At 47.6% G+C, this 72,089-nt stretch overlaps 1 protein-coding gene and 1 long non-coding RNA gene across 2 annotated transcripts; one reads left to right on the forward strand and one right to left on the reverse strand.

The window, feature by feature from the left end:
* The first annotated feature begins 10,681 nt into the window (after nucleotides 1-10,681).
* Nucleotides 10,682-13,632, forward strand: LOC123111592 (glucan endo-1,3-beta-glucosidase 5). Its single transcript, XM_044532411.1, has 2 exons — nucleotides 10,682-11,190; nucleotides 12,477-13,632. The coding sequence occupies exons 1-2, from the start codon at nucleotides 10,838-10,840 to the stop codon at nucleotides 13,600-13,602; spliced, it is 1,479 nt and encodes a 492-aa protein (XP_044388346.1). The 5' UTR covers nucleotides 10,682-10,837; the 3' UTR covers nucleotides 13,603-13,632.
* A 1,554-nt stretch (nucleotides 13,633-15,186) lies between these two features.
* LOC123111593 (uncharacterized) lies at nucleotides 15,187-16,101 on the reverse strand. The gene is made up of 2 exons (XR_006454558.1): nucleotides 15,598-16,101; nucleotides 15,187-15,449 (listed from the first exon to the last, which is right to left on the reverse strand). It is a non-coding gene; the product is annotated as an uncharacterized lncRNA (long non-coding RNA).
* Between the last annotated feature and the right edge of the window lie 55,988 nt (nucleotides 16,102-72,089).

Raw genomic sequence — 72,089 nt, forward strand, 5'->3', positions numbered from 1 at the left:
TCTACAGTTGTAAGATGGAGGAGAATAGTTCTATCAGCGAGCACATACTCAAAATTTCTGGGTTACACAACCGCTTGTCTCAACTGGACATTAACCTCCCCGATGAGGCGGTCATTGACAGAATCCTTCAGTCGCTCCCACCTAGATACAAGAGCTTTGTGATGAACTACAATATGCAGGGGATGGTGAAAACCATTCCCGAGGTATTTTCAATGCTGAAATTAGCGGAGGTGGAGATCAAAAAGGAACATCAAGTGTTGATGGTCAATAAAACCACTAGTTTCAAGAAAAGCAAGGGTAAGAAAAACTTCAAGAAGGACGGCAAGGGAGTTGCCGCGCCCGAGAAGCCAGTTGCCGGGAAGAAGCCAAAGCACGGACCCAAACCTGAGACTGAGTGATTTTATTGCAAGGGAAACGGTCACTGGAAGCGGAACTGCCCCAAGTACTTAGCGGATAAGAAGGCCGGCAACACCAAAGGTATATGTGATATACATGTTATTGATGTGTACCTTACCAGTACTCGTAGTAGCTCCTGGGTATTTCATACCCGTGCAGTTGCTCATATTTGTAACTCAAAATAGGAGTTGCGGAATAAGCGGAGACTGGTGAAGGACGAGGTGACGATGCGCGTCAGGAATGGTTCCAAGGTCGATGTGATCGCCGTCGGCACGCTACCTCTACATTTACCTACGGGATTAGTTGTAAACCTCAATAATTGTTATTTAGTGCCAGCTGTGAGCATGAACATTGTATCTGGATCTCGTTTAATACGAGATGGCTACTCATTTAAATCCAAGAATAATGGTTGTTCTATTTATATGAGAGATATGTTTTATGGTCATGCCCCGCTGGTCAATGGTTTATTCTTAATGAATCTCGAACGTGATGTTACACATATTCATAGTGTGAATACCAAAAGATGTAAGATTGATAATAATAATCCTACATACCTGTGGCACTGCCGCCTTGGTCACATTGGTGTCAAACGCATGAAGAAGCTCCATGCAGATGGACTTTTGGAGTCTCTTGATTACGAATCATTTGACACGTGCGAACCATGCCTCATGGGCAAAATGACCAAGACTCCGTTCTCCGGAACAATGGAGCGAGCAACCAACTTATTGGAAATTATACATACTGGTGTGTGCGGTCCAATGAGCGTTGAGGCTCGCGGTAGCTATCGTTATGTTCTCACCCTCACTGATGACTTAGATATGGGTATGTATACTTAATGAAACACAAGTCTGAGACCTTTGAAAAGTTCAAGGAATTTCAGAATGAGGTAGAGAATCAACGTGACAGAAAAATAAAGTTCTTACGATCAGATCATGGGGGAGAATATTTCAGTCATGAGTTTGGTACGCACTTAAGGAAATGTGCAATTGTTTCACAACTCACGCCGCCCGGAACACCTCAGCGTAACGGTGTGTCCGAACGTCGTAATCGCACTCTATTGGATATGGTGCGGTCTATGATGTCTCTTACCGATTTACCGCTATCATTTTGGGGATACGCTTTAGAGACAACTACATTCACTTTAAATAGGGCACCGTCTAAATCCGTTGAGACGACACCGTATGAATTATGGTTTGGAAAGAAACCTAAGTTATCGTTTCTAAAAGTTTGAGGATGCGATGCTTATGTCAAGAAACTTCAACCTGAAAAGCTCGAACCCAAGTCGGAAAAATGCATCTTCATAGGATACCCTAAGGAAACCATTGGGTATACCTTCTACCTCAGATCCGAAGGCAAGATCTTTGTTTCCAAGAATGGGTCCTTTCTGGAGAAAGAGTTTCTCTCGAAATAAGTAAGTGGGAGGAAAGTGGAACTTGATGAAGTGCTACCTCTTGAACCGGAAACTAGCGCAGCTCAGGAAGATGTTCCTATGGTGCCTGCACCGACTGGAGAGGAAGTTAATGATGATGATCAAGGTACTTCAGATCAAGTTGCTACTAAACTTCGTAGGTCCACAAGGACACGTTCCACACCAGAATGGTATGGCAACCCTGTCCTGGAAATCATGTTGTTAGACAACGGTGAACCTTCGAACTATGAAGAAGTGATGGCGGGCCCAGACTCCAACAAATGGCTTGAAGCCATGCAATCCGAGATAGGATCCATGTATGAAAACAAAGTATGGACTTTGACAGACTTGCCCGATGATCGGCGAGCGATAGAAAATAAATGGATCTTTAAGAAGAAGACGGATGTGGATGGTAATGTTACCATCTATAAAGCTCGACTTGTCGCTAAGGGTTATTGACAAGTTCAAGGGGTTGACTACGATGAGACTTTCTCTCCCATAGCGAAGCTGAAGTCTGTCCGAATCATGTTAGCAATTTCTGCATACTATGATTATGAGATATGGCAAATGGATGTCAAAACGGCATTCCTTAACGGCTATCCTAAGGAAGAATTGTATATGATGCAGCCGCAAGGTTTTGTCGATCCTAAGAATGCTAACAAGGTATGCAAGCTCCAGCGATCTATCTATGGGCTGGTACAAGCATCTCGGAGTTGGAACATTTGCTTTGATGAGATGATCAAAGCGTTTGGGTTTATGCAGACTTATGGAGAAGCCCGCGTTTACAAGAAAGTGAGTGGGAGCTCTGTAGCATTTCTCATATTATATGTGGATGACATACTTTTGATGGGAAATGATATATAACTTTTGGACAGCATAAAGGCCTACTTGAATAAGTGTTTTTCAATGAAGGACCTTGGAGAAGCTGCTTGTATATTCGGCATCAAGATCTATAGAGATAGATCGAGACGCCTCATAGGTCTTTCACAAAGCACATACCTTGATAAGATATTGAAGAAGTTCAATATGGATCAGTCCAAGAAGGGGTTCTTGCCTGTGTTGCAAGGTGTGAAATTGAGCTCGGCTCAATACCCGACCACGGCAGAAGATAGAGAAAAGATGAGTGCCATCCCCTATGCCTCAGCCATAGGGTCTATTATGTATGCCATGCTACGTACCAGACCTGATGTAAACCTTGACGTAAGTTTGGTAGCAAGGTACCAAAGTAATCCTGGCATGGAACACTAGACATCGGGTAAGAATATTCTGAAGTACCTGAAAAGAACTAAGGATATGTTTCTCATTTATGGAGGTGACAAAGAGCTCGTCATAAAGGGTTACGTTGATGCTAGCTTCGACACAGATCTGGATGACTCCAAGTCACAAAACGGATACGTGTATATTTTGAATGGTGGGGCAGTAAGCTGGTGCAGCAGCAAGAAAAGCGTCGTGGCGGGATTTACATGTGAAGCGGAGTACATGGCAGCCTCGGAGGCAGCACATGAAGCAATCTGGATGAAGGAGTTCATTACCGACCTAGGAGTTATTCCCAATGCGTCGGGGCCGATGTCGGTGTCAAAACCGACGGATCTCGGGTAGGGGGTCCCGAACTGTGCGTCTAGGCGGATGGTAACAGGAGATGAGGGACACGATGTTTTACCCAGGTTCGGGCCCTCTTGATGGAGGTAAAACCCTACGTCCTGCTTGATTAATATTGATGATGTGTGTTACAAGAGTAGATCTACCACGAGATCAAGGAGGCTAAACCCTAGAAGCTAGCCTATGGTATGGTTGTTGTTCGTCCTACGGACTAAAGCCATCCGGTTTATATAGACACTGGAGAGGGCTAGGGTTACACAGAGTCGGTTACAATGGTAGGAGATCTACATATCCAGCCAAGCTTGCCTTCCACGCCAAGGAAAGTCCCATCCGGACACGGGACGAAGTCTTCAATCTTGTATCTTCATAGTCTTGGAGTCCGGCCGATGATGATAGTTCGGCCATCCGGACACCCCCTAGTCCAGGACTCCCTCAGCCGATGACTCTCTTCTGTGACAACACTAGAGCCATTGCCCTTGCCAAGGAGCCCAGGTTTCACAAGAAGACCAGGCACATCAAGCGTTGCTTCAACTCCATTCGTGAAAATGTTCAAGATGGAGACATAGATATTTGCAAAGTTCATACGGATCTAAATCTCGCAGATCCGTTGACTAAATCTCTCCTGCGAGCAAAACATGATCAACACCAGAACTCTATGGGTGTTCGATTCATCACAGTGTAACTAGATTACTGACTCTAGTGCAAGTGGGATACTGTTGGAAATATGCCCTAGAGGCAATAATAAAATGATTATTATTATATTTCCTTGTTCATGATAATTGTCTATTGTTCATGCTATAATTGTATTAACCAAAAACCGTGATACATGTGTGAATACATAGACCACACCATGTCCCTAGTGAGCCTCTAGTTAACTAGCTCGTTGATCAACAGATGGTCATGGTTTCCTGACTATGGACATTGGATGTCATTGATAACGGGATCACATCATTAGGAGAATGATGTGATGGACAAGACCCAATCCTAAGCATAGCACAAGATCATGTAGTTCGTTTGCTAGAGATTTTCTAATGTCAAGTATCATTTCCTTAGACCATGATATTGTGTAACTCTCGGATACCGTAGGAGTGCTTTGGGTGTACCAAACGTCACAACGTAACTGGGTGACTATAAAGGTGCTCTATAGGTATCTCCAAAAGTGTCTGTTGGGTTGGCACGACTCGAGAATGGAATTTGTCACTCCGTATGACGGAGAGGTATCTCTAGGCCCACTCGGTAATGCATCATCATAATGAGCTCAATGTGACTAAGTGGTTAGTCAAGGGATCATGCATTATGGAACGAATAAAGTGACTTGCCGGTAACGAGATTGAACGAGGTATTAGGATACCGACGATCGAATCTCTGGCAAGTAACGTACCGATTGACAAAGGGAATTGTATACATGATTACTTGAATCCTCGACATCGTGGTTCATCCGATAGATCATCGTGGAACATGTGGGAGCCAACATGGGTATCCAGATCCCGCTGTTGGTTATTGGCCGGAGAGCTGTCTCGGTCATGTCTACATGATTCCCGAACCCATAGGGTCTACACACTTAAGGTTCGATGACGCTAGGGTTATTAGGAAGATTTGTATGTGATTACCGAATGTTGTTCGAAGTCCCGAATGAGATCTTGGACGTCACGAGGAGTTCCGGAATGGTCCGTAGGTGAAGATTTATATATGGGAAGTTGTCATACGGTCACAGGAAATATTCGGGGGCATACCGGTATTGTACCGAGGCCACCAGAGGGGTTCCGGGGGTCCACCGGGAGGGGCCACCTGTCCTGGAGGGCCTCATGGGCTGTAGAGGGAAGGGAACCAGCCCCTTTGAGGGCTAGGCGCCACCCCCTAGGGCCCATGTGCCTAGGGTTGGGGGGAACCCTAAGGGGGGGCGCCTCCCTTGCTTGGGGGGCAAGCCCACACCCCCCTTGGCCGCCGCCCCCCTCTAGATCCCATCTAGAGGGGTTGGCCCCCCTTCCCCCTTCTCCTATAAATAGACGGGTGAGGGGAGGGCTGCAACACCACATCCAAGGTGCAGCCCCTCCCCCCCCCCCCGCCCCAACACCTGTCCTCCTCTGCAAGAGCTTGGTGAAGCCCTGCCGGAGAACTGCCACTCCATCACCACCACCCCGTCTTGCTGCTGTTGGAGCCTTCTTCCTCAACCTCTCCCTCCTCCTTGCTGGATCAAGGCGCGGGAGACGTCACTGGGCTGCACGTGTGTTGAACGCGGAGGTGCTGTTGTTCGGCGCTAAGATCAGAATCCACCGCGATCTAAATCGCTTCGAGTACAACTCCTTCCTCCGCGTTCTTGCAACGCTTCCGTCTCGTGATCTTCAAGGGTATAAAGATGCACTCCCCTCTCTTTCGTTGCTAGTTACTCCATAGATTCATCTTGGTGATGCGTAGAAATTTTTTAATTTCTGCAACGATCCCCAACATATTTTTCGAGCACTGGCCCTCTATTAAGCGGGCACCCTCCAGGACATCTTCAAAGTAATGTTCTGGCATGTTAAGGTCCTTGCCTTCGGGTGGACTCTACGCTGCAATATCAGTGGCCTTCATCCTCGCCCAGTATATCTTGACACGGGCAAGGGCCATCCGTGCACCCTCTATGCACGTTGACCGCTTCACAATGTTGATGCGCGGCACCGCATTAACAAGTTGCCGCACCAAACCAAAATAACTATTCAGAATGGGTTCCGTTGGCCATAGCCAGGCTATGACGTCCTTCATGGCAGTGCCGGACATCCTGTGGAGCTCGACCCACTGGGCCATCTGTTCGTTCAACAGCGGACGCTTCGGCGCGTCAAACTGCGACCAAAATAGCTTTTCTGTCGCATGTCCTTCTTGCACGTGGAAAAACTGGTTCGCATCGGCAGCACTCTTTGGCGGGTCCATAAAGGCGTCTGGAGGACTCCACAGTTGATTAAGCGGCGCATACTTCAGATCGCCAAACTTAGTTTGCAATAAAAAGGGCTTACCAGCCGTGATCTCCCCAGCTTGTCGGATCTCCTCCCGAGCTGCTCTAGACTCAGACCGGGCTTCCTTCGCCTCTTGTAAGGCCTTGTCAAGATCGGCTACTTTGGCTTTGTTATATTTCTCAAGAGCTTGGCATCGGCTGGCGACATTCTTCAACTCAAGTGCCATGGTAGATATCCTCTCCTCGCACTGACGCCGAGAAGTCTGCTCGACTTTTAATTCGGCGGCTATCTTCTCGACAGCTGCATTACTCATCCTGGCTTGTTCCTTGGCCCGAGCAAGTTCTGCCCGAAGGGTCTCAACTGCGATGACACTATCCGCAGTTATGCATTTACAAATTTTCAGTATCACACTCATTTCACAATACTCGCATGTACTGAGTGCCCTAGAGACATACCTTGCGCCTTGTTGAGCCGCCTGTTAATAAGCGTGATGTCATCATCCGCCACATCAACTTTCTGCTTCAAATGTGCTACCTCGATAGCTTGGGCAGTCCCCACGGATGTAACAACATGTGTTTCAATTAGTCATATCAATTCCTGGGCATATATTTTTGATCCTCTGATCGCATCCCTTTGGATGTCAACCAGAGTCTCAGGGGCTACTATCTATACGCAGGTGCAATTTTCACTTATAATATAATTGAAATTACACTATGTACCTCGAAGCCTCTTAGTAGGCTAGAAAAGGCTTCATTCAATCTGCTTTTCGTGGACCGAACTCTTTCCAACACTGTACCCATCAAGGTATGATGTTCCTGTGAGACGGAGGCATATTGAAAAATGTCCATCAATGTATCCAGCGTCCCTTGGACATTCGATAGTCCGGGACTCTTGTTGTTCCCTGTAGGGGCCGCACACCCCGGACCCTGGGTGGCCAAAGTATTACCTTCGGCCCCGGTCCTCACCGTCCCTTGCCCCACTCGCAGATCGGGAAGGATACTCCGGGATGACACCTCGGCGTCGTCCACCTTATCGGGCAGGGGGATCTGTGGAGGCGTCTCGCTCTCCATCATCTCTGGAAGTAGATCCCCCGAAGAGGAGGACTGTTGAGGAGGGCTGCGTGACGAGCTGCAAACATATGTTTAAAATATTACCCTTATAGCCAGGAAAGAACGGGACATGTTTAAAACACCCGGATTCACTTACGATTCGGCTAAGGGCCTATCTTTACGGGGTGACTGCGTGTCAACACCGCCCCCTGACTGGGATACCTTCCCCCACTTAGAAGCTTCTCTTTTCGAGTCTTCGGAGGCGGCCCTTTTCTCCCAACGGGGAGAAGGGACGTCAGTTCGCCCTTCCCTTCCACTTTTGGAGGTGGAAGTTCTAATCTCCCCGGACAAATTGCCTGGTGCGCCTCTAGAGTGGAAGCCGCCTTGGGCCTCTTCGTCCTCCTCCTTATCTTCCCCCGCTGGCACTTGATATGGCACCGGAGCCAGCATCCTTGTTAATAACGAATTGGTAGTGTCTTCGGGAAGTGGAGCCGAACACCTGATTCTCTCCGCCTTCTTTTGCCAGCCCTGGCCGAATAGAGTTTATCAGTACATTGTCATGAATAATTCGACTAAGCCGTGTTTGGGGGTCGAGTACTTACCGGAGTATCCAGATGGTTGCAGTCAAGACCAATGTCTTCTGTAGTATCCGGCCACTGTTTTCGTGTGTCGAAGAACAATTTCCACATCTCTCTAAGAATCGTGCCAGAGAGGTGCTAAAGGGTCCGTGGACCTTCCAGATTAAACTCCCACATGCGGAGAGGGCATCACTGATAGGGTATGATCCGGCGGACTAGCATTACTTAGATTACGTCGATGAGACCGGTGTCCTTCTCAATGAGGCTCCAAATACGGATTTGCAGCATCCGCACTTCATCAGTAGGTCCCCAGTCCAGCCCCTTGTTAATCCACGATGCGAGCTGTGGCGGAGGGCCGGATCGAAACGTAGGTGTGGTTGCCCGCTTTTTACCGCGGGGTTCGGTGATGTAAAACCACTCCCATTGCCATAAGTCAGAAGATTCCGCGAAGGAGCCCTTTGGCCAAGTGGAGTTGATAAGCTTGCTTATTGAAGTGCCTCCGCACTCCGCTTGTTTCCTGTCGATTACCTTCGGTTTCACGTTAAAGGTCTTAAGCCATAAACCGAAGTGTGGGGAAATACGGAGGAAGGCCTCGCACGTGGTGCTGAACACCGAGATGTGGAGAAAGGAGTCCGGGGCTAGATCGTGGAAATCTAGACCATAATAAAACATAACCCCTCGAACGAAGGGATTGAGAGCAAACCCGAGCCCTCGAAGGAAGTGAGAGATAAACACGACCCTCTCATTGGATCTGGGAGTAGGAATAACCTGCCCTTGAGCAGGAAGCCTGTGGTAGATTTCCGCCGTCAAGTATCTTGCCTCCCTGAGCTTCGAGATGTCTTCCTCTGTGACAGAAGAGGCCATCCACGATCCTGAAGGACGGGTCCGGACATGGCTGGAAGCTCGAAGCGGCTGGATTGACCCTTGGGTGTTGGAACTTGAGGTGGGGGTGGAGGAAAGAACTAGCGTAGAAGAAAGAGGACATGCCTTAACCCCTTTATAAAGGCGACTACTATCAAGCGTCCCCTCCATGGCCTTAAAACATGCCTATTCCCGAGGAATTATGCCAACAGAACGGTTGGGTTACCCACGCCCGTGTTGATGAAAATTCCGTAATAAGGGGACACGATCTCTGCTTTGACAAGACGTGCCAATAAAAAACTGCCCCCGAAACATGGGGGGGGGCAGGTTAGGAAACGATTCAAAATAATGGATGAGTAGTGACGTAATGTCGTGCTGCCAAAATTGTCAGCGGATTAGACTCGTAAATATTATACCCTCTACGGTTGTTTGTGAAACTTGTTTTGCAGAGCCGGACACGATTCTTGTGTTCGAAGATCTACTTTGAAGTATTCGGAGAAGGACCCGCCTTGCAATGCCGAAGACAATCTGCGCGCCGGACTGATCGTCATTGAAGCCTGGTTCAGGGGTTACTGAGGGAGTCCTGGACTAAGGGGTCCTCGGACAGCCGAACTATATACTTGGGTCGGACTGTTGGGCTATGAAGATACAAGATAGAAGACTTCGTCCCGTGTCCGTATGGGACTCTCCTTTGCGTGGAAGGCAAACTTGGCGATTCGAATATGTAGATTCCTTTCTCTATAACCGACTTTGTACAACCCTAGTCCCCCCCGGTGTCTATATAAATCGAAGGGTTTAGACTTCTAGGGTTTAGCCACAACCATCATAACCTCATAGGCTAGACTTCTAGGGTTTAGCCATTACGATCTCAGTGGTAGATCAACCCTTGTAATACTTATATTCATCAAGATCAATCAAGCAGGAAGTAGGGTATTACCTCCATAGAGAGGGCCCGAACCTGGGTAAATATTGTCTCCCCCGCCTCCTGTTATCATTAGCCTTAGACGCACAGTTCGAGACCCCCTACCCGAGATCCGCCGGTTTTGACACCGACAACCGGCGCTCGCTGCTCGCCAGAAACGCCCTCTTAGCCGAGCCATCACAACGCCGCCACCACACCTGGCCAGTAGCTCGCGCCGTCGCGCCTGTTCACCACCACCACACCGCTGCCCGTCTTCGCCAGGACCACCTCTCCACCACGCCTCCTGCCGTGTGCATCCCTCGCCGGGGACAACACATCCACCAGCGCCACCATGGCGCCCAGCGGCAGCAGGGCTACGACAACTCCCCACCACGCCTAACAGCGGCCACAACCCGAATCCCGGCACCCAGATCCAGCCAGGGGATCCTGAGCCCCAGGCTGTACCAACCGTCAAGGCAGCACCCCTGGTCGCAGGCGCCCCACCACCACCGGCGCCGAGCAGGGCCACCGCCGAGCCTTCGCCATGCCGCACCGCCAAGGGCATTAGCAGCCAGATCCGAGTCGACATCGGGGGAAGGGAGAGGAGCTGCGTCGGGGTGATGCCCCGCCGCCGCCGGCATTGCCAGGTCTTTGCTCCGCAATGGCCCATGGCGGCGGCGAGGGAGGAAGGCGGGGAAGGGGACCGGCGGTGGGGGTGCTAGGGTTTCCCCAGGGAGTCGGGAGGAAGAAGGGGAAAGTGCTGGGTCTCACCGGCGCTTTCGTAGATGCTCTTAAACCCGAGTCCTCGATCTTCCAATCTCCAACGGCTTGTATGCCTACGTCAAAGCCTGCCACGCTCGCACTATTTACTATACCTGACAACGTTGTGTATTGACCTATTTGCCCTTCTCTGCTCCTTTCCTGTGAGATTTCATCCACCTTTTCCACTCTCGAAGCTTACCTCACAGTAGCTAGTCCCCAGAGCTTCAGCTCACTCACTATCTTCGTCCTCCTCCCAACCACCACCAAGTCCCTCCCAAATCTCGCCGCGGAGCTCACAACATCCAAGAAACCACTCACGGGCAGCTTGGCGCCCCACGGATCCAGGCCCCGCGATGGCCGCCTGGGCGGCGCTCCTGGCCGTCGTCCTGGCGCTGTCGTGCGCGCGGGAGCGGCGGCTCCTGGCGGCCGACGCGGCCGTGGGGGTCAACTGGGGCACCCTGTCGTCGCACCGCGCGCCGCCGGCGGTGGTGGTGGACCTCCTGCGCGCGAACCGGATCGGGAAGGTCAAGCTCTTCGACGCCGACGCCGGCGTGCTGCGCGCGCTCGCGCGCAGCGGCATCGAGGTCATGGTCGGCCTCACCAACGGCGAGCTCGCCGGCATCGCGGGGTCACCGGCGGCCGCCGACGCCTGGGTCGCGCAGAACGTCTCGCGCTACGTCGGCCGCGGCGGCGGTGTCGACATCCGGTGAGTGAGTCCCGGCGCTTGGCTTGGCGATTTTTCTTGAGATCTCAAGCGGCGAAGCATTTTAGCATCAGTCATGATTCTTATTTCGGGATTCCTGTTACCTGAGTGGGAAATACAGAATGCATTATTTGAGGTTATTTCTGCTGGAAAAAATGGGGTCGTGGGATCTGCAGCTCAAGTGGAAAAGGGAATCTGGTGCCGACTTGATTGAATTTGTTTCTAACTAGGCGTTCTCTTCACTTGTAGTCTTCTCTTGAAAATGTAGTATGTACTCCCTTTCGTTCCTGGAAAATATGACTAGTATTTGCTTTAGGGTACAATAACGGCAAAACCTGTCATTTTTCTTGATTGATTATAATGTACGTTTAGACTTTAAGTTCTTACTAAGGCTATACCCATAACCTACTTGTCCCAACCCAAATGATTACTTTTAAGTCCACTGAATCACCTACATACTTTATAGTACTAATAAACATCACCTGTAAACTATGAGTCAGTATCACATGATTTATATCTATCAAAACTTCAAAACCAGATGATATTCTATTTTTAAAGATGAGGGTGAGTATGTTGTTGGAACTTGGAAGTACCTTTGAAATACGAATGGTAACTCCATGCTCAGTCAAGGTGGATTCTATATGTGTATGGAAGGGTATACCCATATATGAGTAGTCAAAAATATGTCATGGATATCTTTTTAAGTCGTCGGGGTTGATGCGAGCCCTAGATTTAGTCTGATGACATGCTTGCTAATCATCATTATCCTGTTTGAAGACTTTACTTCGTACATTACATTGAAAGATTAAATGAACAAGTGCAATACCACACTGTGATCAAATTCTGCTTTAGGCTATGGAATCCCGGGAACAATTGTACTCAGCTTTCTGTAATAATCCCTATCTGCTGCTAGCATGGCAACATTGAAAAAAACATCAGAAATTCTACTTGAGTGCCTTCAAGTAATTTAGATTGTCCAATTATTTCTGTCACTGGATACTCTTTGTTTTTCACTGATCACAGATTTGGGTTCAGAAGATTTGCTAATTTAGGTTACGATAATGTTGGACTGAAGTTATGATGGCGTGTTGTAGATAAAAACTTCCATGTGTGATAGTCTTTGTGTTTTAATTTGCCAAATTTCATGTACAATAGTAAATAAGATCTGTGTAGTCCTGGGTGACGTCATTTATCCTTTTATCCATTTACGGGCACATGACTATTCGGTTTTTTACTATTCCATACTTGTTGACTGCGTCGAGAATTAATAATTTACAAATTTGATACAGGTATATTGCTGTGGGAAATGAGCCATTTCTGACAAGCTACCAGGGTCAATTTCTGTCATACGTTATTCCAGCAATGACAAACATTCAGCAATCACTGGTGAAGGCTAATCTTGCTAGCTACGTGAAACTAGTAGTCCCGTGCAACGCCGACGCATACGAGGGTGCCGTTCCGTCGCAAGGAGTGTTCAGGACTGAATTGACCCAGATAATGACCCAGCTCGCCGCTTATCTCAGTTCAAATGGAGCTCCGTTCGTGGTCAATATCTACCCATTCCTCAGTCTTTACCAGAATTCCGACTTCCCAGAAGATTATGCCTTCTTTGAGGGATCAACTCATCCACTTGTAGATGGCTCCAACGTGTACTACAATGCTTTCGACGGCAATTTCGACACGTTGATTTCTGCTCTGGGTAAACTCGGCTATGGGCAACTACCCATTGCAATTGGCGAGGTGGGTTGGCCGACTCAGGGAGCACCAAGTGCAAACTTGACTGCAGCAAGGGCATTCAACCAAGGACTCATCAACCGTATCATGAGCAACAAAGGGACTCCTCTCCGCCCTGGTGTACCCCCGTCTGATGTCTATCTTTTTGGCCATCTTGATGAGGAGCAGAAGAGTGTACTACCTGGAAACTTTGAGCGACACTGGGGGATCTTTTCATTTGATGGACAGGCCAAGTACCCGTTAAACCTTGGGTTAGGCAACCGAGTTCTGAGGAATGCTAAAGAGGTGCCCTATCTTCCGTCGCGGTGGTGCGTCGCGAACCCGGCTCAGAGCCTGGACAAGGCGTCAACTCACTTGAAGCTTGCTTGCGACATGGCGGATTGCACCACTCTCTACTACGGAGGGTCGTGCAACGGCATCGGGGAGAAGGGCAACGTTTCCTTTGCTTTCAACAGCTACTACCAGATGCAGAAGCAGGATGCCAAGAGCTGTGACTTTGATGGGCATGGGATGATAACTTTCCTTGATCCATCCATGGGTGAATGCCGCTTTCTTGTTGGCATCGATGATAGCAAGAGCTCTGCGGCCGCCTCTTGCGGCCATTGCTGCGGGGTCTTGTGTGGGGTGTCGATTTTCACTCTGTGGGTGTTCTTGTACCTTAGGATGATGGGCTCTGCTTGACGTTGGAAATGGTCTGTTGGGGCATGATAAGCGTGCTTTGTTAAAGGGCGATGCTAGGCGCCGGTGCGCCGGCCGAATGTTTCGGCCGGTCCAGCCCTAGCCGTCAGATCAGCCCATCCCGCGCCGTTGGATCCTTATCCAACCAGGTCCTCGTCTTCCTTTCGCGAGCGCGTAACGAGCGTCGTCTTCCTCTTGCGAACCCCATTTCGCCGGCTGCCCCCGCGTTCCCCCTCGTCGCCGCCCCTCCCTCGCCTGCCCTCCTCGTCCCTGATCACCGTCCTCGCCGGCCGTCTTTCCCGGCCGCCCTGGTCGCCGGTAGTCCTCGGCGGCCGTCCTCTTCACCGGCTTCGCCCCCATGGAAATAGCCCATCCCTGCGGTTGCAGCTTCCATGGCCACCGTTGCAGCTCCGGTCGCGACGACCGGAGCTCACCGGCGTGCTCACCGGTGTGCTCGCCGGCGCTCATCCCCCGCTTGCGAACAAAAAAGATCGAGCGCCCAGGGAGATGCTCAGTGCTGCAACCTACGACGAAAAAAGGTACAACTAGCGATAGGAAAAGCTTCAACCGGCTACGAAAAAAGCTTCAACCAGTATACGACTGGAGCTATGGATGACCAAGAAAAGTTACAACCGGTGACAGAGAAAGCTTCATCTAGCGATGAAAAAAAGCTTCATCAGACTATAAAAAAAGTTTCAACCGTGGAAACAAAAGCCATGGACGAAAAGTTACAACCGGTGACAAAAAAAGCTTCATCTAGCGATGAAAAAAGCTTCATCCGACTATAAAAAAAGTTTCAACCGTGGAACGAAGCCATGGACAAAAAACAAAAAGTTGCAACCGACAGTTATAAAAGTTACAACCGCATTGAAAAAAGCTTCAAACTCCTTATCTCAGCTGCGACCCCGCGATGACGATGACGTCGTTTTGCTGCAACCGTAGTAGATTTTTGCTACCACCGGCGATTGAATTTGCTACAACCGGTTTCATCGAAAAATCGCCGTGGGGTGTAGTCTGTCATGGCTCCGGCGAAGTAGGCAGAGCTCCGATGCATGCAAGGTAGGCGTCGCCGTGGTAGCGCCCATCGCCCCAGTTGCAGCATCTCCCGTGGTCACCGCCCCTCGGTCGCCGGCGAGATGGAATGGTCACCGTGCAGATCCATGGCAGCTTAGCGCGGGAAGGGCGCGTGGTGCTGCGACCAGGGACGGGGGGGGGGGGGGGGGGGGAGGGAGGGGGAAGGGATGGGGAAGGGGTGGGGAGGAGGGGGCAGAAGAAGAGGGCGGCGCGCGCCCCGGCGAGCTGCGCGAGATGTGCGCGGAGCTGCGATGAAGGAGACGCGGGGAAGAGGAAGACCGGCCCAAAGTTCCGCCGGTGCCCCGGCTCCAAACGTTTTCCTTTGTTAAATATACTAGCTTGTACGCTTGACTTCTAGATGACTAGATATGAATCCTAGATTATCGTGAGATTATTGAAGAGGCAATTTTTAGTCATATATGGAGATTAATTTATTGTTTAAATTTCTATCTGCAAGTAGTCATGGTGAGTGGTCATGATTTGATGTAGCACCGGAATGAAGCAGTAATTCTGTAGGAGCCAAGAGATGTTTATTTCTGGAAACTAATAGAGACTATTACATGCTCACAGAAGAGCAGGTAAGTATAAGTACAACACCATTCCCTCTGGAATATTTTTATTTTTATTTTTTGCTTCTGTATTACAGATGAACAAGCCTGTGCATCATTTTTTTCAGCCTGCGGATGGCGGTGGAGCGGGCGGGCAGCAGTTGTTGCCGCAGCAGGCGTGGCCGCAGGTCCTCGTCGGATGCTGCACGATCCAGCAGCACTGGCACGCTGAAACGAAACGGAGTGCATCCAAAAAATTGAAGAAGCCATGAAGATGATGTGAGCATGCCAACAGCAGGCAGAAGAACATGACTGTCTAACTAGCCCAGGTTGAAAAGGAAAAAAAAAAGAGAGAAGAGCTGAACTCATGACTTACGCAGTGAAGCAGTGGCGGTTGTGATGAAGAGCGCAAGCAGAAGCAGCATGAGCCAGGACGCCAGGGCAAGGAGAGTGTTCCTCCTCATGCCTCCTGTTCTGTCTGCTGTTTCCCCCTCTTGATATGCTTCACGGTTGAGGGCTTTCAGGGGATCTACGTGTTTGCAACACAAGGAGATGTGGTGGTAGTCACTTATTTTGAGATGAAGGGAGTATATATATAGGCGTCCGTGTATGGCCTGGCTCGACTCGTGATAAAGATCCGGCCCAGCCGCTTTGCTTGACTTGGACTGATTGATATGCCGACTGCCGCAGTGTATATGTTGGACTTGACATCGCAGCGTATGTGGACCCCGTGTCGACTAGTCATGCTGTCTAAGCGCATGTAAAATGATGACGTATGAATACAGATGCTTCATGATAAAAAATAGTTTGGGGCATCTACATTTTTTTTCCGAATGCAAGCTATCACTTAGTGAGACTCATTAAGAAATAGAAAATAAAATATTTACTACACATGCATCTCTACTTTTCACTTCAACCTTTTCAGTTTTTGTCACCGAACCATATTTTTTCTCTTCAAGCACCTGCCTCCTGCAGAGGATCACGCTTCCCTATCCGAATCTACTTTACATGATATCCGATCCTACATGGCATGCGAAGCATCACCCTAGGGCTATGCATTGTACATGCCCTAAGAGCATGTACAGTTAGGCTCCTCAAACCCCGGGACGGTCATCATGACGCAATCGGTCTCCTCAAACTGCTTTATACGTTTGGGGTGACCCGCACCCCCCCCCCCCCATATCTGATGCTGATATGAGAGGCATGGGTGCGTCTGCCACTTTGGATTGGCGTGAGGGACCCACCCAGACACCCGTAATTACCAACGGTCCGATAAGGATGCTGCTTCGGTGCGCTACCCGAGGGGCAAATCCGATTATTTAAGCCAGATGGAGACCCCCAACCTCAACCAGTCCCATTTTCCCTCCCCTTCGTGTTGCCACTTCCCATCCACTCAGAGCTCGCCGTCCGTCGGTAGTGATGGCTCGGTAGTGGATCACCACCTACATCATGCTTATTTTGGAGCGCCGGTTGGTGCTCCTAGCGGAGATCCAGGCCCGACACGCTGCTTGAATTGTAGCCAACCTGCTAGAGGAGGAGGATGAGGAGAAGGAACAGGTGCTGGACGCGGACATGGAGGAGGAAGAGGAGGAACACAAGGCAAATCTGGCGTCCTCGGCTCCTAGATTCGTCATGGGCGACGCGCAAGCGGAGGAGGCGGTGGAGTAGCAGGCCATCCTCGACTCCATCCAGCCAGAGGCGGAGGTGGAGGGCCAACCGTCGCTTCCAACGTGAGGTGCAGACAGAGCGCGACGAACTCTTCGTAGACATGGAGTCAGACGAGGAGCCGAAGTTGCACGCGGCGGCCAACGACCAGGAGGTCGGTCTATCCGGTACTGCCGACACAAAGGTCTCCGATGACAAGTAGTAGAAGGATAGTTTCTAGGTATGTAGCTTTTGTGTTGCATGATGTAATATGGATTTATAGTGTGATATTTGAGGTATGTGGTTACAATGGATGAAAAATAAAAGGGTGGTCGGGCCCTCTCCACAGACATCCCAGGACGCACCACACACATATGAGGTGTCAGTTTTGTGATATGCGGATGTAGAAGCTCTAAGAGTTTACTCTAAGAGTTTACATCAAAAGAAGCACAATCTTGTTTTGGAAACTTATGGGGGGCTCTTTGGTTCAAATGATTTTCATAGAAATTTTAATAAGTCCTACAGAAATTTCTCCTATGGTTTCTTTACACTATATCCCATGCCTGTGTTTTTTCATCGCTTATGTGAAGCACATTAGAATCCGGTAGTTAGAAAAGTCATCACAAGGGGAATTTAAAACTTACATTGGAAAACCATTTTCAGAATGTTCGCCCGTTGGGGTAGGGTGACACCATTCTTCTGTGGCATGACAATTGGCATAATTAGCCCTGATTCTCTAGTGCCTTGAGCTGCACTCTTGCCATTAATGATCAAGTCTCCATTAAGCACGTCGTGTCTATTGAGGATCTTCCTGAACATTTCCATATACTCCTTTCAAGCCAAGCCTATCAACAATTTTTAGAGCTTCAGGAGTGTTGGGGAACGTTGCATGGAAAACAAAAAAAAATCTACGCACACGCAAGATCTATCCATGGAGATGCATAGCTACAAGAGGGGGAGAGCATCTACATACCCTTGTAGATCGCTAAGCGGAAGCATTTATCAACGCGGTTGATGTAGTCGTACAACTTCATGATCCGTTCTGATCAAGCACCGAACGCGCGGCACCTCTGCGTTCAGCACACATTCAGCTCGATGATGTCCTCGCCTTCTCGATCCAGCAAGAGGGGCAAAGTAGTAGATGAGTCCCGGCAGCATGATGGCCTGGTGACGGTGGTGGTGAAACTATTTCCGCAGGGCTTCGCCAAGCACAACGGATTAGAGCGCAGGATGAACTAGAGGGAGAGGGGGCGCCGACACACAGCTTGGTGAATCATGGTGTGTTCTAGGGGCTAGCCCTGCTCCTCTATTTATATGTTGAGCCCTAGGGTCGTTACTTGGAGAAAGAGCCTCCTCAAAGTCGGTTTGAAATGCAAGGAAGAGTCCTTCTCGGATTCCAGCAGTAGACGCCATGGTCCTCGGCGTTTGGCCTAGACACCATGGTCCTCAGTGTCTAGCCCAGGGCCAGACGGCAGGGTCCCTGTCGTCTGGTCCCCGACCTTCGCAAAGCTTCCTTTTGCACTGAAGATGACTTGGAGTTAATTTCAACGCAAAGCTTAACGTGGATAAATCCAGGTTAACCTGGGGGCTAATGTTGGGGATATACCCCACGGTATGACCCGGCCAGGATATGACATGGCTATCAAGTGGTGGGTCATGAACAGGTTCATTATGTGGGTCGCGATTAACCATGAAGTTCAAGGCCCAAGAGGCGACTTAAAGAGAAGGCTGGCTCATGGCCCAGTATCTGGCAGGCCGGCTTAAGGAGGAAGTTATGAGGAATTTCCCTTACTTGAGAGACAAGATAAGTAGGAAGTAGACTAAGGCATGGGTTGTACTACCACCTGGATTCTATTGCAACCTCAGGGCCTTAACCTATATATAAAGGGGAGCCCCTGAGGCAGAAAGGCTAAGTTACGATCAATCGAGAGCTAGGTTAGCGAATCCGCATCCTTGTAATCAAGATGTCCATCAATATCAATCAAGCAGGAGTAGGTCTTTACCTCCACCGTGAGTGGCCGAACCTGGGTAAACTCCGTGTTCTTGGTTCCCGATCAACCCCTCTCAAACGGCCACCTAGTTGTGATGGCCTCTAGACTTAATCCTTTTTTGAGACACCTGTCGTGACAAAACAACGACGGTTCTCCTGCCTCTATTACTGTCAAATTTATCCCCACGACACCCCTCCCCATCTCCAAAGGAGTGGCTAGGCTACGAGTTAAGAGCTTGTGTTCTTTGTGTGCGTGGAACGATGAGGTGAAGAATCACCGGCTCCAGCTGAACAGGGCAGGTTTAATCACGACACATTCAATGCAAGGATAAAACACATCTCCCCCATCATTTGGTGATGTCGATCAATGTGTTGGGAGATCAAACTGAACAAAATAGTTATCCTCTCTAGTTTGTGCTCTTTATACAAAATTTTCCATTTCTTTTCTTCTTTTTGTATGGGGGAAACTTCCAATCTATTTATCAAACATCATGGTAGTACAAAGAACACGAGAAGTAACAAAAATTGCATCCATGTCTATAAACCACCTAGCAACGACTACAAGCACAGTGTCAGGACCCCGATCCTATGCCACACCGATCTAGCATGTAACACCTCATATCACTTTGCGGCCTCACGCATGGTATTCCCACGGCTGTCGCCTTACCAGGCCCGGGACCATTTGCGCCTTTTGGCTCACGTATATGATAGTGTCGCTAGCATCCATGTGACAAAGAACCCGGGCTGACATGGCTAGTCATGAACCCAAAGTGGCACTAACTTACAGGGACATGCATACATGACCCAGCAACGAACGTGTCGATCAACATCGAATGAATCCCAAGTCGTAGCAAGCTACAAGGACTTAAAGGATCACCGCGTGACATTTCCCCGAAGGGACAGACACAGGAACGAAGAAGGACACATGCCGGCCAGCCTAAGTGTTCCGGAGGAGTAGCAAGCTACCATGGCTCAGTGGAAGCACTAGGAGACATTTCCCGGTAAGAGAGGCTACCAAGGATAAACAACTAGATAGTTAGATCCCACACACACCAAGCATTTCAAACATACACACAATATGCTTGATATGTGCAAATACAACATGGCATCACAACAAAACTCTACAACTCAAGTACTTTATTTAAAAGGCTCCAGAGAGCCATACATATCATTCACACAGATAGGGGTCATACGACCATCATTCAAGTCATACAAGCATACAAGCCATAAGCAGAAGCAACATGTCTAGGTACAGACATCTAGAAAGTAAAAAGGCTTGAGGAATCCTATCTATCCTACAAGGGTCCACCATGTGCTCAGGATCACCACCTGGGCCTCAGGCTACTCGTTGACATCAAGGTCTAGGTAAAACCCATCGGAAGGGGTGGCAGTATCTTCTGCAATTGTAATTAAGCAAACATGAGTACAAAGGTACTCAACAAGACTTACATTAGATCCTACATACATGCACATTATCAATAAAAGGGATGGTGGGGTTATTGCAGCAAGCCAGCTTTGACTCTTGGCTAAACTACTTTACGAGACTCCAACTTGTAATTGTTTTGCACACTCGATTCCACTACACACCACAACAACACACTACCGAGGATCCACTCCCGTCATCCTACGGAAGTCCATCCACAGCACTCACACTTGTCTTGAGGCTTTTAATAGTTTCCATTTACTCATCTATGAACTGTATAGGCAACCAAGCAGTCCTTTATCACGGACACGACTATTCGAATAGATGTTGTTAACCCTGCAGGGGTGTACTTCTTCATACATGTTTCCACCACTTAGTGTCTGCACACGACATGTGCTCAACAGACTTCAAGCGAAAGCCGACGTGGGTGTAGACCACGACCTGACTAACCACACAAGTCTCTAGTCCAGGTTTATCGCCTATTCAGGTTCCATCCGCAGGGAGTCCGACCGAGGTTTCCACATACGGCCCCGAACGATGTGTACAAGGTTCCAAGACACCTAACGAGTGCCCGGCATACCCGACCACGTACCTACCACATCATAGCCCACCCCGAGGGTCAGCGCTGCGCATGGCCTCCAGTATAGTACAAACACCAGAAACTACTTGCAACTCCTGGACAGAGGACAAGGGCGGCTAATAAGTCGAGCGGGGTCATATTTCAGGGCCCAATGCATGGTAGTAGCTGAATCTTAAATCACACATACATATCTCAGTGCTTAAGGACGGTTCCAATGAAACAACCCACCATGTACTCCTACATGGCCTCTCACCGATACCTTTACCAAGTCGTGTTCAACACATCACTCTCATTACCGACATGATCATTTCACTCTACCCCATCACCCAGATGAACCAGACCTGACACGAATCTAAGCATAGCAGGCATAGCAAGGTAGGAAACGCAAACAATGCTCAATCAAGTCATACACATGCTAGTGGGTTTCATCTAGTTACTGTGGCAATGACAGGTCATGCAGAGGAAATGGGTTCAACTACCATAGCACTCAGCAGTTTGAAACACATTTGTCTTAAATGCAGTAAATGAGAGCAGGAGCGAGAACTTGAGATTTTATCGATATGATCAAATGGGTGGCTGCTTGCCTGACAGGTCTGTACTGTGATACTGTCCTTCGATCGGGTACTCACGGTATTCCTACGGGGCAAAACCTACCGCAGAGAGCACCGATAACACAATCAACACCAAACAATATGCAACAATATGGTGCATGCATGTGACATGGCAAAATGAGTGTGTTGGGCTAATGCAACTATAACCAGATGGGTTTAAGCTATTTTGAACCAAAGATTCAAAACCCAAACTCATTTGTGATCTTAAATAGTGCCTTATCATGTTTTGCACTAAACATCAAGTTAACTTGTTTAAACATGCATGAAACCATTATAGATGGATGGATTGGATTTTTCTGATCATTTTTCATATATAACACTTTGCATTTGGAATTACAGATTAATTTCTATGTATTTTTTAAGTTAGCACTATTTTTGGAAATTTCCTGAATAAGAATAAATCCAGAAAATATATTACTGCGTCAACATGGCGTCAGCAGGTCAACTGGGGAGGTCCAGGTCAAACCTGACCAGTGGGGCCCATTGGTCAGTGTCACTATTAGTTAACTAACTTAATTAGGATTAGTTTAACCCTAATCTAGGTTTGACTAATAGGCAGGGCCCACATGTCAGTGACCCAGGGGGGGTCAAATCCCTGGTCAAACTGGGTTGACTCGCCGGTGTTTAGCCACCGGCGACGTCTAGATGCGGCGGATGGCGGGTTTTGCCCTCCGGCGACCACATGGACGGTGGAGGCCACCTACATGCAGCTGGGAGCAAGCCGCGTCGAGGGGTGGTGGTGGTTGAGCTCAAGGTCGCCGGAAACGATGCCGACGACAAGCTTTGCGGCTGCCAGAGTTCGAGCGAGGCCGAACTTGACGTTGCCGTGGTTTTGGAGGCACGAGGCCAGCTCCTAGGTGGCCTACGAGGTGTGGTGAGGTTGTTGGACAAGGTTGCGTGGCTGTTGGGTGGCCAGAGCTGCGTCGGTGACAAGCTCAGGCGGCAGCATGTGCGGTGGGGCTTGTTGCAGTCGCTGCAGTGGTCGGCAGTGAGAACAGAGAGGATGGGGAGAGGCAGGTGCTCATGGTGATCTCAGCGAGCTAGGCGGCGAGGTCGGGACGAGGTGGAGTGGGCGTGACGGTGAAGGGGATCTCCGGGGACGGCGAGGTCGGGCGAGGTCATTGCGGTGGCTCTGGGGCGAACGAGCGCTCGGGGCTCGGTCTGCTCGATGAAGAGGAGGGCAGCGGAGCACCTGGACACGGCGAGGCAGCATGGGGATGCTGGTGGCCGCGGCTACGACGGCGGTGCGGCTGCGGCTGCGTCGGCCATGGTGGGAGAGGGTGAGAGAGAGGCATTGGGGGGAGAGTGAGGTGTCCAGGGGGGTCGGGGCGATGACGTGGAGGACGTCCAGATGTCCAGCAGCACGGGCGGCAAGTAGCTGGCGCCGTGGCGAGCTCGCGCGCGCCAGCGTCACCGCCCTGCGTGCCTGGCGGGGAAGAAGCAGCTGGCTGGCGTAGGCCAGCATAGTGCTGGGCCGCCAGGTGGGCCGGCTGGGTGAGTTTGGCCAGGTAAGTTTGTTTCCCTTTTTATTTCTGTTTTCTTTTCTTTCTGCAAGTTTGTGGCTTTCTAAAAATACCTAGGCACTTTCAAAAATCATGAAACTGCTCATGCCCACTATATAGAATATATCCCACAGTAAACATTTTAGTTTATGATTATTTGGACATTTAAAATATTTTATAGCATTTAAATGTCCAAATGCAAATAACATATGATTTAATCTAGTGACCTTAGGTTGTCCTAGAAAATTGTGCATCATTTTTGTCAGAGGTTTTAGACCAAGGCAAAGATGATGAACATTTTAGAAGGGCATTTCAGGTTCATTGAAAAAGATTTTAGTAAACCCTAGTTGGATTAAGAGGGTGCTGGGGGTTCTGTCATCCCCATTTCCAAGTTTCTGGTCAAAGTAAACATGATGCAGTCACTCTAATGCATGTACTGACTAGGGTTGTGACAACTCACCCCCGCTCAGAAAAATCTCGTCCCGAGATTTAGGATCCTTCGGGAAGAAGGTAGGGTACTCAAGTCGAAGGCGATCCTCCCTTTCCCAAGTGCCTTCTTTCTCGAAATGGTGTGACCATTGAACCTTGAGAAACTTGATGTTATGGCGTCGAGTGGTACGCTCGGCTTGATCAAGGATATGAACGGGATATTCTCGAGATGTGAGATTATCTTGGAGATCCAGCATTTCGTGGTCCACTCCACGGATAGGATCCGAGAAGCAATACCTGAGTTGAGAAACATTGAAGACATCATGGACTCTGGAGAGGTGCGGAGGTAGTTCCAATTGGTAGGCAACTTCTCCTCGTTTGGCAAGAATGCGAAAGGGTCCAATGTAACGAGGACCAATTTTCCTTTAATACCGAAGCGATGGGTTCCCTTCAGAGGAGTAACCCAAAGGTAAGCCTTCTCGTCAACTTCAAAAATCATAGCCTTATGTTTATGATCATATTGTCTCTTTTGACGAGATTGGGCTGTTTTCAACTTTTCACGAACAATGCGAACTTGCTCTTCTGCTTCCTAGATCATATCCAGGCCAAAGAATTGTCTTTCCCCGGTTTCTGACCAGTTAAGAGGCATTCGACACCTTCGTCCATAGAGAACTCCAAAAGAAGCTTTGCCCAAGCTAGATTGATAGCTATTGTTATAAGCAAATTCGGCAAATGGAAGGCATTTCTACCAATCCATTCCGAAAGAGATAATAGAAGCTCGAAGCATATCTTCTAGAATTTGATTGACGCGTTCTACTTGACCACTTGATTGAGGGTGGAAGGCGGTGCTAAAGGAGAGATGAGTTCCCATAGAATTTTGGAAACTTCCCCAAAATTGAGAGGTGAAGAGACTTCCATGATCCGATTTAATTTCCAATGGAACACCATGGAGAGACACTATTCAGGAGATATACAAATCTGCTAGCTAACTAGCGGTTATACTCTCTCGAACAGGCAGGAAATGGGCTACTTTGGAAAGACCATCGATAACGACGAAGATAGCATTATTCCCTCTCTTGGTCCTGGGAAAACCGGTGATGAAATCCATACCAATTTTATCCCATTTCCATTCAAGAATAGCTAAAGGTTGAAGGGTGCCAGCAGGTCGTTGATGCTCTACTTTAACACGACATCAGATGTTGCAATTTGCAATATACTGAGCAATTTCTCTCTTCATCCTAGTCCACCAAAACCTCTGGCGTAGGTCCTGATACATCTTAGTACTACTGGGATGAATGGTGAGAGGAGAATCAGGAGCCTCCTTAAGGATCAATTGTCGTAGATGTTGGTTCTTGGGAACCACTAGACGGTTCTCAAAAAAGACAACACCTCGGTCATCCATAGAGAAACATTTAGCAACCCCGCTAGCAATGTTTTCCTAGATGCGGGTTATACCTTTATCTCGCTTCTGGGCAGCTATGATTTGATCCGTAAGGGTAGGTTTCGCCACCAAGGTGGAAAGGAATCCTTGAGGAATAAGGTGAAGGTTAAGCTTCCGAAATTCCTCATGGAGAAGTGGTTAACTTTGTTGTAACATCAGGTTGTTACAATAAGATTTACGGCTTAGTGCATCAGCCATGACATTGGCTTTTCCTGGGGTGTAAGTTATCCCTAAGTCATAATTTGTGATCAATTCGACCCAACATTTTTGCCTGAGATTCAAATCCGGTTGGGTGAATATATATTTCAGACTTTGGTGATCGGTGAAGATTTCGCAATGATTAGCGAGAAGGTAATGTCGCCAGGTTTTGAGTGCATGGACTACAGCTGCAAGCTCTATATCATGTGTAGGATAATTTCCTCATGTGGATGCAACTGCCGTGAAGAATAGGAAATTACATGACGATCTTGCATGAGTATGCAACCTAGTCCTTTTCGCGAGGCGTCGCAATAGATAACAAAGTCCTTGAAGAAATCTGGTGATACCAGTACGGGAGCATATGTCAGGCGTCTTTTCAGTTCCTGAAAACTGTGCTTGCACTGTGGGGTAACTCGAACTTTTTATCTTTCTTGAGGAGTTCAGTTAGAGGTTTAGTAACTTTGGAGAAGTTCTCGACAAAGCGGCGACAGTAGCTCACTAAACCAAGGAAACTCCGAACTTGCTTGACCGATTCAGGTGGAGTCCAATTAAGAACGGCTTGAACTTGCTCGGGATTGACAGCAATACCCTTACCAGAGATTACACGTCCTAGATAGGTCACTTCTGGCAACCAGAATTCACATTTAGATAATTTGGCATAAAGGTGATGCTCTCAAAGTTTCATCAATACTAGCCTTAGATGCTCGGCATGTTCTTCCTCATTCTTGGAGTAGATGAGTATATCATCGAGGTACCACGACGAATTTATCCAAATACTCCATGAAGATCAAGTTCATTAACCGAGAGAAAGTGGCTGGGGCATTGGTTAAACCGAAGGACATGACGGTGTACTCGTATTGGCCATAACAAGTAACAAAGGCCGTTTTGGGAATGTCCCCGTTCTTGATTTTGGTTTGATGGTAGCCAACTTCAAATCCATCTTAGAAAATACAGAGGATCCAGCAAGCAGATCATACATGTCGTTGATCCTGGAGAGGGGATACTTGTTCTTTATAGTGACCAGATTGACGGGTCGGTAATCTACAACCATCCGATCCGTACCATCCTTCTTCTTGACGAAGAGGACGAGACAAGCCCATGGAGAAGAACTAGGATGGATGAAACCCTTTTTCAAGGACTCATCGAGTTGTTTCTTGAGCTCAGCTAGTTCTAGTGGTGCCATCTTATAGGGTCTTCTAGAGATTGGGATAGTTTCTGGGACAAGATCTATCACGAACTCAACATCCCTGTCAGGTGGAACACCTATCCGTTCTTCTGGAAAGACATCCGGAAAGTCAGGACTACCAGAACATCTTCGAGGTCTGGCAGAGGACAAGAATTAAGAGAGTAGAGCTGTCTCTTAGCTACTCGGGTCAAGACATTGACTACCTTGCCCGATGGGTGTGTGAGTTGAACAGTCCTAGAGAAACAATCAATCTTAGCATGATGGGCTAACATCCAGCCCATACCCAAGATGATATTAATGTCCAAGGATTTGAGAGCTATCAAAGATGCAAGGAAAAAAAGTCTATCGACATGAATTTCATTCTCATGGCTTACTTTAGAAGTTTGCCATCTAGAACCAGGAGTAGAAATTTCCATGGTAGAGGACATGTCACAAAATGCGGTGTTATGCAAACGAGCATAGATCTCGGATATAAATGAATGAGATTCTCCAGTATAAAAAAGAACAGATGTCGGATGGAAGTTAACAAGGAACATACCAAGAACGACGTTGGGATCATCCCGAGCCTCTTCAGCTGAGACACAGTTCACATGGCCACGTGCAGCGGTGGCTGGCTTGGCGTAGTACACCTTTCCTCCTGGCTTGCCAAGGCCAACAGCCTTTCCGGACTGGTTGGGGTTGGGGTTGTTCTAGGGGCACTCTCGCATGTAGTGACCCGGTTCTCCACACTTGAAGCATGTCACAGTGCTGGTGCGTGGGGAAGCATTGGCGGTTGACCCACCATAAGACTTGGGCGGTGCATACTGCTGGGTTGGACGAGGCGCCTGATAGGATGGCCTCGATGTGAACCTGGGTGGCAAAGCTGTGTTGGGCACCCACACCCGGCGCTTCTGAGAGCCAGAACCGGATGAGGAACTAGTGTCACGCGCGTGCTTACATGTAGCTTCAAAGTCATTCTGACCTGTCTCAGCACTAATAGCCTTGTTCACTAGCTTCTGGAAAGAAGTGCAGTCAGAGATCACGGCGAAGTTCGGGGCTAAGGGCCAGTTCTTTTGCTAGCTTTTTTGGGCTTCCAGAATAAGCTGCCCCCTACCCAGCTTATTCTAGAAGCCCAACCAATTTTTTATGTTTAGAAGCCTACTAGTCAAGTCTTAACTACTAGGCTTCTAAAAAATAAATTTGGTTGAGCTTCTAGAATAAGTTGGGTAGGGGGCAGCTTTTTGCAGCTTATTCTAGAAGCCACCAAAAGAACTAGCCCTAAGTCCCTTGCGGAACTTTGCCCGCTTCTTGGCATCAGTGGATACTTCCTCAGTTGCATAACGTGCCAGATTTCCAAACTCTCTGTTGTATGCATCCATAGTGAGTCTACCCTGGGTGAAGTTGCAGAACTCCTCCTCCCTGCGATCCATAAGACCTTCCGGAATGTGATGCTCACGGAAAGCCTCGCTGAACTCTGACCAAGTGGTAACCTGGCCAGCTGGGCGCTGCTACGTTGAGCTTGCGTTGGTTTTCCTCGAAGAGGAGAGGGTGATGCAGCAAAGTGTAGCGTAAGTATTTCCCTCAGTTTTGAGAACCAAGGTATCAATCCAGTAGGAGGCTCCTCAAAAGTCCCACGCACCTACACAAACAAACTGAGAACTCGCAACCAACGCAATAAAGGGGTTGTCAATCCCTTCACGGCCACTTGCGAAAGTGAGATCTAATAAAGATAGTATGATAAGGTAAATATATTTTTGGTATTTTGTAATATAGATGCAAAAAGTAAAGATGCAAATAAAAGTAGATTGAAAGCAAATATGATAAGAGATAGACCCGGGGGCCATAGGTTTCACTAGAGGCTTCTCTCAAGATAGCATAAGTATTACGGTGGGTGAACAAATTACTGTCAAGCAATTGATAGAAAAGCGCATAGTTATGAGATTATCTAGGCATGATCATGTATATAGGCATCATGTCCATAACAAGTAGACCGACTCCTGCCTGCATCTACTACTATTACTCCACACATCGACCGACTCCCGCCTGCATCTAGAGTATTAAGTTCATAAGAACAGAGTAACGCATTAAGCAAGATGACATGATGTAGAGGGATAAACTCATGCAATATGATATAAACCCCATCTTGTTATCCTCGATGGCAACAATACAATACGTGTCTTGCAACCCTTTCTGTCACTGGGTAAGAACACCGCAAGATTGAACCCAAAGCTAAGCACTTCTCCCATGGCAAGAAGAACCAATCTAGTAGGCCAAACCAAATGGATAATTCGAAGAGACTTGCAAAGATAACTCAATCATACATAAAAGAATTCAGAGAAGATTCAAACATTATTCATAGATAAACTTGATCATAAACCCACAATTCATCGGATCTCGACAAACACACCACAAAAAGAGTTTACATTGAATAGATCTCCACAAGAGAGGGGGAGAACATTGTATTGAGATCCAAAAAGAGAGAAGAAGCCATCTAGCTAATAACTATGGACTCGTAGGTCTGTGGTAAATTACTCACAACTCATCGGAGGGGAAAGTATGTTGATGTAGAGGCCCTCCATGGTTGATTCCCCCTCCGGCAGAGTGCCGATGAAGGCTCCAAGATGATATCTCGTGGATACAGAAGGTTACGACGGTGGAAATTGTGTTTCATGGTGCTCCTGGATGTTTTCGGGGTACGTAGGTATATATAGGAGGAAGAAGTACGTCGGTGGCCGCCCGAGGGGCCCACGAGACAGGGGGCGTGCCCTACAGGGGGGCACGACCCCCTATCTCGTGGGGCCCTCGGGAGCTTCTTGACTTGCACTCCAAGCTCTCCGGATCAGGTTCGTTCCAAAAATCATGCTCCCGAAGGTTTCATTCCGTTTGGACTCCGTTTGATGTTCCTTTTCTTCGAAATATTGAAATAGGCAAAAAACAACAATATGGGCCAGGCCTCCGGTTAGTAGATTAGTCCCAAAAATGATATAAATGTGTAAAATAAAGCCCATAAACATCCAAAAGGGGTAATATAATAGCATGGAACAATCAAAAGTTATAGATACGTTGGAGACGTATCAAGCATCCCCAAGCTTAATTCCTGCTCGTCCTCGAGTAGGTAAATGATAAAAAGAGAATTTTTGATGTGGAATGCTACCTAGCATAATTCATAATGTAATTTTCTTTATTGTGGCATGGATGTTCAGATCCAAATGAATACAAAAGAAAAGTTCATATTGACATAAGAAATAGTAATACTTCAAGCATACTAATCAAAGTAATCATGTCTTCTCAAAATAACATGGCTAAAGAAAGTTATCCCTACAAAATCATATAGTCTGGCTATGCTCTATCTTCATCACACAAAGTATTTAATCATGCACAACCAAAATGACAAGCCAAGCAATTGTTTCATACTTTAATAATCTCAAACTTTTTCAACTCTCACGCAATACATGAGCGTGAGCCATGGACATAGCACTATATGTGGAATAGAAGGGTGGTTGTGGAGAATACAAAAAAGGAGAAGATAGTCTCACATCAACTAGGCGTATCAACGGGCTATGGAGATGCCCATTAATAGATATCAATGTGAGTGAGTAGGGATTGCCATGCAACAGATGCACTAGAGCTATAAATATATGAAAGCTCAATAAAAGAAACTAAGTGGGGTGCATCCAACTTGCTTGCTCACGAAGACCTAGGGCACTTTGAGGAAGCCCATCATTGGAATATACAAGCCAAGTTCTATAATGAAAAATTCCCACTAGTATATGAAAGTGATAACATATGAGACTCTCTAACATGAAGATCATGGTGCTATTTTGAAGCACAAGTGTGGAATGAGATAGTAGCATTGTCCTTTCTCTCTTTTTCTCTCATTTTTTTCTTTTCTTCTCTTTTCTTCTCTTTTTTTTCTTTGGCCTTCTTTTTCCTTTCCTTTTGGCCTTTATCTTTTTTTCTTTTTTTCTTTTTGTAAGGTCCGAAGTCTCATCCCGACTTGTGGGGAATCATAGTCTTCATCATCCTTTCCTCACTAGGACAATGCTCTAATAATGAAGATCATCACACTTTTATGGATTTACAACTCAAAGCTAGAACAAGATATGACTCTATATGAATGCCTTCGGCGGTGTACCAGGATATGCAATGAATCAAGAGCGACATGTATGAAAATTATGAAGGTGGCATTGCCACAAATACAATGTCAACTACATGATCATGCAAAAAGCAATATGACAAAAGTAATGCGTGTCATATGAACGGAACGGTGGAAAGTTGCATGGCAATATATCTCGGAATGGCTATGGAAATGCCATAATAGGTAGGTATGTTGGCTGTTTTGAGAAAGGTAAATGGTGGGTGTATGGTACTGGTGAAAGTTGCGCGGTACAAGAGAGGCTAGCAATGGTGGAAGGGTGAAAGAGTGCGTATAATCCATGGACTCAACATTAATCAAAAGAACTCATATACTTGTTGCAAAAATTTAGAAGTCATCAAAAACCAAAGCACTACGCGCATGCTCCTAGGGGGATAGATTGGTACGAAAAGACCATCGCTCGTCCCCAACCGCCACTCATAAGGAAGACAATCAATAAATAAAATTGTGCTGCAACTTCATCAAAAAGCGGTTCACCATACGTGCATGCTACGGGAATCACAAACTTCAACACAAGCATTCTTTAAATTCATAATCACCCAACTAGCATGACTTTAATATCACTACCTCCATATCTCAAAACAATTATCAAGCATCAAATTGATCATAGCATCCAATTCACTTTCTATGATAGTTTTTTATTATACCCAACTTGGATGCTCATCATTCTAGGACCAACTTTATGATCATAGCAAATACCATGCTGTTCTAAAAGACTCTCAAAATAATATAAGTGAAGCATGAGAGACTAGCAATTTCTTCAAAATTAATATACCACCATGCTCTAAAAGATATAAGTGAAGCACTAGAGCCAAAACTATCAAGCTCAAAAGATATAAGTGAAGCACATAGAGTATTCTAACAAATTCTAATCAAATAGGCTTCTCCCAAAAGTTGTGTACAGCAAGGATGATTTTGGTAAACTAAAAAGCAAAGACTAATATAATACACGGCGCTCAAAGCAAAACACATATCATGTGGCGAATAAAAATATAGCTCCAATTAAAGTTACCAATGAACGAAGACGAAAGAGGGGATGCCTTCCCGGGGCATCCCCAAGCTTAGGCTTTTGGCTATCCTTGAATATCTTGGGGTGCCATGGGCATACCCAAGCTTAGGCTCTTGCTACTCCTTATTCCATAGTCCATAAAAGCTTTACCCAAAACTTGAAAACTTCACAACACAAAACTCAACAGGAAATCTTGTATGCTCCGTTAGTGAAAGAAAACAAAACCACCACATAAGGTACTGCAATGAACTCATTCTTTATTTATATTGGTGTTAAACCTACTGTATTTCAACTTCTTTCTGGTTCATAGACTGATTTACTAGCCATAGATGCATTGAAATAAGCAAACAACACATGAAAAACAGAATCTGTCAAAAACAGAACAGTCTGTAGCAATCTGTAACTAACGCAAACTTCTGAAACTCCAAAAATCCTACAAAAATAGGAAGTCCTGGAAAATTTGTTTATTGAACATAAGAAAAAAGAATCAAGGCAAAAGCACGTTCCTGTGATTTAACAAAATTATATTCGTGCGTGCAAATTTTCTGGTTTTTAGCAGAATCAAATCAACTATCATCGTAGGTTATCCTATAGGTTCTACTTGGCACAAACACGAATTAAAAGATAAAAACACATCTAAACAGAAGGTAGATGCAAGATTTATTACTAAACAGGAGCAAAAACAAAAACATAAAGAAAATTGGGTTGGCTTCCAACTAGCGCTATTGTTTAACGCCCCTAGCTAGGCATAAAAGCAAGGATAGATCTAACGAGTGCCATCTTTGGCACTAGGAGGGGAGGATCTCCTCTCTATAGCCCTCATTCTTCTATTTAAGGTAAGCACATGGCCATTAATGGAAGGAGTAAGATTAAGCACGTTATGGAAGTTTGCCTCTAAACTAGACTTCATCTCTTTAATAATTTCATTTTGATAAAAGCACAAGAGAGTAGTCGATTCAACCTTATCATTCATAGGGTGTCCAAATATGGTTTTCAATTTTTCATAAGTGTCTACAACATCCCTTTCAAGGAAAATTCCTTCAAAAATAGAATCTAAAACTTGTTTAAAAGAAGCGGGCAAGCTAATATAAAAACTTTTTAAGTAATCTTCAATTTGATATTGTGTCACATAGCTGGCCCGAATCCTTAATAACCTATCCCAAGCATCTTTTAAAGACTCATCAAGTAAATAGCGAAAAATTCCAGAGTCATCCTCATCAAAATTATTCAAGCTCTCATTAGTAAACCCGGTGGGTCTTTCCATAGCATCATTGTTCATGAGCTTAGAGAGGATAGAGGGGTTGTCCAAGGCACTAGAGCTTGGGAGAAAACCCTTAGTTCTTTTTGATTCGGCCATGGCAACGGGAAGGAAAACGGAAAAGAGAGAAGGAGATTGGGAAAGAGAGGGCGAATAAAACGGCAAGGGTGAAGTGGGGGAGAGGAAAACGAGAGGCAAATGGAAAATAATGTAAATGCGAGGGAGATGGGTTTGTGATGGGTACTTGGTATGTCTTGACTTGAGCGAAGACTGAGGGAGTCCTGGATTAGGGGGTATCCGGACAGCCGGACTGTGCACAACGTCCGGACTATTGAAGCGTGAAGATACAAGACTCAAGACTTCGGCCCGTGTCCGGATGGGACTTTCCTTGGCATGGAAGGCAAGCTTGGCGATACGGATATTATATTCCCTTCCTTGTAACCGGCTCCATGTAAACCCTAGCCCTCTCCAGTGTTTATATAAACCGGAGAGGTTGGTCCTTAGAAGGCCGATCACAATTAATTCATACCATCATAGGCTAGCTCCTAGAGTTTAGCCTCTACGATCTCGTGGTAGATCTACTCTTGTACTACCCATATCATCAATATTAATCAAGCAGGAAGTAGGATTTTACCTCCATCGAGAGGGCCCGAACCTGGGTAAACATCTGTGTCCCTTACTTCTTGTTACCATCAGCCTTGACGCACAGATCGGGACCCCCTACCCGAGATCCGCCGGTTTTGACACCGACATTGGTGCTTTCATTGAGAGTTCCTATGTGGCATCGCCGTCAGGCTCGATGTCTCCTTCGATTGTCATTAACGACGCCACCTAGGGTGAGACTTTCCTCCCCGGGCAGATCTTCGTGCTCGGTGGCTTCGCGCTGCGGGCCAATTCACTTGGCCACTTGGAGCAGATCGATAGATATGCCCCTGGCCCTCAAATCGGGTTCGGAAACCTGAACCACATATTCGAGCCAGCGCCAGAAGCATCGAACAGTCACGATGAGCACGGCTTAGACCTGCTGTCAGACATTGCTTGGGATATCATCCCAGCAGAAGCCCCAGACCTGAATCGGGGACAGGTTGCGTTGCCTAAAGACGGAGGGCTGGACCCCTTCCCGCAGGCCGTACCCCCATCGGCGATGGAGCCGCACACATGCCTCACTTTTGAGGAAACTGGTGACCCCGGGCCCCTGGACCCGTGTCCGGTTGTAGGCCCTAGTCCGCATGTCCCCGGGCCCGCCGATTCCAGTTGGGCTTCGATGATGGAGTTCACCGCGGCGAACATCTTTCAGCACTCGCCCTTCGGCGACATACTAAACTCATTCAAAACTCTCTCCTTGACAGAGAATCTCAGGCCGAACTATGTCCGGCTCGAGTGGGAAGCAGGCGCCGAAGACATTCATTGCCCACCCACCACCCACTTCATAGCCATGGTTGATGATTTAACCGACGTGCTAGACTTCAACTCCGAAGGCATCGACGGTATGGACGACGATGCAGGAGAAGACTCAGAATCTAGGAGGTACCGGATTCGCACCTCGGCACACGACATATACATGGTGGATACGCCCAAGGAAGGCAACAGTGGCAATCTAGAAGATAACACCCCTGGGAAAAAACCAAAGCGACGACGCAGACGCCGTTCCAAATCCGGCAACAGTAACAATATCAGCAACGCTAGAAGAATGGATACTCCGGTCAACCCCGATGGCAATAACGACCAAACAAAACCAGTGATGGAGCAGGACGAACCAGGTCACGCCGAACATAGTCCGGGTCAAATGCCCGAAGAAAACGATCCAGAGGGACGAGTTCACCAACCCGGCTCAGGACAAGAAGACAGTCCGGACGATGATGCATTCATCGTCCCGGAAGAACACGTGGAACGAGAGAACCTCCATAGAAAGCTTATGGCCACAACGAGAAGTCTGAAGAAGCAGAAGCAACGGCTTAAAGCTGCACAGGAAACGCTCGATCGCAGATGGAATAAAGTGCTAGACACTGAAGAAAGATATGGCGACGATCGCCATACAAAGAGATACCCAAAACGCAAGCTACTGCCAGAATTCGACGACGAGGTTGTTCCACTGAAGAACAACACGAACAGGAGACCAGGAGTACCACCTCATAGCCGCAATAAACCTGCTGCCGAAGACGCCCATGATCTACGTGAGCACCTGGAGAAGAAAGCTGGCGCAACTAGGTCCATCTACGGATCTAAAGGAGACACCCCGGCGAGGGACTGTGGTCGTCAAAACAATTATGACCACCAAACACCAATTCAGAGTAAACACCAAACACAACAGCAGCCGACGGCATGCCACAACGCGTCCAGATACAGAGGGGCTGCTCACCCCCTGTGCTTTATGGATGAAGTACTGGACCATGAATTCCCATAGGGCTTTAAACCTGTGAACATAGAGGCATACGACGGAACGACAGACCCAGGGGTCTGGATCGAGGACTTTATCCTGCACATACACATGGCTCGTGGGGATGACCTCCACGCCATCAAATACCTTCCCCTCAAACTAAAGGGACCAGCTCGACACTGGTTGAAAAGCCTCCCCGAAAATTCAATCAGGAGCTGGGAAGAACTAGAGGACGCTTTCAGGGCCAATTTTCAAGGGACTTATGTCCGGCCTCCAGATGCTGACGATTTAAGTCACATAATCCAACAACCCGGAGAGTCTGCCCGCAAGCTTTGGAACAGATTCCTCACTAAGAAGAATCAAATCGTTGACTGTCCGGATGCCGAAGCCTTAGCGGCATTCAAACACAGCATCCATGATGAGTGGCTCGCCAGACACCTCGGCCAAGAAAAGCCAAGGACAATGGCAGCCCTAACAAGCCTTATGACCCGCTTTTGCGCGGGAGAAGATAGCTGGCTCGCCCGCAAAGGCACCAGTGACCCCAGCACATCTGAAATAAGGGACGACAACGGGAAGCCACGGAGTAATAAAAATAAACGCCAAAACAAGGAAGAGAGCCTGATAACACAAAGGTTAATGCCGGATTCAGGGGCTCTCGGCCTAATCAGAAAAATAAGCAACCTAAAGGCAGTAAAGAGGGACCATCCGGTCTGAACAGAGTTCTGGACAGACTATGCCAAATTCATGGCACCCCCGACAAACCTGTGAACCACACGCACAGAGAGTGCTGGGTCTTGAAGCTGGCAGGCAAACTAAATGCCGAACACAAGGGAAGGGAAACACCAAGTGAAGACGAGGATGAACCTCGCCAACCGAACACTGGGGGACAGAAAACATTCCTGCCAAAGGTTAAAACAGTGAACATGATCCACGCGACTCGTACATCCTTGGGAAGGCACGAACGCGCCCATAAAGACGCACATGATATAGAGCTCATCGTACCCACACCTAACTGTTGGATGTCTTGTTCGATCACCTTCGATCACCCAGACGGCCGAACTAGCATTCGGCGCACAGGATCAAATGCCTTGGTGCTGGACCCAATAATCGACGAATACCATCTCACTCATGTCCTCATGGACGGTGGCAGCAGTCTCAATGTGATATATGAGGACATTGTCCGCAGGATGGGGATAGACTCATCCAGAATCAGAAAGATTCACACCACCTTTGAAGGGGTGATACCAGGCGTTGAAGCCTATAGCAAGGGCTCCGTCATATTGGAGGTAACATTCGGCTCTCCAGGAAACTCCAGAAGCGAAGACCTAGTCTTCATCATTGCACCCTTCCAAAGCAGCTATCAAGCATTGCGTGGAAGAACGGCCTTTGCCCACTTCAATGCATTGCCGCATTATGGCTACCTTACACTCAAGATGCCCAGTCCACGCGGCATCATCACCGTTAGCGGAACAACGGAACGCCTTTCGCGCGCAGAGGAATATGTGACGGCCCTAGCGGCCGGACTATAAGCGGCCTCTAAAACAAAATTATACCAGGTCGTTAAGACCATGGACATGGTTAGACGAGTCCGGCAGCCCACATTAAACCAGTGCAATGGTATATGTAATCCTATAGCGGACACCAGGGGCCAATAATAAAGCCCCACACTCTCGGCTCAACCTTATTGGCAGGCCAGCAATTTACATTTTCTACTATCCATCGCACACTTACGTTGCACTCTTCTATGAGATCCCCTTTTTCGGCAGACAACGTTCGCGTGATACCCTTCCAGGATGCGGCACAACGGAGACAAAGGCGCAGACGTGCAGTAGGGCCCCGTCCAACAGGTTTCTTTTTAGATTAAGCCCCTGTGTAAACCTTTTCTATTGCCTCTTGTTGTTTCATCATCCCATGGGTTCCATACCCACAGAGGATACTGCCGATTTTAGCATTACGCTACGACAGATTAATGCACGCACCTGGACATACAGGGTTCATAATGAATGGGCATTCTTGAGCCCATCATCTGTTAGAAAAGTCCGAATACCTTCGAGAGTGTTCGGCGTCACGAGTTTGGCCTTATATGCATCAGCTCCGAATCATGTCTTTGGTCAAATGTTGGGATTGCCCGGCTCCTGGGTTTGCCGCCTAACGTTCCGTTATAATCGGCTAAGATGGCCAAAGGAGAACTACTGTGATTGTGCCCTGGTTATTTCAGATGAGCACCTCAGTAGAGAAAGCCGAAAACTGACCGTCATGATACAGCGAGAGACTGATCAACCACTCGACGACTCTCCAGAATCTCTAGGATTCCTCCGCCTTAACGAAGGGCCATTTCCCGGCCAGGTACATACGTGCCCGTGTTCGGATGCACGCGATGGTACCAGGGGCTACATAGTAGCCCCAATATTAGAATCCCGCGGCCAAGCGAAAGTGTTATAGCTATATAGTCCGGTTGCCTAGTTCGACGTGCGATCACCTCCTTGCCGGACCAAGACGTTGGATAAAGAGTGATCAGGCACATTTTTTCGCAAACACCCCCGCATCGTATACGTGGGGGCTCAAGCCAACCACTGCTATCATTCGGATTACACACACACACACACACACACACACACACACACACACACACACACACACACATATATATATATATATATATATATATAAACGACAGCACAGGGGATACAATCATATTTTCAGACACAAATTATAAATATAACATTCTAATCAAAATGTTTTTACAATAATTTTCATCACTCGAAGAGGAGATCCTTCAGGCACTGTGCCACTATCAGGCGGGCACCCTCCGTGACCTGTGCCAAGTAGTGCCGGGCCGGATATTGACCCCTACCGGATCCTGAGACGCTATCATACTGGCATCCATATCCGTCCAATATGCTTTAACGCGTGCAAGGGCCATCCGTGCTCCCTCTTTGCATGCTGACCTCCTCATGGCATCGATCCGGGGCACGGCCCCAAGGAACTGTTGCACTAAACCAAAGTAGCTATTACAGACTCCTTCGGCCAAAGATGATCTATTACAGACCGCATCGCAAGCCCGGACAGCCGGTGAAGCTCCACCACAGCAGCCATCTTATCACTTAACGGCAGCAGGCGAGTGGGAGCATGGAACTGCGATGAAAAAAGCTTCTCCACCTCCTTTTCACCCTGATCTTTGAAGAACTCCATAGCATCAGCTGTACTCTTCGCCAGGTCCGCATATGCGTCCGGCGAGCTCCAGCGTCCGTCAAGGGGAGCGTACTTCGGATCGAAGAACTTCGTCCGCAACAAATAGGAGCCTCCAGCCGTGATTTTTCCGGCCTGTTGAAGCTCCCCCCGCGCACCCCTAAGCTTGGTCCGCATTTCCTTGGTGGCATTCAGCACCTTGCTCAGGTCAGCCGATTTATCTTCATGGTCCTTCTTCAGGAGCTCGTACCGGTCAGCGGCATGTTTTAACTCGATAGCCATTTCGGCTATCTTTTCCTCGCTTCAGCGACGAGCAGCCTGTTCGGCTCTCAATTCCTTGGCCGCCTTTAGGGCAGCCGCATGGCTCACCCGAGCTTGTTCCTTGGCTAGAGCAAGTTCAGCCCTCAGGGCCTCCACGGCGGCAGCACCATCTGCAGTCCGAACAAATTATATTAATACATGCCACCTTAATGTTTTCCTATGCAATGGGAGACAGGGCATATACCTTGTGATGTATCCATCCGTTCATTCATCAGAGTAATATCGGCATCAATCAACCCAATTTGCCTCGATAGTTCGGCAACTTCAATGGACGGGCCGGCGGCCGGACCCACAGGTACCTGCACACGTTTACAGAACTATCATTGGTTTATGATCCCCCGTTTGCCGCCTAGGGCGGGCAACCAGAGTCTGAGGGGCTGCTATCTATATGGAGCACACCTAGCGCGTGCCTTACAACCGAAGAAATACCGAGTTTTCCATTACATACCTGAAAGCCTCTGAGCAGGCTTGTGAATGCTTCATTAAAACCGCTTGTAGCGGATGAAATCTTCTTGAGCACCGCGCTCATTAATGAGTGGTGCTCCTCCGAGAGCGCAGCTTGCTCCAGTAAGCCCGTCAGTACGTCCGGACTTAGGGTGGCTGACGCATTGGCTTCCGGCCTTGGCGGATCCGGGCTCCTCCGTGATGACACCTCAGTGTCGCCCGCATCAAGAACTAGAGAGGCATGTGGGGTCTCGCTCTCCATCATCTCCGGAGGAAGGTCGCCCAAAGACGATCCCTGTTGAGAAGAGCTGCCAGCTGGACTGCAGAAAGTTGAGTCCTGGTCATTGATCCAGTAGAAATACGGTACCTTTAAGTTAATGACTGACTTACGACTCGTTGGAGGGTTGGCCCGCTCGAGGGCATGATGCGGTGAGGGTGCCTGTTGGGGCAAGGACCCCTGGGGATCCCTTTTTACCCAATTTGGGCATCTCTGCCTCCAAATCTTCGGAGGCGACCCTCTTCTTCCCGCGTGGGGAGGCGGCCTCGACCTCTCCTCCCCGACTATCCCCGGTTCGGGTGCATAGTGTGTGAGGTTCAGATTTCTCATCCTTCCCCTTGTCTTTCCCCGAGGGCATTTGGCTGAGTACCCGGTCGAGCATCTTGGCCACAGTAGGGGCGGGCGAGCCTTCGGGAAGTGGTGCCGGACACCTGATTCTCTCCGCCTTGCTGACCATTCCTGGACGCGGATATGTTCAGAATAAACAAGTATGACAAATACAAAACAGGGTGTCCGGCATAAAGGCCACTTACTTGAGTATCTAGGCGGTTGGAGCTTAGGCCCGCATCCTCGATAGTGTCCGGACACGTTACCTTCCGTCTGAAGAATAATTTGCACATCTCTTCGAGCTTTAAGCCGAAGAAGTGTTTCACAGTCCGCGGACCCTTCGGATTGAACTCCCACATCCGAAGAGGCTGGCGTTGGCACGACAACGTCCGCCAGATTAACATCACTTGCATTATGCTAACAAGGTTGATACCCCTCTCGAGAAGCTCCCGAATGCGGTTCTGCAATATTGGCACATCATCTGCGGGCCCCAATTGCATCCTACGTCTGTCTAGGACGCCAACTGCGACGGAGGGCCTGAGCGGAACTCAGGGGCGGCTACCCAGTTTGTGCCCCTTGGGGCCTTGGCATAAAACCACCTCCGCTGCCATACGTCAGATACTTCCGGGAAAGAACCCTCCGGCCATGGGGCATCGACATTTCTGCTTATTACAGCACCTCCACATTCCGCGTGTCGCTCCTCGATCATCTTCGGCTTTACATTAAAGGTCTTGAGCCATAAGCCGAAGTGTGGCGTGACATGGAGAAAAGCCTCGCACACGATAATGAACGACGAGATATGGAGCATGGCATCGGGAGCCAGATCATGAAAATCCAGTGTCGGTGTCAAAACCGGCAGATCTCGGGTAGGGGGTCCCGAACTGTGCGTCTAGGCGGATGGTAACAGGAGACAAGGGACACGATGTTTTACCCAGGTTCGGGCCCTCTTGATGGAGGTAAAACCCTATGTCCTGCTTGATTGATATTGATGATGTGGGTATTACAAGAGTAGATCTACCACGAGATCGAGGAGGCTAAACCCTAGAAGCTAGCCTATGGCATGATTGTTGTTCGTCCTACGGACTAAAGCCATCCGGTTTATATAGACACCAGAGAGGGCTAGGGTTACATAGAGTCGGTTACAATGGTAGGAGATCTACATATCCGTATCGCCAAGCTTGCCTTCCATGCCAAGGAAAGTCCCATCCGGACACGGGACGAAGTCTTCAATCTTGTATCTTCATAGTCTTGGAGTCCGGCCAATGATGATAGTCCGGCTATCCGGACACCCCCTAGTCCAGGACCCCCTCAGTAGTCCCCTAACCAGGCATCAATGACGACGAGTCCGGCGCGTATATTGTCTTCGGCATTTGCAAGGCGGGTTCTCCTTCAAGTTCCATGTGTTTGCCGGATAGTGTCCGGTTGCTTCATAAACGTTGCGCTCCTTGGCTTCCACATCCAATAATGGCCTTCTTCCACGTGTTGTACGAATGCGAAAAGCTAGGGTATTCTTACGTTTTACCCCCTAGCTGCACGAATAAGCTGCCTATAAGAGAGCCGAGGATCCAGATCCAAATCACACCATCCTCCTTCCGCAAGTACTCATCGAGGCGCATCTGACAAAAAAATCCATTCCAACATGGATAGTCGACGCGACTCCTCTTCTCGCGCTCCCAGTCCTCCGCCAGGAGATTGGAGGAGATGCTCAGTCCCGCATAGCGAGTTAGTGACGCTCCAAGCAGAGGGATACCTTCCCCCAGCCTTTATGGTTCCGGTTCGAGCCGGACTGGCCACCTACAAGGGTGGGAAGAAGGCGGAGAGCATCCCCAATCCCTCCAAAGGAGAGCGGGTATGCTTCATCCCCTACTTAGTAAGGGGACTCAGATTTCCTATACATCCGTTTCTCCGGGGGCTCCTGGAGTTCTATGGACTCCAACTTCACCACCTCACGCCTGCCTCCATTTTGCACATCACGGGCTTTGTAGCTCTTTGCGAGCTGTTCTTGGGCATCGAGCCCCATTTTGCGCTATGGAAGAGGCTGTTTTGCCTCGTACCCCGTTCTCACGAGGGGTCGATATATAAAGTGGGCGGAGCCGAAATATGGCGCATCACCGGGACCGGATATCTATCAGGAACCCCGAAGAAGGCGTCCGAAGACTGGCCTTCGGAGTGGTTCTATATGGAAGACGCCCCGCTACCGGATCCAGTTCGGATCGGCCTCCCGGAGTTTAGCAACGCTCCTCTGAAGAAACGCCTGAGTTGGCGCCCACGGAGCCCTCAACGGGAAGATGACATGAGTGTCCACTATCTGATGGGCCGGATACGGTTACTAGCCCATTCCGGATTAACCACGATTGGAGTCATGGCCACATGCATTATGCGAGGGGTGCAGCCGCTCCAATATAGGGGCCACCCCATGTTGGATTTCAACGGGGAGAATGACGCCACCCGTCATGGCCGCACGGGGCCGGGATCGGCCGCCGATCTGGTGAAGATCCTGTCCGGCTTGTACAAGGGGGAGAGGGAGGACTTCCTCCGCACGAGTCCATTGAATGGATTCTCCATGAATAACCCTCGGAGCTGGGTAAGCGGACGTTTATATATCTGATCCGTGCTTTCAAAGATAAGTGTCTTACTTTATGATTTCGACGCAGGAACTGCGCCGGGATGTGGAGGGCATAGAAAGCCCAACTCCACAACCCGAGGATCCGGGAAGATCCCTTGATCCGGCCTCCGAAGAGGATCCGGACATAAAGGTGGAATTGATTGACAGGGTGTTCCACCAGCTCAGCATAGACAATGCTTTAGTCGCCATTACGGCTGACTACCCCGGTTTATGTCCGGCTTCCCAGGTGAGTACGACCGAAGTCCTGACACTGTTACTTTTTAATTCTTATTTATGACCACCGTGTACCAATGGTGCTTCGTAGGAGGTGCCTTTACGGCAGGAAGCCAAGCCCGCGGCGACTGACCAAACGAGGTCAGTGCGGCCTAGCAGGCGGAAGAGGAGTGCGGCGCGAATCGAAACGTCGCCGCAAAGGTACGGTGCACCATTGTCTTTTAAGGAAAAGACTCCTGGGAGGTATATTAATGCTCATGATTCTTCTAGGAGAAAGAGCGCTCGCCGGACTGAGTCCGGAGAGGGTGCCAACCAAGCCTCTGCCAGCCAGGCTCCAACGCCTGGTCCGGAGGGGGAGGCGAGCGCAAGGCGCGAGCCGGATACTCCTCCAACGGAGGATGCCGACAGGTTGTCCGCCACCAGGTCTGAGGTGGAGAGCGCCATGTATCACAGGCGCCGTCAGACAGTTCTTCATGACGCGTGTTTCTCCCTAGAGGCGTTGAATGCCTTTAATGCGGGAGACGCGCACCTCCGTGATGCTCAAGATGGTTTAACCAGAGCCACGGAGCAGTATGTAAAAGACATATGGGTGAGGAATTTTAATAGTTATATATGCCAGTAGCCCCCGAGACTTAAAATAGTTAAACTAACTGATTTAAGGATCATTTCTTATGCAGGATCTTACCGAGAAGAATACCCACCTGTCCCAGGAGCTTCAAGAATGCAAGGCCCAACTTGAGGCCGCACTAGCCGCTGCCGGGGGAGCCACGGAGACCCCCTCTGGTAATTCATATTTTGAAAAGAGAAGTAGTTTATGAAGTGCGGCGTGTGTGTATAGTCTGACAATAATATTGCAGAGGGTGCCGGACTAGATCCGGACAAGCAACATCTGCTGCGCCAGTTGAAGGCCGGCAAGAAGGTGCTTATGAGGGTGCAGCAGGAGAGGAACAAACTCCAAGATGCCAACACCCAGCTGGGCGAAGAACTAAAAGATGTCTGGGTCCAGCTGTCTAACTCCGTAAAGGAGAATCGGCGGCTTCGTCGCGGCATTTATAGTAAGTGCTTGAGCAAACTCTTTTGAAAAGAAGAGTTCAGCGAGGAAGTCGATTGACAGAAATGTGTCTGTAGGTGTGCTCACGGGTCGTCTGGCGGAGGAGATGCCTGGTTCCATGGGAGACCCTCTTCCCGAGCTGCTGCAACTGCACGAACGTGTTCGGCAAGCGATGAGCGGCGTCGTTCAGGCCTTATGGCCTTCCGTCTCCCTACCCGAGGGTCTTGGAGGGCTTGTTGCGAAGCTTCAGGGAGTACGGCGGCATCTCCGTCTGTGGAAGATATTGGCCTGCCGTCAAGGCGCCAGGGAGGCCTGGGCCATGGTGAAGACGCGGTACCCGAAGGCTGACCCAAACCACATGGCCGAGGTCGGACCTGTGGGGCCCGATGGGAAGGAGATCCCTGTGAGCCTGATGTACGGCCAAGTAGAGTTGGCCGCAAAATATTCCCAACAGGACTGTAAATTAGACAGCCTGTTAGATGGGATTGAAGAGGAGTACAATCAATCAGTTTGACGATGTAATTTTAAAATTACATGTAAAATGCCTTCTAGCCGGATTGTAGATCGTTTGTCTTTGCGGACCTTTTCGCTTCAACCTCGGGACCCAACAGTCCGGAGTGTGTCCGAATGCCCTTACGGTTATAAAAGAACCGGGGCATGCATGGAGACAAGGCATAGGGGTCATAATTGCTTTATCAGACAAGTGCCCAACTAGTTATGTTATATTACATGGTTAGTAAGAAACATCTTCCAGGGAGAATAGTTTCGTCAAGGGTTCCTTTCCCTAGGAGGCATACCCTAAAGTGCATGTCCAGACTGCGAAAATAGCAGAAAAAGCATCTGGGGGCAGATAAATAGGTAAGTAATAAATCATCTTTCAGGTCACCGACCGAATATTCCCTTAAGAACGCTAGCCTTCGGCTTCACCCAGTCTGAGGTACACATCCGGCTGACCCGGCAGTAACAATCGCAGAGGTGCTCCCTTTACCTCCTAGCCGAACAATCAGGAACGTAGGGGTAAGCACAGGAGCCAGGCAACCCGGCTTGGCCAAAACTTAAGTCATATCGATGCATATAATGGTGATCAAAAGGTACATGCGGAAGTGTGACACATGTGTTGGGCATGAAGCCCGTATAAATAAGCTTCTGTTAAAGAAGCCCCCAGGTATAACGAGTGCGAGTAGCACATCGAGTGAGTGCGAACAAAGCGCAGATCAGCCCTCAAGAGGCTTGTACTGAGAGGGGGAGGAAAAAGGAGGGAAAACAAAGACAGTGAAAAAAATATGAAAGGTGGACGGAGGAAGGAGACGAACCCTGAGTCCGGCACTAAGCGTAAAATCTTCGGAGACGAGTTGCGTTCCATGGGTTTGGCTCGAGTCGGTTGTCAGATGCGTTGCGTAGACGGTATGCACCGCCGGTAAGGACTTGGTCGATGATGAAGGGACCTTCCCATTTGGGCTTAAGTTTGTCCTTTTTCTTGTCCGGCAGGCGTAGAACTAGCTCGCCAACATTGTAAGTTTTGGCCCGTACTTCCCTGCTTTGATATCTTCGAGCCTGCTGTTGATAGAATGCGGAACGGGATTTTGCCACGTCGTGCTCCTCCTCTAAGGCGTCCAAACTGTCATGCCGATCCAACTCGGCTTCTCTTTCCTCGTACATGCGCACGCGAGGTGATTCATGAATTATATCGCAGGGCAAAACTGCCTCAGCGCCGTATACCATAAAAAATGTTGTGAATCCGGTAGTGCGGTTTGGCATGGTCCGCAGCCCCCAGAGTACGGAGTCAAGCTCCTCTACCCAGTGCGTGTTATATTCCATGAGGGACCGCACTAATCTGGGTTTAGTGCCGCTCATGATTAGACCATTTGCTCGTTCCACTTGACCCTTAGTTTGAGGGTGGTAGACTGAAGCGTAGTCGAGCTTGATGCCCATGTTTTTGCACCAGAGTTTAACCTCGTCGACCGTGAAATTTGTGCCGTTATTAGTGATGATGCTATGGGGGACGCCAAAACGGTGTACTACCCCGGATATGAAGTCTATCACAGGTCCGGATTCTGCCGTTTTAACCGGCTTGGCCTCTATCCATTTGGTGAATTTGCCCACCATGACCAATAAGTATTTGTGCTTGTTGGTTCCCCCTTTAAGGGGTCCGACCATGTCAAGCCCCCAGACCGCAAACGGCCAAGTGATGGGTATAGTTTTGAGGGCGGTGGGTGGCATGTGGTTTTGATTAGCAAAGAGCTGGCAACCAACGCATCATTGGACTAAGTCCTGAGCATCTGCCCGGGCTGTCGGCCAATAAAATCCTGTACGGAAGGCCTTGCCTACAAGGGCCCGGGCTGCAGCATGGTGCCCGCCGAGTCCGGCGTGAATTTCAGCCAGGAGATTTCGCCCTTCCTCTTCGGAGATACACCTTTGAAGGACTCCGGTTGTGCTTTTCTTATAAAGTTCTCCCTCATGGACCTTGTAGGCTTTAGATCGCCGAACTATGCAGCGGGCCTCCTTTTGGTCTTTGGGGAGTTCCTGCATGATTAAGTAGGCTAGGAATGGTTCCGTCCACGGGGCAATTACTGCCCGATCTGAGGCTCAAAGGCCAAGAAGTTTTCGGATTTGGAAGCTTGGGTTGTTGGATGTTTTCCAACAAATCTGGTCCGATGCCTGACTTTAGGTTCAGTATTTGATTGACGTCCGTCCCTCCGCAGGAATCCGGCATGGAGGGATCGGGAATCCGGACATAGCTGGTTTTTAACATAGAAGAAGAGTCGCCGCATTGTTCCTCTACAACAACAACGTGGTGGGTAGCCTGGGGAGAGTTAATTTCTCTCAGATCGGTTTTAAGCCCAATCTGATCGTGGTCTGTAGCGACTCCCAGGGCGGCGATGCGATCCAAGAGCTTGTTTACGGAGGAGAGCTCCATCGGATCTAGCTGCTCGGCGAATTCCGAGCTGACATGAAGATCGCTTTTGATGACCTGAGAGGTCATTGTCGGAGCGGTGGCCGAACAAGCGGTCATAAGAAAACCACCTAGCCGGATAGTTTGGCCGGCGGCTAAAGCTCCCTTGACGACGGCGCCGTCTTTAAAGACGGGAAAAGGCATCCTTCCTGATTGCGACGGCACAGAGGAACTCTCAATGAAAGCAACAATGTCGGTGTCAAAACCGGCGGATCTCGGGTAGGGGGTCCCGAACTGTGCGTCTAGGCGGATGGTAACAGGAGACAAGGGACACGATGTTTTACCAAGGTTCGGGCCCTCTTGATGGAGGTAAAACCCTACGTCCTGCTTGATTGATATTGATGATGTGGGTATTACAAGAGTAGATCTACCACGAGATCAAGGAGGCTAAACCCTAGAAGCTAGCCTATGGCATGATTGTTGTTCGTCCTACGGACTAAAGCCATCCAGTTTATATAGACACCAGAGAGGGCTTGGGTTACATAGAGTCGGTTACAATGGTAGGAGATCTACATATCCATATCGCCAAGCTTGCCTTCCACGCCAAGGAAAGTCCCATCCGGACACGGGACGAAGTCTTCAATCTTGTATCTTCATAGTCTTGGAGTCCGGCCAATGATGATAGTCCGGCTATCCGAACACCCCCTAGTCCAGGACTCCCTCATCCAGCCCATAATAGAACATGAGCCCCCTCACGAAAGGATGGATGGTGAAACCCAAACCACTGAGGAAGTGTGGGACAAAAACAACACACTCATTGGGCTCTGGCATGGGGATAACCTGCCCCGGAGCAGGAAGCCTGTGCTAGATATCTGCGGTAAGGTATCCGTGTTGGGTAATGTAGTAATTTCAAAAAAATTCCTACGCGCACGCAAGGATCATGGTGATGCATAGCAACGAGAGGGGAGAGTGTTGTCCACGTACCCTCGTAGACCAAAAGTGGAAGCGTTAGAACAACGCGGTTGATGTAGTCGTACGTCTTCATGATCCGACCGATCCAAGTACCGAACGTATGACACCTCCGAGTTTAGCACATGTTCAACTCAATGACGATCCCCAGACTCCGATCCAGCAGGGTGTCGGGGATGAGTTTCGTCAGCACGACGGCGTGGTGACGATGATGATGTTCTACCGACGTAGGGCTTCGCCTAAGCACCGCAACGATATGACCGAGGTGGAATATGGTGGAGGGGGGCACCGCACACGGCTAAGGAATAATCACACAGATCAACTTGTGTGTCTAGAGCTGCCCCACTGCCCCCGTATATAGAGGAGCCAAGGGGGAGGGGGCGGACGGCCAAGGAGGGCGCGCCAAGGGGGAGTCCTACTCCCACCGGGAGTAGGACTCCCTTATTTCCTAGTTGGAGAAGGAGAAGGGGGGAAGGAGGAGGAAGAGGGGAAGGAACGGACTAGGGAGGGGAGGGGGCGCAGCCCACCTCTTGCCTCCTCTCTTCCTCTCTACTAGGGCCCATGTAGGCCCATTAAGCCCACGGGGGGTTCCGGTAACCTCCTGATACTCCGGTAAAATCCCGATTTCACCCGGAACACTTTCGATATCCAAATATAGGCTTCCAATATATCAATCTTTATGTCTCGACCATTTCAAGACTCCTCGTCATGTCCATGATCACATCCGGGACTCCGAACAACCTTCGGTACATCAAAACTTATAAACTCATAATAAAACTGTCGTCGTAACGTTAAGCGTGCGGACCCTACGGGTTCGAGAACTATGTAGACATGACCTAGAACTGTTTCCGATCAATAACCAATAGCAGAACCTGGATGCTCATATTGGCTCCTACATATTCTACGAAGATCTTTATCGGTCAAACCGCATAACAACATACATTGTTCCCTTTGTCATCGGTATGTTACTTGCCCGAGATTGGATCGTCGGTATCCAATACCTAGTTCAATCTCATTACCAGCAAGTCTCTTTACTCGTTACGTAATGCATCATTCCGTAACCAACTCATTGGCCACATTGCTTGCAAGGCTTATAGTGATGTGCATTACCGAGAGGGCCTAGAGATACCTCTCCGATAATTGGAGTGACAAAACCTAATCTCAAAATACGCCAACTCAACATGTACCATTGGGGACACCTGTAGAGCTCCTTTATAATCACCCAGTTACGTTGTGACGTTTGGTAGCACACAAAGTGTTCCTCCGGTAAACGGGAGTTGCATAATCTCATAGTTGTAGGAACATGTATAAGTCATGAAGAAAGCAATAGCAACATACTAAGCTATCAAGTGTTAGGCTAACGGAATGGGTCAAGTCAATCACATCATTCTCCTAATGATGTGATCCTGTTAATCAAATGACTACTCATGTCTATGGCTAGGAAACACAACCATCTTTGATCAATGAGCTAGTCAAGTAGAGGCATACTAGTGACACTATGTTTGTCTATGTATTCACACATGTATTATGTTTCCGGTTAATACAATTCTAGCATGAATAATAAACATTTATCATGAAATAAGGAAATAAATAATAACTTTATTATTGCCTCTAGGGCATATTTCCTTCAGTCTCCCACTTGCACTAGAGTCAATAATCTAGTTCACATCGCCATGTGAGTTAACACCAATATTCATATCTGTATATGATTAACACCCATAGTTCACATCGTCATGTGACCAACACCCAAAGGGTTTACTAGAGTCAATAATCTAGTTCATATCGCTATGTGATTAACACCCAAAGAGTACTAAGGTTTGATCATGTTTTTCTCGTGAGAGAAGCTTAGTCAACGGGTCTGTCACATTCAGAGCCGTATGTATTTTGCAAATATTCTATGTCTACAATGCTCTGCACGGAGCTACTCTAGCTAATTGCTCCCACTTTCAATATGTATCCAGATTGAGACTTAGAGTCATCTGGATCGGTGTAAAAGCTTGCACCGATGTAACTCTTTACGACGGGCTCTTTTATCACCTCCATAATCGAGAAATATTTCCTTAGTCCTCACTAAGGATATTCTTAACCAATGTCCAGTGATCTACTCCTAGATCACTATTGTATTCCCTTACCAAATTCAGAACAAGGTATACAATAGGTCTGGTACATAGCATATCATACTTTATAGAACCTATGACTGAGGCATAGGGAATGACTTTCATTCTCTTTTCTATTTTCTGCGGTGGTCGGGATTTGAGTCTTACTCAATTTCACACCTTTGCAACACAGGCAAGAACTCTTTCTTTGCTTGTTCCATTTTGAACTACTTCAAAAATCTTTACAAGGTATGTACTTATTAAAAAACTTATCAAGCGTCTTGATCTAACTCAATAGATTTTGATGCTCAATATGTAAGTAGCTTTACTGAGGTCTTTCTTTTAAAGAACTCCTTTCAAATACTACTTTATGCTTTCCAGAAAAATTCTACATCATTTCTGATCGTCAATATGTTACTCACATATATTTATCAGAAAGGCGGTAGTGCTCCCACTCACTTTATTGTAAATACAGGCTTCACCACAAGTCTGTATAAAACTATATGCTTTGATCAACTTATCAAAGCGTATATTCAAACTCTGAGATGCTTGCACCAGTCCATAGATGGATCGCTGGAGCTTGCACATTTTGTTAGCACCTTTAGGATTGACAAAACCTTCTGGTTGCATCATATACAACTCTTCTTTAAGAAAACCATTAATGAATGCAGTTTTGACATCCATTTGCCAAATTTCATAAAATGTGGCAATTGCTAACATGATTCGGACAGACTTAAGCATCGCTATAGGTGAGAAAATCTCATTGTAGTCAACACCTTGAACTTGTCGAAAACCTTTTTGCGACAAGTCGAGCTTTGCAGATAGTAACACTACTATCAGCATCTGTCTTGCTCTTGAAGATCCATTTATACAATATGGCTTGCCGAACATCGAGCAACTCCACCAAAGTCCACACTTTGTTCTCATACATGGATCCCATCTCAGATTTCATGGCCTCAAGCCATTTCGCGGAATCTGGGCTCATCATCGCTTCCTCATAGTTTGTAGGTTCATCATGGTCTAGTAACATGACTTCCAGAACAGGATTACCGTACCACTCTGGTGCGGACTGTACTTTGGAAGACCTACGAGATTTTGTAGTAACTTGATCTGAAGTTTCATGATCATCATCGTTAGCTTCCTCACTAATTGGTGTAGGAATCACTGGAACTGATTTCTGTGATGAACTACTTTCCAATTCGGGAGAAGGTACAAATTACCTTATCAAGCTCTACTTTCCTCCCACTCACTTCTTTCGAGAGAAACTCCTTCTCTAGAAAGGATCCATTCTTAGCAACGAATGTTTTGACTTCAGATCTGTGATAGAAGGTGTACCCAACAATTTCCTTTCGGTATTCTATGAATACGCACTTCTCCGATTTGGGTTCGAGCTTATCAGGTTGAAAACCTTTTTCATAAAAGCATCGCAACTCCAAACTTTAAGAAATGACAGCTTAGGTTTACTGCTAAACCATAGTTCATACGGTGTCGTCTCAACGGATTTAGATTGTGCCCTATTAAACGTGAATGCAGCTGTCTCTAATGCATAACCCCAAAATGATAGTGGTAGACTGATAAGAGACATCATAGATCGCACCATATCTAGTAAAGTACGATTACGACGTTCGGACACACCATTACATTGTGGTGTTCCAGGTGGCGTGAGTTGCGAAACTATTTCACATTGTTTCAAATGAAGATCGAACTCGTAACTCAAATATTTGTCTCCACAATCAGATCGTAGAAACTTTATTTTTCTTGTTACGATGATTTTCCACTTCACTATGAAATTCTTTGAACTTTTCCAATGTTTCAGACTTATGTTTCATCAAGTAGATATACCTGTATCTGCTCAAATCATCTTGTGAAGGTCAGAAAATAATGATACTTGCCACGAGCATCAATACTCATTGGATCATATACATCGGTATGTATTATTTCCAATAAGTTAGTAGCTCGTTCCATTGTACCGAAGAACGGAGTTTTAGTCATCTTGCCCAAAAGGCACGGTTTGCAAGCATCAAATGATTCATAACCAAGTGTTTCCAAAAATCCATCTTTATGGAGTTTCTTCATGCGCTTTACACTGATATGACCCAAACGACAGTGCCACAAATAAGTTGCACTATCATTATTAACTTTGCATCTTTTGGCATCAATATTATGAATATGTGTATCACTATGATCGAGATCCAACAAACTATTTTCATTGGGTGTATGACCATCGAAGGTCTTATTCATGTAAATAGAATAACAATTATTCTCTAACTTTAAATGAATAACCGTATCGCAATAAACACGATCAAATCATATTCATGCTCAACGCAAATGCCAAATAATATTTATTTAGGTTTAACACTAATCCCGAAAGTACAGGGAGTGTGCGATGATGATCATATCAATCTTGGAACTACTTCCAACACTCATCGTCACTTCCCCTTCAACTAGTCTCTGTTTATTCTGTAATTCCTGTTTCGAGTTACTAATCTAAGCAACCGAACAAGTATCAAATACTCAGGGGCTACTATAAACACTAGTAAGGCACACATCAATAACCTGTATATCAAATATACCCTTGTTCACTTTGCCATCCTTCTTATCCACCAAATATTCAGGGCATTTCCGCTTCCATTGACCATTTCCTTTGTAGTGTAAGCACTCAGTTTCAGGCTTTGGTCCAGCTTTGGTCTTCTTCACGGGAGTGACAACTTGTTTGCCATTCTACTTGAAGTTTCCCTTTCTTTCCCTTTACCCTTTTGTTGAAACTAGTGGTCTTGTCAATCATCAACACTTGAAGCTCTTTCTTGATTTCTACCTTCGTCGATTTAAACTTCACGAAGAGCTCGGGAATCGTTTTCGTCATCCCTTCCATACTATAGTTCATCACAAAGTTTGTCACCTAGAGGTGCATCAAGGACATAATTCTTCTGTGCAGCAATGAGGATAAACCTCAGATCACGGATCCAATTCGCATCATTGCTACTAACATCTTTTAACACAGTTTTCTCTAGGAACATATCAAAATAAACATATGAAAGCAACAACGCGAGCTATTGATCTACATCATAATTTGCAAAATACTACCAGGACTAAGTTCATGATAAATTTAAGTTCAATTAATCATATTACTTAAGAACTCCCACTTAGACAGACATCTCTCTAGTCATCTAAGTGATCACGTGATCCAAATCAACTAAACCATGTCTGATCATCACGTGAGATGGAGTAGTTTTCAATGGTGAACATCACTATGTTGATCATATCTACTATATGATTCACGTTCGACCTTTTCGTCTCCGTGTTCCGAGGCCATATCTGTATATGCTAGGCTCATCAAGTTTAACCTGAGTATTCTGCGTGTGCAATTGTTTTGCACCCGTTGTATTTGAACGTAGAGCCTATCACACCCGATCATCATGTGGTGTCTCAGCACGAAGAACTTTCGCAATGGTGCATACTCAGGGAGAACACTTCTTGATAATTAGTGAGAGATCATCTTAAAATGCTACCGTCAATCAAATCAAGATAAGATGCATAAAGGATAAACATCACATGCAATCAATATAAGTGATATGATATGGCCATCATCATCTTGTGCTTGTGATCTGCATCTCCGAAGCACCGTCGTGATCACCATCGTCACCGGCGCGACACCTTGATCTCCATCGTAGCATCGTTGTCGTTTAAGCCATCTATTGCTTCTACGACTATCGCTACCTCTTAGTGATAAAGTAAAGCAATTACAGGGCGTTTGCATTTCATACAATAAAGCGACAACCATATGGCTCCTGCAAGTTGCCGATAACTTCGGTTACAAAACATGATCATCTCATACAATAAAATATAGCATCACGTCTTGACCATATCACATCACAACATGCCCTACAAAAACAAGTTAGATGTCCTCTACTTTGTTGTTGAAAATTTTACGTGGCTGCTACGGGCTGAGCAAGAACCGTTTTTACCTACGCATCAAAACCACAACGATAGTTCGTCAAGTTAGTGTTGTTTTAACCTTCACAAGGACCGGGAGTAGCCACACTCGGTTCAACTAAAGTGAGAGAGACAGACACCCGCCAGTCACCTTTAAGCAACGAGTGCTCGTTGCGGTGAAACTAGTCTCGCGTAAGCGTACGCATAATGTCGGTCCGGGCCTGTTCATCTCACAATACCACTGAACCAGAGTATGACATGCTGGTAAGCAGTATGACTTGTATCGCCCCCAACTCACTTGTGTTCTACTCGTGCATATGACATCTACGCATAAAACCTGGCTCGGATGCCACTGTGGGGTAACATAGTAATTTCAAAAAAATTCCTACGCGCACGCAAGGATCATGGTGATGCATAGCAACGAGAGGGGAGAGTGTTGTCCATGTACCCTCGTAGACCAAAAGCGGAAGCGTTACAACAACGCGGTTGATGTAGTCGTACGTCTTCACGATCCAACCGATCCAGGTATCGAACGTACGGCACCTCCGAGTTCGGCACACATTCAACTCGATGACGATCCCTGGACTCCGATCCAGTAGGGTGTCGGGGATGAGTTCCTTCATCACGACGGCGTGGTGACGATGATGATATTCTACCTAAGCACCGTGACGATATGACCGAGGTGGAATATGGTGGAGGGGGGCACCACACACGGCTAAGGAATGATCATGCAGATCAACTTGTGTGTCTAGAGGTGCCCCCTGCTGTAACGCCCCGGATACAACTTTCCATATTCGTAACTCCAACTCTTGCCTTTTTTGGAGATGCTATATGTTATTTCCTCCGTGGTTGGGTGTTTGTCTATTGTTTTGCATTTTGTTCTAGTTATGCATCTCGTCTCATGTCATCATCTGCATTTCATCCGCATGTTCTTCAAAACTTTCATCCGTTCAGGTTTCCCTGGTTCTCTCCGTTGTCCGTTCTGAGCCCGACCACACTCGCACGCGCCCGCGGCAACTCCGAATATTATTTTATAAGTGGCATAAAAATGTTCTCGGAATGGGTTGCAACTTGTCGTGCGGTCTTATTATAGTGTAGACAGGCCGCCTGCCAAGTTTCGTCGCGTTTGGAGTTCGTTTGACTGCCCAACCGTTAGATATGTAACCGCGATATAGTCGGTTTACTCGTCGGATGTTTTCGGTATCCGGAAACCGTGCCGGGCTGCATTTCTCTTCTCTCCTCTCAGCCGAACTACTCTTCACAGCCCACCTGCAGCCACCTAGTTCCCCTCTCTGTCCGGAGCGCACGATCGCGATCCGAGGGTCCCGAAACCCCTCCTAACCCCCTAACCCTAGCCCCCTTACTATATATAGATGTCTCCCCTACCAATTTTAGCCTTACCCTTCCTCCCACCTTGTTTTCCGCGCAGCCCAATCATCAGCCGCCGCCACCTCCCACCTTCTCCTCGTAATCCGGCGCCGGCCACCTCCTCCCTGCCACTTGGCCTCCTTCCATTGGCCAGCCGCCATTGTGCAGCCTCCCTCGCCCAACCGGAAGGTGCCACGTCGCTCCAGCCCCGCTCCCCGCCGCCGCAGTCCGCGGAACCCAGGCGCGGCCCGCCCCGGGCCCGATCTGGGCCGCACCAGGGCCCGCGCGCGCCGCCGCTCGCCCGTCCCTGCGCCCCGCCGCTCGCTCGCCCCTCTGCTCCAGCGCGTCCCCGCCGCCTCGCAGAACCTCCCCGGAGCGCCGCCTCCCGCCGTCCGCGACCCCGTCGCCGGAGCGCCCGTGCCGCCCTGCTAGGTCGCCGCCACCCTCTCTCTCCCGTCTCTCCCTCTGGTTTCTCTCTCTCTCTCTCTCAGATCTCTCTCTCTCCCCTTGCAGGAACCCCGTCGCCGCCGCCAGAGAACCTCGTCGCCGGTCTCCTCGTCTTCAAGTCTCGCCAGATCCGGGGTCCCCAGGCCCGGATCTCCCCGTTCCCGCCGGAACCGCCCCGCGCCGCCCCGTCCTTGCCTGCTCGCCGCCGGCGCCATCTGCCGCCGCCACCCTGCCTTGTCCCTGCTCAGGAACGGGCAGCACGATGCCTCGCCCGCTCGCATCAACCGCGTGTGTGCGTGGGCCCCGCTTCCGGCCCAGCAGCACCGCGGCCCAGCCCTCCTCCCTGGCCTGCCTCCAGCCTCCTCCGACCGGGCCACGGCCCATGGGTGAGCTCCCCACAGCCCCTCCTGTTCAGCCCGCAGTGCACCAGATTCGGCCCGTTCAAGTTTTTTTTTCAGATTCTGCGAATTTAGGTTTATCCCAGGATTTACAGTTTTGCAGAAAACCCCCTAAGCATCATGCATTTAATATCTCTTAAACCGTGCATCGGATTAAAATGTTTTATATATGTAAAATGCTCAGAAAATTGTGTAGATTAATAATATGCCTTTTTCATCTATGTTAAAAAATGTTTAACTTGCTGTTTATTTAAATTTGCTAATATGCCATGCTAAAATGCTTTAATTCATAACTAAATAACCGAAGCTCGGTTTTAAATAAACTTTATATGTAAATGGGGTGGAAGAATGCCTAGTTTAACATGGTGCACTTTATTTTCCTGTTTAACAACTCTAAAATTGTGTTTAGGGCAGAACAGTACCGAATCTAAAATTTGCATATGGGGATTTTCCGGAATTGTTGTTTGTTATTTCCGGCCTCATTTAAACTTGCCTAAATAGTTAGTTTCCATATGCTTCACCTCTTGCCATGTTTAGCAACATTTAATATTGTTTGGTAGCTTAACCGAGATCAACTAAATAATTGCTTGTGGTGTTTCGTCAATATGCAACTCGTTGCATATTGAGCTCCACTTAATTTGTAGTGTTGGTTGTTGCATTTTGCCATGCCATGCCTCATTAAACCGGACATGCATCATACTTGTTTGTGCATCATGCCATGTTTATGCTTGTGCATTTACCATGTTGTTTGTTTCTTTCCGGTGTTTCTTCTTAGTTCCGGTAATGTTGCGATTGTGAGGATTCGTTCGACTACTCCCGTTCATCTTCTTCATGGACTCGTTCTTCTTCCTAGCGGGATTTCAGGCAAGATGACCGCTACCCTGGATCTCAATACTATCATTGCTATGCTAGTTGATTCGTTCTATTGCTATGCTGCGCTACCTATCACTTGTTCTTCAAGCCATCCCAAATTGCCATGAACCTCTAACCTTTGACACCTTTCCTATGCAAACCGTTGCTTGGCTATGTTACCGCTTTGCTCAGCCCTCTTATAGCGTTGCTAGTTGCAGGTGAAGTTGAAGATTGCTCCATGGTGGACAGGATTTTGGTTGGGATATCACAATATCTCTTATATTATTAATGCATCTATATACTTGGTAAAGGGTGGAAGGCTCGGCCTTATGCCTGGTGTTTTGTTCCACTCTTGCCGCCCTAGTTTCCGTCATACCGGTGTTATGTTCCCGGATTTTGCATTCCTTACGCGGTCGGGTGATTTATGGGACCCCCTCGACAGTTCGCTTTGAATAAAACTCCTCCAGCAAGGCCCAACCTTGGTTTTACCATTTGCCTCACCACCACCTATATTTCCCTTGGGAGTAATTAACCCAAGGGTCATCTTTATTACAGCCCCCCAGGCCAATGCTTGTCTAAGTGTTGGTCCAAACTAGAGCACCATGCGGGGCCATCCCTTGGCAACTTGGGTTACGTCGGTTCCTGTACGCTTCGCTTATCCGGTGTTGCCCTGAGAACGAGATACATGCAGCTCCTATCGGGATTGTCGGTGCATTGGGTAGCTTTGCTGGTCTTGTTTTACCATTGTCGAAATGTCTTGTAAACCGGGATTCCGAGTCTGATCGGGTCTTCCTGGGAGAAGGTCTATTCCTTCGTTGATCGCGAGAGCTTGTCATGGGCTAAGTTGGGACACCCATGTAGGGTATAATCTTTCGAAAGCCGTGCCTGCGGTTATTGGCAGATGGGAATTTGTTAATGTCCGGTTGTAGATAACTTGACACCAGATCCGAATTAAAACACATCAACCGTGTGTGTAGCCGTGATGGTCTCTTCTCGGCGGAGTCCGGGAAGTGAACACGGTCTTTGGGTTATGTTTGACGTAAGTAGGAGTTCAGGATCACTTCTTGATCATTACTAGTTGACGACCGTTCCGCTTGCTCTCTTCTCGCTCTTATTTGCGTATGTTAGCCACCATATATGCTTAGTCGCTGCTGCAGCCTCACCACTTTACGCCTTCCTTTCCCTTTAAGCTTTGCTAGTCTTGATACCCATGGTAATGGGATTGCTGAGTCCTCCTAGCTCACAGATTACTACAACAACAGGTGCAGGTACAGGTTATGCGATGATCATGACGCGAGAGTGATGCTTGCTTGCGTTGACTTCTTATCAGGGGATAGGTTCCAGGTCGGCAGCCTGGGCTAGCAGGGTGGATGTCGTTTGAGCTTCTGTTTGTGTTTCATCCGTAGTCGGATGTTGATCTTATGTATTGTGATGTTGTATTCGAGTGGCATTGTATGCCTTATGTATGTATCCCCATCTATTATGTAATGTTGATGTAATGATATCCACCTTGCAAAAGTGTTTCAATATGCGGGTCTATCCTTGGTGGGACCTTCGAGTTCCTTTTGGATAGGGTCGCATATCGGGCGTGACAAGTTGGTATCAGAGCCTCGACCGACCATAGGAGCCCCCTTGATTGTTGGCCATTGTTGAGTCTAGAAGAAAACTATTTTGAGTCTTAGGATTATATATATCGGAGAGTAGGATTCTTTTTACTTCCCAGCCCCTTCGTCGCTCTGGTGAGGTCTCCTAACGTAGATGTTTTGACTTTCCTCTCCTCAAATTTCACTAAATTTTTTATTTAGGATCACGCGGGTATCTTGGAATCGTTTCGATGGTTTTGTGACGAGAACATTGTTCTTGGTGCCTCCTGTCTATTTATGTGGCTTTGACCCGGGGAGTCGAGCTCTGAGGTGTTGTCGTCACAATTTTATCGTTGCAGTTCTGGAATACCTGAGTTTTGCCGACATCAAAAATCTCTTTTATGCAGTTGTTTGTGAGATAACCTCGACGTCACCCAGTACTGGGGCGAGCTCGAGAGTATTGCCATAACTCGTATAACGGATGCTTTTCGAAGGTTGAGGTACACAATTTCCGAAGGTTTCTTGGTTATGTGTTGACGGATGGATACAACTGGATGTAGGGATTGTTAGTTTGGGTGAGATATATTGCTTCCCCTGTATCCCCAACACCAGATTGCATAACCAGAAAGTTTTGGGAGTTTTATAGGTGGGAATTCAAGTAGCTCCTAGAATATCTTTCCAACAGATGCATGATATGGGATTGGGTAAATCTCTATCATATGTATTTGTTCCGGCTTATTTCTGCAAGCCAAATCCTTTGTTTTTGTTTTATTTGTGGTATTCGAGTTGCTTCAATGTCAAGTGTTGAATCCATACCTTTCCTAAACGGTGTTCTCATATTGCTATGTGAATACTAATCCTTTTGATCATTGAGGTTGTCATGTTAATTCTTTTCCAACCGGTGCGCTTCTCTTCGAGATGATCCCATCATTCTCCCCACCCGCAAGATCAATTCTAAGTTTTCTCAACGGTGTTTGTTCCGTTTTCCTCAAGTTGCCTTTGTTTTCCCGCCCTCCCACCCCTTTTTTCTTCAAGGACCCAGATTTCTTAATCAAGTATCCATTTATTCATGTGAAGTCTCATTCACTCTTTTCAATCAATGTTTTGATCCGGCGATCCCTCGTGAAGATGCTCACGAGCTTCAAGTTCATCATTCTTCATTCTCGTATTCTTCTCCGGTGGATTAATTTCAAGCTTTCAGTGTTGATCATATTCTTTTCCTCGTGTCAAATGCTTTTTCATACCGGTGCACCTCTTAATCTTTCACTTCTCGCTATTCATTTGTTCTGGAGTGCTCAAGATATCTCAGAAGACTTGTGTTTCCATTCTCAATCCGTTCAAGATATTTCGAGGTTGTTATCTCATTCAAGTCATTTAATTCAACCGGTGCAATTTCCCTTTCAAATCATTTCCAACGGTGTTTTCTTTTGAGTGGGCCCTAACCCACAGGTTTTTTCCTAGGATCTTACCTGACTCTTCTAATTTTCCCGAAGCTATTCCCAAATTCATTTCAAAGTTTGATGTAAGAATGATTTATCATCAGTCAAATGTCTTTCTCCAAGATCTTTCAAATTCTTCTCATCGTTGATTCAACCTTTCTATTCTTCATCCCGGAGTACCTCAACAATTCATGGTGGTTCTCATCATCATTCTCAACATGTGAAGACCGAAGAAGAGTTTCTCTTAAATCTTGCTCCATTCTCTTCAAGATTCATGGTTCTAGCGTTATTGCCATCCTCTCATAATTGTTTTTGATTGTGAGAATTCTTTTCACCAATCCGGATCTATTCAGGAGTCTTTTCAGTTTGATTCCCCGGAGCACATCATCTTAGAATCATTCATTCCAGATTTTAGCTCTCATTCTCCAAATCTTACCGGTGCATCGTTCAAATACCCTCTAGTCAGTTCATGATCTCTTCGTTCTCTTGTATCTAAATCCTCTCAAGTATCTTCAATCTTTCCGGTGAATTGTGCCTTTGCTGCGTTCATTTTCAATTCTTATGGTGGTTCATTCAAGATTTCACTTCCTTCATTATCATATTAATTCATTCATTGTTAACATATCCAACGGGTGATTCCATCAATACCTTCTCAAGTTTATGCTATATCTCTCTTAATTCTTTCAACGAGAATAAGTAGTAGGCCAAATCCGTTGCTTGTCATCAATTTAAATTGGTGAAGTATAGGCATGACATAATTCTTATTCTTGTTTCATCCAAGTGATTAATTCCTTCTTCCAGAGATTATTCATGATGAATAAATTCTTGAGTGCAAGTGATTCATCTTTCTTTCCGGAGTTGGTCATCATATCACATTCTCGGTTCTAGCGTTTCATCTTTTCTTTTCTGGAGTTCCAAGTTTTCCGCTTTATCTCATCGCGAAGCTCCATCTAAATCATCGCAAGGCTTCACCTTGTGTTTTCAACTTCTCCTTCTTTTTATCATCCTTTTATTACCGGAGTTCTTCATGGAGGCTCTACATGGTGGTTCATCAAGGATTCTTTCATTCTTCAATTGTTCTTCAAGATTTCTCTTGAAGTTAAGAACCGCCAAGCTTTACTCTAAAGTAGACATGGTGCTCAACACATGTTTTGTTTTGAGGCGTTCAAGTATTCTTCTTCTTGCATTTCGAAGTGCAATTCCTTCTACAATATCTTTTGAGGTGGTGTTATGTCACTCTTGACAATTTCATTCATGTTTCATGATTCATATGTTGTCAAGAATGAGGTAGTTAAACCCATCAACTCCTTCGAGCATGAGTTCTTCTCAGTCCATCAATCTCTTCATTGGAGTTATCTTGTGTCAGATTTCACCTAAAGCCTGCCCTAAGGAATGGTGCTATTGTGGTGCTTATGAATGATCCAAGTTTTTCTCCTATCCTCTCGGCGAAAGGAGTTGTCATCTCCATGCTGGTCTCAATCCAATTAATTGTTTCCATCGGTGGCCGGTTGTCACCTCATCATTTTGAGATGTTTTCCATAAGCCCACAACAAGCTTGTGCCTTTCGTTGTTGATTTTTCAACAACTCCGTTCAATCCTTCTTTGCAAGGATGCTTTCCAAGTTCATTTGCGGCAGAAATTGTCATTTTCTTCTCCGCCCCTTTATCCCAACAATCTAGCTTCTATTCTTTCGTTCCGAAGGCATTGTGATGTTGCTCTTTTCACTCATCATCTTGCTTTGGCAAGATCATGTTCTTCTCCTTGCTTCTCCATTTAACCGGAGTGTGGTGTCATCTCTTCAAGTTCTTTTCATATTATCAAGTTTTGCCTATCGTTTCAATCGGAGTGCTGTCTGAAATCCTTCTTACCCCTTGTGCCATTCCTTCAATAGTTCCGGAGGCAGTGTGTTGTTGATTTCATCAAGTATCTTCCCATCTTCTCAAGTTCATGTTATATTCCTTCCATGTTCAACCAGAGTGCTGCCCAAATTCTTCCTCTCTCATCTTGTTGTAACCGGAGTGGTTTTGAACCCTATCTTGGCAATTAAACTCTTGGTTCATGTCTTTGCAACCTTCAAGCTCTCGTAATGTTCCTTGTTCCTCTTTTCTAACGGATTGTTTGCAATCTCGTTCATCTCTAATTGCTCAACCTCTCAAAGTTTGTGGTTTCACTGATTGGTCGAAGAAGCAACTTAGTTTTACCGCTTATCTTCCTCTTCCTTTCCCTCCGGTGCCATCATAGATCTCGGGACGAGATCCTCTCGTAGTGGTGGAGTGTTGTAACGCCCCGGATACAACTTTCCATATTCGTAACTCCAACTCTTGCCTTTTCCGGAGATGCTATATGTTATTTCCTCCGTGGTTGGGTGTTTGTCTGTTGTTTTGCATTTTGTTCTAGTTATGCATCTCGTCTCATGTCATCATCTGCATTTCATCCGCATGTTCTTCAAAACTTGCATCCGTTCGGGTTTCCCCAATTCTCTCCGTTGTCCGTTCTGAGCCCGACCACACTCGCACGCGCCCGCGGCACCTCTGAATATTATTTTATAAGTGGCATAAAAATGTTCTCGGAATGGGTTGCAACTTGTCGTGCGGTCTTATTATAGTGTAGACAGGCCGCCTGCCAAGTTCCGTCGCATTTGGAGTTCGTTTGACTGCCCAACCGTTAGATATGTAACCGCGATATAGTCGGTTTATTCGTCGGATGTTTTCGGTATCCGGAAACTATGCCGGGCTGCATTTCTCTTCTCTCCTCTCAGCCCAACTACTCTTCACAGCCCACCTGCAGCCACCTAGTTCCCCTCTCTATCCGGAGCGTACGATCACGATCCGAGGGTCCCGAAACCCCTCCTAACCCCCTAACCCTAGCCCCCTTACTATATATAGATGTATCCCCTACCAATTTTGGCCTTCCCCTTCCTCCCACCTTGTTTTCCGCGTAGCCCAATCATCAGCCGCCGCCACCTCCCACCTTCTCCTCGTAATCCGGCGCCGGCCACCTCCTCCCTGCCACTTGGCCTCCTCCCATTTTCCAGGCGCCGTTGTGCAGCCTCCATCCCCCAACCGGAAGGTGCCACGTCGCTCCAGCCCCACTCCCCGCCGCCGCAGTCCGCGGAACCTAGGCGCGGCCTGCCCCGGGCCCGATCTGGGCCGCACCAGGGCCCGCGCGCACCGCTGCTCGCCCGTCCCTGCGCCCCGCCGCCCGCTCGCCCCTCTGCTCCAGCGCGTCCCCGCCGCCTCGCAGAACCTCCCCGGAGCGCCGCCTCCCGCCGTCCGCGACCCCGTCGCCGGATTGCCCGTGCCGCCCTGCCAGGTCGCCGCCTCCCTCTCTCTCCCGTCTCTCCCTCTGGTTTCTCTCTCTCTCTCTCAGATCTCTCTCTCTCTCCCCTTGCAGGAACCCCGTCGCCGCCGCCAGAGAACCTCGTCGCCGGCCTCCTCGTCCTCAAGTCTCGCCAGATCCGGGGTCCCCAGGCCCGGATCTCCCCGTTCCCGCCGGAACCGCCCCGTCCTTGCCTCCTCGCCGCCGGCGCCATCTGCCGCCGCACCCTGCCTCGTCCCTGCTCAAGAACGGGCAGCACGACGCCTCGCCCGCTCGCATCAACCGCGTGTGTGCGTGGGCCCCGCTTCCGGCCCAGCAGCACCGCGGCCCAGCCCTCCTCCCTGGCCTGCCTCCAGCCTCCTCCGACCGGGCCACGGCCCATGGGTGAGCTCCCCACAGCCCCTCCTGTTCAGCCCGCAGTGCACCAGATTCGGCCCGTTCATGTTTTTTTAGATTCTGCGAATTTAGGTTTATCCCAGGATTTACAGTTTTGCAGAAAACCCCCTAAGCATCATGCATTTAATATCTCTTAAACCGTGCATCGGATTAAAATGTTTTATATATGTAAAATGCTCAGAAAATTGTGTAGATTAATAATATGCCTTTTTCATCTATGTTAAAAATGTTTAACTTGCTGTTTATTTAAATTTGCTAATATGCCATGCTAAAATGCTTTAATTCATAACTAAATAACCGTAGCTCGGTTTTAAATAAACTTTATATGTAAATGGGGTGGAAAAATGCCTAGTTTAACATGGTGCACTTTATTTTCCTGTTTAACAAATCTAAAATTGTGTTTAGGGCAGAACAGTACCGAATCTAAAATTTGCATATGGGGATTTTTCGGAATTGTTGTTTGTTATTTCCGGCCTCATTTAAACTTGCCTAAATAGTTAGTTTCCATATGCTTCACCTCTTGCCATGTTTAGCAACATTTAATATTGTTTGGTAGCTTAACCGAGATCAACTAAATAATTGCTTGTGGTGTTTCGTCAATATGCAACTCGTTGCATATTGAGCTCCACTTAATTTGTAGTGTTGGTTGTTGCATTTTGCCATGCCATGCCTCATTAAACCGGACATGCATCATACTTGTTTGTGCATCATGCCATGTTTATGCTTGTGCATTTACCATGTTGTTTGTTTCTTTCCGGTGTTGCTTCTTAGTTCCGGTAATGTTGCGATTGTGAGGATTCGTTCGACTACTCCCGTTCATCTTCTTCATGGACTCGTTCTTCTTCCTAGCGGGATTTCAGGCAAGATGACCGCTACCCTGGATCTCAATACTATCATTGCTATGCTAGTTGATTCGTTCTATCGCTATGCTGCGCTACCTATCACTTGTTCTTCAGCCATCCCAAATTGCCATGAACCTCTAACCTTTGACAGCTTTCCTATGCAAACCGTTGCTTGGCTATGTTACCGCTTTGCTCAGCCCTCTTATAGCGTTGCTAGTTGCAGGTGAAGTTGAAGATTGCTCCATGGTGGACAGGATTTTGGTTGGGATATCACAATATCTCTTATATTATTAATGCATCTATATACTTGGTAAAGGGTGGAAGGCTCGGCCTTATGCCTGGTGTTTTATTCCACTCTTGCCGCCCTAGTTTCCGTCATACCGGTGTTATGTTCCCGGATTTTGCGTTCCTTACGCGGTCGGGTGATTTATGGGACCCCCTCGACAGTTCGCTTTGAATAAAACTCCTCCAGCAAGGCCCAACCTTGGTTTTACCATTTGCCTCACCACCACCTATATTTCCCTTGGGAGTAGTTAACCCAAGGGTCATCTTTATTACAGCCCCCCCGGGCCAATACTTGTCTAAGTGTTGGTCCAAACTAGAGCACCGTGCGGGGCCAACCCTTGGCAACTTGGGTTACGCCGGTTCCTGTACGCTTCGCTTATCCGGTGTAGCCCTGAGAATGAGATATGTGCAGCTCCTATCGGGATTGTCGGCGCATCGGGCGGCTTTGCTGGTCTTGTTTTACCATTGTCGAAATGTCTTGTAAACCGGGATTCCGAGTCTGATCGGGTCTTCCTGGGAGAAGGTCTATTCCTTCGTTGATCGCGAGAGCTTGTCATGGGCTAAGTTGGGACACCCCTGCAGGGTATAATCTTTCGAAAGCCGTGCCTGCGGTTATTGGTAGATGGGAATTTGTTAATGTCCGGTTGTAGATAACTTGACACTAGATCCGAATTAAAACGCATCAACCGTGTGTGTAGCCGTGATGGTCTCTTCTCGGCGGAGTCCGGGAAGTGAACACGGTCTTTGGGTTATGTTTGACGTAAGTAGGAGTTCAGGATCACTTCTTGATCATTACTAGTTGATGACCGTTCCGCTTGCTCTCTTCTCGCTCTTATTTGCTTATGTTAGCCACCATATATGCTTAGTCGCTGCTGCAGCCTCACCACTTTACCCCTTCCTTTCCCTTTAAGCTTTGCTAGTCTTGATACCCATGGTAATGGGATTGCTAAGTCCTCGTGGCTCACAGATTACTACAACAACAGTTGCAGGAACAGGTTATGCAATGATCATGACGCGAGAGCGATGCTTGCTTGCGTTGAGTTCTTCTTCTGCTTCTGCTTCGATCAGGGGATAGGTTCCAGGTCGGCAGCCTGGGCTAGCAGGGTGGATGTCATTTGAGCTTCTGTTTGTGTTTCATCCGTAGTCGGATGTTGATATTATGTATTGTGATGTTGTATTCGAGTGGCATCGTATGCCTTATGTATGTATCCCCATCTATTATGTAATGTTGATGTAATGATATCCACCTTGCAAAAGCGTTTCAATATGCGGGTCTATCCTTGGTGGGACCTTCGAGTTCCTTTTGGATAGGGTCGCATATTGGGCGTGACACCTGCCCCCGTATATAAAGGAGCCAAGGGGGAGGGGGCGGCCGACCAAGGAGGGCATGCCAAGGGGGAGTCCTACTCCCACCGGGAGTAGGACTCCCTTCTTTCCGAGTTGGAGAAGGAGAAGGGGGGAAGGAGGAGGAAGAGGGGAAGGAAAGGGGGGCGCCGCCCCCCTCTCCTTGTCCTATTCGGACTAGGGAGGGGAGTGGGCGCAGCCCACCTCTTGCCTCCTCTCTTCCTCTCCACTAGGGCCCATGTAGGCCCATTAAGCCCCCGGGGGGTTCCGGTAACCTCCCGATACTCCGGTAAAATCCCGATTTCACCCGGAACACTTCCAATATCCAAATATAGGCTTCCAATATATCAACCTTTATGTCTCAACCATTTCGAGACTCCTCGTCATGTCCATGAGTACATCCGGGACTCCGAACAACCTTCAGTACATCAAAACTTATAAACTCATAATAAAACTGTCATCGTAACGTTAAGCGTGCGGACCCTACGGGTTCAAGAACTATGTAGACATGACCTAGAACTGTTTCCGATCAATAACCAATAGCGGAACCTGGATGCTCATATTGGTTCCTACATATTCTATGAAGATCTTTATCGGTTAAACCGCATAACAACATACGTTGTTCCCTTTGTCATCGGTATGTTACTTGCCCGAGATTGGATCGTCGGTATCCAATACCTAGTTCAATCTCGTTACCGGCAAGTCTCTTTACTCGTTACGTAATGCATCATTTCGTAACCAACTCATTGGCCACATTGCTTGCAAGGCTTATAGTGATGTGCATTACCGAGAGGGCCCAGAGATACCTCTCCGACAATCGGAGTGACAAAACCTAATCTCGAAATACGCCAACTCAACATGTACCTTTGGAGACACATGTAGAGCTCCTTTATAATCACCCAGTTACGTTGTGACGTTTGGTAGCACACAAAGTGTTCCTCCGGTAAACGGGAGTTGCATAATCTCATAGTTGTAGGAACATGTATAAGTCATGAAGAAAGCAATAGCAACATACTAAACGATCAAGTGCTAGGCTAATGGAATGGGTCAAGTCAATCACATCATTCTCCTAATGATGTGATCCCGTTAATCAAATGACAACTCATGTCTATGGCTAGGAAACACAACCATCTTTGATCAATGAGCTAGTCAAGTAGAGGCATACTAGTGACACTATGTTTGTCTATGTATTCACACATGTATTATGTTTCCGGTTAATACAATTCTAGCATGAATAATAAACATTTATCATGAAATAAGGAAATAAATAATAACTTTATTATTGCCTCTAGGGCATATTTCCTTCAATCCGACCTCCCTAAGCTTCGCAATGTCCTTCTCCTCGATCGAGGAGGCGACCCACCGGCCTTGAGGATCAGATCCGGACATACTGGTGGATTCCGGAGGGGTGGAGCTTAGGTTTCGAGTGTTAGAACTCGAGGTGCGAGAAGGTGCGAGGAAGGTGAAGACAGAGGCATAGGTCTCGACCCCTTTATAAAGAGGGTGAATATCAAGAGTCCCCGGTGACCGTTTGAGGTTTAACTAAAAACACACATGGTAATACCAATGGCCGTCGTGGGGCCACGCACACACGCTCATATTGATGGAAAATCCCGTAATAAGAGGGACTCGATCTCTGCCTCGACGGGACGTACCAATAAAACTGCCTCGTAACACGAGTCGTTGTGGGGTAGGAAACGTCGATTCACATTGGACCAAGCCACGATACAAGGGCACGACGCATGAAGATTGCCAGCAAATCAGATCTACACCGTACAAAGACCGTCCTGCGGATCCGGAAACGGTCTACGGGTTCGATAATTACTTTGGAGTATTCGGAGGAGGAACCCGCCCTGCAATGCCGAAGACAATACTGCACGCCGAACTCATCGTCATTGAAGCCTGGTTCAGGGGCTACTGGGGGAGTCCTGGATTAGGGGGTATCCGGACAGCCGGACTGTGCACAACGTCCGTACTGTTGAAGCGTGAAGATGCAAGACTCAAGACTTCGGCCCGTGTCCGGATGGGACTTTCCTTGGCGTGGAAGGCAAGCTTGGCGATCCAGATATTATATTTCCTTCCTTGTAACCGGCTCCATGTAAACCCTAGCTCTCTCCGGTGTCTATATAAACCGGAGAGGTTGGTCCTTAGAAGGCCGATCACAATTACATTCATACCATCATAGGCTAGCTCCTAGGGTTTAGCCTCTACGATCTCGTGGTAGATCTACTCTTGTACTACCCATATCATCAATATTAATCAAGCAGGAAGTAGGGTTTTACCTCCATTGAGAGGGCCCGAACCTGGGTAAACATCTGTGTCCCTTACTTCTTGTTACCATCAGCCTTAACGCATAGATCGGGACCCCCTACCCGAGATCCGCCGGTTTTGACACCGACAAAGACCTCCCCGGCAACGGCGCCAGAAATCCTTCTTGCTATGTCTTGAGCTTGCGTTGGTTTTCCTCGAAGAGGAGAGGGTGATGCAACAAAGTGTAGCGTAAGTATTTCCCTCAGTTTTGAGAACCAAGGTATCAATCCAGTAGGAGGCTCCTCAAAAGTCCCACGCACCTACACAAACAAATTGACAACACGCAACCAACACAATAAAGGGGTTGTCAATCCCTTCACGGCCACTTGCGAAAGTGAGATCTAATAAAGATAGTATGATAAGATAAATATATTTTTGGTATTTTGTAATATAGATGCAAAAAGTAAAGATGCAAATAAAAGTAGATTGAAAGCAAATATGATAAGAGATAGACCCGGGGGCCATAGGTTTCACTAGAGGCTTCTCTCAAGATAGCATAAGTATTACGGTGGGTGAACAAATTACTGTCGAGCAATTGATAGAAAAGCGCATAGTTATGAGATTATCTAGGCATGATCATGTATATAGGCATCACGTCCATAACAAGTAGACCGACTCCTGCCTGCATCTACTACTATTACTCCACACATCGACCGACTCCTGCCTGCATCTAGAGTATTAAGTTCATAAGAACAGAGTAACGCATTAAGCAAGATGACATGATGTAGAGGGATAAACTCATGCAATATGATATAAACCCCATCTTGTTATCCTCGATGGCAAAAATACAATACGTGTCTTGCAACCCTTTCTGTCAGTGGGTAAGAACACTGCAAGATTGAACCCAAAGCTAAGCACTTCTCCCATGGCAAGAAGAACCAATCTAGTAGGCCAAACCAAACTGATAATTCGAAGAGACTTGCAAAGATAACTCAATCATACATAAAAGAATTCAGAGAAGATTCAAATATTATTCATAGATAAACTTGATCATAAACCCACAATTCATCGGATCTCGACAAACACACCACAAAAATAGTTTACATCGAATAGATCTCCACAAGAGAGGGGGAGAACATTGTATTGAGATCCAAAAAGAGAGAAGAAGCCATCTAGCTAATAACTATGGACCCGTAGGTCTGTGGTAAGCTACTCACAACTCATCGGAGGGGCAAGGATGTTGATGTAGATGCCCTCCGTGGTTGATTCCCCCTCCGACAGAGTGCCGGCGAAGGCTCCAAGATGAGATCTCACGGATACAGAAGGTTACAACGGTGTAAATTGTGTTTCATGGTGCTTCTGGATGTTTTCGGGGTACGCAGGTATATATAGGAGGAAGAAGTACGTCGGTGGCCGCCCGAGGGGCCCATGAGACAAGGGGCACGCCCTACAGGGGGGCGTGCCCTACAGGGGGGTGCGGCCCCCTATCTCGTGGGGCCCTCGGGAGCTTCTTGACTTGCACTCCAAGCTCTCCGGATCAGGTTCATTCCAAAAATCACGCTCCCAAAGGTTTCATTCCGTTTGGACTCCGTTTGATATTCCTTTTCTTTGAAATACTGAAATAGGCAAAAAAACATCAATATGGGCTGGGCCTCCGGTTAGTAGGTTAGTCCCAAAAATGATATAAATATGTAAAATAAAGCCCATAAACATCCAAAAGGGGTAATATAATAGCATGGAACAATCAAAAATTATAGATACGTTGGAGACGTATCAGGCGCATGGTCTCATAGTTCTCCCACCAAAGGCTGGCGGGGCCTTCAAGATGTTAAGCAGCGAAAATGACCTTGTCAGCTTCGGCTACGTGTGCAGAGCGTAGATTGTGGGTGATGTTGTAGAGCCAATCATCCACGTCTAGGGGCTCGACAGAATGATGGAAGGTGGGTGGGTGCAACTTGATGAAGTCACTGAGAGACACCAATTCGTTCCTCTGGTGTTGTGCTATGTTCTGCTCAATGTGATCCAGCAAATAGTTGCTCTCACATTTGTTCCTTGCGGCCTCCAGCATGACCTCAGCCAAGGAAGAAGGATGAGGCAGATGCGCATTTCTAGCCCCACTGCCTTCAGCCTGCTCTGGGGCAGCAGGGTTGTTTCGGGTGTTGACCATCCTAGGAAAACAAAACAACGGTTTAGACAAGGATGACAAAATTATGACATAGAAGTGCAGAATGTAATGGATGACTCGGAATGCAAGATGTTCATCCGTACGACATGGTAATACAGAAACTGCCATATTTATTCCATCGATCATACACACCATACACGGTTTAGTACAAGACCAAATTGAAGTACAACTGCGGTGAAAGGAATATTACATCTCATCGGAGGCATTCCAAGCTCCTATACATTATTTTTCTACACCTCTGGAATTAGTACGCACTAAGTCATATCCCACAAGACGTGCAAGACTGTGGAGATGCAACTACTACATACTACTAGTGTCGTGATCTAGCTCGGTCGTCTCCGTCTCTGTAGTAGTCCTCATAGAGATTACCCGCATAGCCTAGAAGTGGAACATGCGGATCCGGAAACTCACGGTCATGTCGGGCCTGTGGACCATATGGACTCGGATGAGGCCTCGGCCCCATGAAAGGTGGCAGTCGGCACCCATGTGGAGGCGTGATACCTCCAACATCTGGATAATCCATACGAGATGGCAGACGTGTGTGGACGGGGTACAAATCCCGCATATCCAGGTAACCGGTCTGCACGGCAGGTGCGAGCCATGTCAGGGTAGCCCAGTGGTCCGCGCAGGTGTTGTACAGCTCCATGCGTAAGGCACGGTTCCCTCGGTCTCTCTCCTCCAACATCTCAGTGGTGGTGCAAAGACATGGCTCCTCATGAGAAGCATCGACATAAAGCCCAGTGTAATAGCCCTCCTGGCCAGTGTGTGTTGCCGACAGATAGCGGAACTCGGTATCCTGAAGTGATGTATACCCGGCTTGAATGATGGAGATCATAGAGTAGGCAGCATCCTGCACGGACATCTCCACGGTAATACCAAGCCCGTAGGACCAATGCAAAGGCTCGGTAGCTCCGGGATAAGAAGGGAAGATCCTCACGGTGCAGATATACTGACTCTGATTAAAGTCACTGCTCTTCGACGGTATATTCCGGATACCATCTATAGCCTGTCTCAGTCATCACTCGGACTAACATGGCCATGTGCCCGGGCACGTCAATGCACCAGGTCAGTCGTACCACCTAGTGAGTAGTGCAATAAGACATCTGAAACACCAAATAATGCAAAGGCATTAGAATTTCTAGCAGAAATAAGACGGCATAACGGCTGTAAATGCTCAAAAAGGATTTTGAGACTCTTTGCAAAAGATTGCATAGACACTCAACAACATCATATCAAGATTCTGGGTCCAACTAACAACATACTGAAGTAGTAGAACTAAACTGGAGATTGTAACCAACAATCCTATAAGTTACTACGGATTAGTAACACGTGAACCTGATAGAGAGAAGAGATCCTAGTCCTTAACCCCCATGGAAAGAATGGACTGACTTAGATCAGAATGCCATGAGGTAAAGGAGTAAAAAGAGCCTTACGTTCCATCCCACAATCAATTCCCCTACATATAACTAAAGCATTTCTAGACTCGACATCAACCAGTTTGGTTTGAAGAACCTACAGGAAGTCCGGCTCTAATGCGAACGCTCTCAGGACCCCGATCCTATGCCACACCGATCTAGCATGTAACACCTCATATCACTTTGCGGCCTCACGCACAGTATTCCCACGGGTGTCGCCTTACCAGGCCTGAGACCGTTTGTTCCTTTTGGCTCACGTATATGATAGTGTCGCTAGCATCCATATGACAAAGAACTCGGGATGACATGGCTAGTCGTGAACCCAAAGTGGCACTAACTTATAGGGACATGCATACATGACCTAGCAACGAATGTGTCGATCAACAGCGGATGAATCCCAAGTCGTAGCAAGCTACAAGGACTTAAAGGATTCCCGTGTGACATTTCCCCGAAGGGACAGACACAGGAACAAAGAAGAACACATGCCAGCAAGCCTAAGTGTTCCGGAGCAGTAGCAAGCTACCATGGCTCAGTGGAAGCACTAGGAGACATTTCCCGTTAAGAGAGGCTACCAAGGATAAACTACTAGATAGTTAGATCCCACACATACCAAGCATTTCAAAC

The sequence above is a fragment of the Triticum aestivum genome, chromosome 5B, assembly GCF_018294505.1.
Source record: "Triticum aestivum cultivar Chinese Spring chromosome 5B, IWGSC CS RefSeq v2.1, whole genome shotgun sequence".
NCBI lineage: Eukaryota > Viridiplantae > Streptophyta > Magnoliopsida > Poales > Poaceae > Triticum > Triticum aestivum.

Excerpts from the sequence above, each read along its gene's own strand:
- LOC123111592 (XM_044532411.1), top strand. The coding sequence starts at position 10,838 with ATGGCCGCCTGGGCGGCGCTCCTGGCCGTCGTCCTGGCGCTGTCGTGC. Across the intron at positions 11,191-12,476 it reads GGCGGCGGTGTCGACATCCG|GTATATTGCTGTGGGAAATG; the intron begins GTGAGTGAGTCC and ends AATTTGATACAG.